The 60,948-nt window shown below is 52.0% G+C and overlaps 2 protein-coding genes and 1 pseudogene across 4 annotated transcripts; all 3 read right to left on the bottom strand.

Annotated features, from left to right (window-relative positions):
- Nucleotides 1–13,451: 13,451 nt before the first annotated feature.
- Nucleotides 13,452–14,637, bottom strand: LOC137219934 (large ribosomal subunit protein bL32m pseudogene; annotated as a pseudogene).
- A 3,080-nt stretch (nucleotides 14,638–17,717) lies between these two features.
- Nucleotides 17,718–35,722, bottom strand: NUAK2 (NUAK family kinase 2). The gene is made up of 7 exons (XM_067729249.1): nucleotides 35,353–35,722; nucleotides 26,462–26,582; nucleotides 23,716–23,867; nucleotides 23,296–23,361; nucleotides 21,253–21,372; nucleotides 20,574–20,706; nucleotides 17,718–19,890 (listed from the first exon to the last, which is right to left on the bottom strand). The coding sequence occupies exons 1-7, from the start codon at nucleotides 35,596–35,598 to the stop codon at nucleotides 18,827–18,829; spliced, it is 1,902 nt and encodes a 633-aa protein (XP_067585350.1). The 5' UTR covers nucleotides 35,599–35,722; the 3' UTR covers nucleotides 17,718–18,826.
- A 14,127-nt stretch (nucleotides 35,723–49,849) lies between these two features.
- Nucleotides 49,850–57,092, bottom strand: KLHDC8A (kelch domain containing 8A). 3 transcript variants are annotated; one of them, XM_067729246.1, is made up of 6 exons: nucleotides 56,788–57,086; nucleotides 55,855–56,442; nucleotides 52,974–53,138; nucleotides 52,524–52,739; nucleotides 51,829–51,930; nucleotides 49,850–50,948 (listed from the first exon to the last, which is right to left on the bottom strand). In XM_067729246.1, the coding sequence occupies exons 2-6, from the start codon at nucleotides 56,228–56,230 to the stop codon at nucleotides 50,755–50,757; spliced, it is 1,053 nt and encodes a 350-aa protein (XP_067585347.1). In that variant the 5' UTR covers nucleotides 56,231–56,442; nucleotides 56,788–57,086; the 3' UTR covers nucleotides 49,850–50,754. The 3 variants fall into 3 exon arrangements, with proteins under 3 accessions (XP_067585347.1, XP_067585349.1, XP_067585348.1); XM_067729248.1 differs by lacking the exon at nucleotides 51,829–51,930 and having other exon boundaries at nucleotides 56,788–57,092; XM_067729247.1 differs by lacking the exon at nucleotides 56,788–57,086 and having other exon boundaries at nucleotides 55,855–56,738.
- Nucleotides 57,093–60,948: the final 3,856 nt, after the last annotated feature.

Below are 60,948 nucleotides of genomic sequence, written 5' to 3'. Positions count from 1 at the left end.
TCGTCGAGATAAGGATGCCTGGGCTGCCCAAGTGGCAGGGCATTCGTGAGGCTCAGAGGAGATGTCAGATATGGGTGCCTGCACCCCAGGTTCCCAGATCTCTCTCCCTAAGGGAGACAACTGTCAGGCTGCTGCTGGGCCATCTGGGGTCCCCACAGAGGGCTCTGAGCTGCTCGGGGCCAAGCCTGGGGCAGGGCTTGAGAGAGTGGCTGGCAGTGGCCCCTCAGGCTGAACGGTTGTAGCCAACCCCCCAGTGGAGCTGGAAGGAGGAGGCTCGGCCTCCACCAGACGTGCTGGGACAGAGGTGGAGAGGGAGGGAAGGCTGGGACTTGCCCCAGCACATCCAGACCTGTCAGCAGGACCTGAGTCACCCAGCTAGAAGGACAGTCTAGGTTGGTGACGGCAGCACTGCTTCCCACACTCGGGTCCTCCCAGAAGAGCCCTCCCTCCCCGGTAGCCGATCCAAAGTCTAACTCAAGATGAGGGGCCCAGGGGTGCTCGATAGACCACCTTGGCCATGACCCTGCCCCCAGGCAGCCACCCACCAAGTTGGCTCTGCTTCCAAAAGCACCCGGAGGAGATTCCACAAGCTCTGGGTGCCTGGACCCTGCTGCCCGCCCACCTCCCAGCCTAAAGGTCCTTTGGTTGCCTTACTCTGGTTGTTCTTGTAGGGATTTCAGCTCTCTGAAGAGAAGACTAAAGTAAACCCTTTAGAAGGATCTGGGTCTCCAGCTGGTTTGGGCGCTCTGATCTCTGGGCTCCTGCAGGAAGGCTGAGTTCTCTCTGTGCCACTCTCTTGGGTCCCTTTGTTCTTTTTCTACTTGAGCCCAGCCCCAAGCACCCAGAGTTGAGGTGGAGGTGAGGAGGAGAAGATTTCCCACGAAACTGGGCATTAAATAAACTCATGCAAGAGACAAGTCACCAGCACGGACCTGTTATATGTCTCTGGCTGGTCCCTTCTCCATCTTCTCAGTCAGGCAGGGCCACGCCAGGCCAAGGATGGGAAGACCTGAGCGACAGCAGCGTGGATGCCGAGGAAGAAGGGGCTGACCAGGGGTCCCGTTCCTTCCTCTCCATTTCCTTCTCTGCTGGTCTTGGAGCTCTCATCAAAGGTGGGCAGCCTGTGGTCCAGGTAGCCTGTAGCCCAAACCACTAGGCTTAGGTTCAATGAAATTCAAGAAATGCAGTTTTGAACACCTGCTCTGTGCCAGGCATGTAGACACAAAGAAAAGTAAGACATGGTCCATGCCCTCATGGAGCTCACAGCCTAGCGGGGACACACACACACACACACAGCCCTCTAACAGAGGCAGGAAGAGATAAGTGCTGCAGCAGGGGACGGAGTGGGAAGTCCAGGGAGGAGAGCTCCACTCTGATAGGGACCTTTGGGGAGGCTTCTCAGAGCACTGAAGGACGGGCAAGAAGCAAGAATGGAGAGTGTCCCAAGCAGATGGTTTTGGTCAGGTTCTGGGCGTGCAGGTGAGACAGAGGCATCGTTACATGGTTTGAAGGGATATGCGGTGTTTCAGGCATCGGTACTGCCCAGCCTACACCCCAGAGGGCAGGATACCTGGGGAAGGGGCTTCTAAGGCCACTCCAGTGAGAAGGAGAGGGAAGAGGGGAAGGGAACCCCCACTCCAGAACTTATGGGACTTGGGGGTTTCAGAGGGGTTGTTTGTGCTTGAAAGAGAAAGGGAAGGTGAGGGGAGTTTGGGGAGAGAAGGGAAAGGGTGAGCATTCTCCTCAGGAAGACCTGGGACCATCCAGAAGTCTAGGGACTTGGGGGCTAACACTCAACAATGCTGTGTGATACTGAGAAGGTCATGCAACCTCTCTGGGCCTTAGTGTCCCCACCTTCACACAAATGGAGAATTTAAGATGGAGAGATGGACGAGGCTAGTGAGTTTCTGGGAAATCCAGAAAGTATCTCTGTGAAGCAGACTCAAGTGCAGGCTCCCAGTGTGGTGGAGAGGCGGCTTGGTTTGGTGAGGTCCGTGAGCAGGAACGCACGCAGACAGAGGAGTCGGGACCGGTATTCTAACCGTGGGGAGTCCTCACTGCTGGATGCCCAGGTTGCGAGGAGGGCATCTGGAGGTGAGTCGGAGAGCAAGGTTGGCTCCAAAGGCTCTCCTGGCCTCCCTCTCATCTTCCCCCGGAAGCAGGGCAAAAGACGAGGGAATGCCAGGGTTCTCTTCTCCACTTGGCAGCTGTGAGATTAAAAGGGTGGTGGCTTCCACGCACAGCTGTCATCTGCTCAGGTATGATTTTGAGGGTGAGGGGAGACCCCTCCTCCCTGGCCCAAAGTCATGGCAATATCAATCCCTTTTCCTATCCAAGACCTCACAGCTAACAATGCTTTTTGTGTACATGGATTCATTTTATCTCCACCATAGCCCTAGTGGGTAGCTAGAGAGGTGACGTAAGATTCCGCTTACAGATAGCAAACCGAGTCTCAGAAAGATGAGGGGAACTTACTCATGGACACAGCCGGTGAACGGCTGCCGCAGGACAAACCCAGGCTTGCTGACAACGCCGCCGCAGCTGTAGCTGAAGCCTGACCCCCACAGGTAGGCTAAGTGTTGCTTGTTACACGTACAAATGCAGGTGACCCTACGAGGGGTAAACCTTGAGCCATTCACACCTTAGTATGAATTCGTTTTTCCCGTTGAACACTTTCTTTACTCTGCCAGAGAAAGAGAAGGTTAGGGTTTGAGAGGTTGAAGAAAAAACATTTTCAAGGAGGCAGAAAGGGAAAAACAATTTTCTACAAATTCCATTGACTTTCTATTTTTTCCCAAGGCTGAGTCCTTTGAGCCACAGAGCTTAATACCAACTCCAGAGGGAAAAGCCTAGGGAGGATCCAAAGGAGCAATTTTTTCGTCTGTTCATCAAACCTACATGAACATCTGTTTTATGTAAGAGATGGAGGATACTGAGGTGAACTAGACAAACTCTTTCTCTTCGAACATCTCAAAATCTATCCAGGAAGACAGAGGTAAAAAAAATGACAATGGAGCTTGGTAACTGCTAAAACGAAGTTATGATCTAAGAAAGAGAGGCTAGCTGCTGGAGGGGAGCTGGATTAGCAAAGTTCTCTTCCCTCCATGACACATCTTTCATCACACATTTTTCACCCGTCCCAGCACCTCATAAGCCTGACAGCCAGACAGTCCTTTCTGTCACCTCACTTAAGTACCTCTTGCTCAGCAGTGCCCAGTACCCCTGGCCATGCCCAGTGATCCCAGCCTGTGACCTCAGCAGCTAGGTAAAGGGCCGTGAGGTCTTTATGGAATCTCTGGCCAAGACTCCCATTATACATATGAGGAAACTGAGGCCCAGATAGAGGCGGTGACTTTCTCGAGATTGCTACAGTGAGGCGGTGCTGAGCCTGGACTCTCACCTGCAGATGTGCACATCACGACAAGCACACCTGGAGGGGTTTGACCGAGGAACCCCTGCGCTCTGTACAGGGTTGGAGAAGGAAGGTAAGGTGGCTGAGGGGGGAGGCAGTAGAGGAAGGTAGAGGAAGCTTTGAAGCCGGGGAGGAAAGAGAGGGCAGGGAAGAGGGCACTCATCAGGAAGGGTTCAGATGGTGACAGGGCAGCACACTTTCTTCTAGAGGCCAGCATCAGGAGTTCCCTGGTGGCCTAGTGGTTAGGATTCCAGGCTTTCACTGCCGCAGCCCGGGTTCAGTCAATCCCTAGTCGGGGAACTGAGATCCTGAAAGCCGCGTGGCGCGGCCAAAATAAATAAATAAAGCCCGCACCATCATGCACAGTCTGTCTTATTGAACCCTCAAAGGCCAGGCCTACTTAAAATTAAATGTAAGTTAATTAAAATTCAATAAAATTAAAAATTCATTTCCTCGGCTGCACTAGCTATATTTCAGGAGCTACGTGTGGCTGGTGTCTGCTGTACTGGACGGCACAGACGGAACGCGTTTCCATCATGGCAGAAGTGCTGTTCTAGACACTTTACATGTATAATTTCATTTAAATAATATTTTCTGAGAGTGATTAATACATGTTTGTCGTAGAAAATTTGAGGGAACTTCAGTCACAGATGATACCCTCCACCCACTAGTAGCATTTGACATACATCTTTCTAGCCTTTATTTTTCCTTTACAAGAAAATTCAAATAATGCACAGTCGGTGTAAAAAATGCAAACAATATGGGGGCTGGAGAGTAAAAATGTTGTCCCTCCACAGGGGAAAGCACTGTCAGCAGCTTGGCACGTGTTCCTCCTGAGTCTGAGTTTCCCTCAGCCCCACGGTCTCAGGAACACTGAGGGGCTGCTTTAACCACAGAATCTCTATTTCCTGGCTCTGCCCTCATCCACCTTCGAGAAGACTTCCGGTCCCTCCCCTTCCACTAACCCGAAGTGCCACAGGCCCGGGACCCTCGCAGTGGCCTCTACTTTGGACCCAGAAGCCCCTCTCTCCTCTTCCCTCACCCAGCCCTGCTCCCTGCGACACCTCATCAGGGCCTGGGGAAGGGGCGCTATATCCTGTTACTTCACCCCCGTCATTTCTCCCAGCCATCCTCCAAGGCCACGGCAGAATGGCAGAGTGGTCCAGAGCACGGGCCCTGGGATCAGACAGTCACAGGTTATGTCCCAGCTCTACCACTCATCAGGATTCCCGAGATCCTGCACGAGGTATCTGAGCCTCAGTTTTCTCATCTGAACGTTGGAGATAATATCTGCCTCAAACTGTTTGCTGTGAGAGTTAAATGAGATAATAGATGTAACACATTCTGCATTTCTAGATAATAATTATTGTCATTTTGCAGATGAGAAAACTGAGGCTCAGCGAGACCTAAGTACTTCTCAAGGTCCTGCTGGCAGGAGGTGGCAGGAACCAGGGTTCTAACCTATGCCTGTCTGGCTCCAAAGCCCACGTTGCTGACCCCACAGGGCCATCCCTTTCCTAACCTCGCTCCTACGCTCCAGAACACCTTCATATGGGTCGAAAAAAGCAAAGAAGCAAGGGAGGCAGCAGGAGAACTGTCAGGTGGCTCTAAACCTCAGACTTTTCCCAAGTCAGAGGCCTGCCGGGGCCAGGAGGGCAGCAGTCCCCTGCCATGCAGTCCCCCAGCTTCCCATTGCAGACTGGGCGTCCTGCTGCTTGTGTCTGCTCGCTGCAGGCCTCAGTTTCCCCATGTATATAACAACCCTGACAGTCTGTCATTTTGCACTTCTGTGACCTCCAACCCCGGAAGTCATCAGGGACCCAGAATTGACTGGAGGCAGGAGGCCAGCCCCGTCCCTCAGACCAGACCAGGCCCTGGTGAGGGGCTGACCCACAGTTACCTCACTCTCCCCAGGCTCCCCTGGGGCCCTGAGATGGGGCGCGGTGCTCGACAGGCCTGCTGGGTGAGGGCAGGTTTGGAAGGAGGTTTAGGAAGGGTGTGGCAGGGAGGGTGCGCCTGGCAGGCTCAGGTGAGGTCACTAGAGAGGGGGCACACCTGCCAGCCTCCTCAGCTGTGCCAGACAGGACCGGGCAGCTTCCGCCTCAGACCACGTCTCTGGGCTCCTCTGTGGGACCCCCATCCATCGTGAAGTGTGAGTGGAGGTGGACAAACTCCCCTCAACATCCATCCAAGGCCAGCTCACGGGACCTGCCCTGCTGGGTGGTGGGCCAGGAGGGCCCTGAGAGCTGTGAGGACAGGAGTGGGAAACCTGTGTGCAAGCTGTGAGCAAGACAGCAGGGGCCATGGAGGAAGGGGTTTGACCACAGTTGATCCAGGCAGTCAGAGAAGACTCCTTTGTGAAAGCAGGCAGAGGCCACAGGGGCCCAGATCTGGCTTGCTGTTCCCTGCCCTGCCCCTTTTCCCCTCTACAAGACGACACCCATTCTCCCTGAGTCCCAGGGGAGGAATGGTCATTGTCTCTTCTTCCTCTTCTTCTGGGATAGAGCTTAGAAGCTGCAATTTATTCCCTTCCAAAAGACCAAATATGTGGGGTAGTGGGGAGTTCCAGTCCATCTACTCCATGAAGCTCACGGTTAGAAAGTATTTCCTTTTACTAAGTTACTATCTGCCTCCCTATAGAATCCACTAGAGAGCATGTCAAGAATTTAATGTCCACTCCCAGTCTCCATCTACTCTGTAATTCTTTGCTCTGAGCCAAATACCCTCAGTTCTTTTAGTCATTCCTCCTAAGACTGGTTTCAAGACATTTTGACAGCTTGGCCTGTGTCCCCTGGAAATATTTCCATTTATCTGCATTCTTATAGTAACATGGTATCTAGAATGGGACTTGGCCTTCCAGTCCAAATCAGGCCAACATAGAGAATAGTACAGAGCAATCGCCTCCTAGACTTTGGCATGATATAGATCCCATGAGCTCTATTGTCTTGCTGGCCTGCATAGAACTTGGGCTCAGCAAACACCTCCTTGGCGATTTTGGACTCATGTGGCTGTTTAGACATGTCCTTGTTGGGTGGGTACACATAGGTCACTCAGCCTGCATGACTGTTGCCTCCAACGATTCGGAGGCCTCTCGGCCTTCCTGGGTCGGGGTTCCCTGGCAGATGACCCCCAGAGATGAAGCCCAAGGCTCGGGCAGTGGCTCTCAACAGGTCTTCACTTGTCCACTCTCTTGAGGGTCTGATGAAAAGCTCTGCATCATCTTCCCAGAAAATGTACCTTCTCAAAAAACCTACAAATGCCACCAGGACTCCCTGCAGAACATCGGGACCCCGGGTTAGGAATCCCCATGTGGAAGATGATGCCTGAAAAGTAAACTCTGAGACAGCCTCCCTGTTCTAACCATGGGGGGCTCTGGACTCCCACAAAGTAACAGCCTTTCACACCAGTGCTGTGCTTTACAGCTCACAAAGTGTGTTCACACATGTTGCCTCAGACAGACCCTGGAGTACAGATTATACTTGAACAAATAGGAGGTCAATGTCCACTGACTTGCCCAAGGTCACACAGCCAATCTGGGCAGAGCCAACACTCTCCTTCTCACATGGGGCCTCAGAGGAGCCAACACAGTCTGTCTGACGGTGGGGAAGGCACAACAGAGAAACGGCTGCACTTGGCTGCAGGGGAAATTGGTCCTGACCGCTCCTGACCGTGCCCAGCGGGCTCCTGCTGCAGCTCCAGAGAGACACACCCCGCCTGCCCCCGTGCTGAGCTGTGCTGCTAACAGCCTCCCTCCTGGCACAGCAGTGAGGGGCCAAGCTACCAGGCTGCAGCTTGTGAGAGAGGAGAGACAAGGGCAGAAACCAGACCTGGATCCTGAACCCCAGGAACCCGGGGGACAGAGAAAGAGCCCCTGGACCTGCCTCTCCCTACAGAGCAGACACCTTACTTGGCAGGAGCATATCCGAGGATAAAATGGGGCTGGAGAGGGGGTGGCAGTTGGGATATGGAGCACAACTGAGCGAATGAGGTTTACATACAGGCACCAGACTTGACTGTCTGAAGTCAGTGTTTAAGTTTTCAAGGAATTCTTGCTCCTTAAAAACCCCTTTACTTGACCCAGAAAACTCAGCCTGCAACACGCAGCTCGCTCCCTCCATGAAGCTTTCCCCAGTGTCCTGTGTAATGACGGTGCCCCTAGCAGGCTGGAGCTCTGGACTCGACATCCCACCCTGGTCCCTGGCAATAGGGGCTCAATCCATGTGTGTTCAGTAAGCGCTAGACACCAGAAATGAGACTGTCTTTTGTCTCTACCTGTTCTGTCACTTCGAACAGGGTCCCAAACCTCCATGGTCAACGAAGGCCAGCCTGCCTCATACACACACTCACCCACTTGAACTGGAAGCCAGTAATGGCCTTTAGGAACCCTCTCAAGAAGCATCTAGCAGGTTTTCCCAGGCTGGGATGGGCTGAGGGAGAAGGTTCAAGACAGAAAACTGTCATTTTTATGTCTTTCCCCAAACTGGGTTATTTTCCTTTGCTCCAAACAGCTGGCGGAGATGTGTGGGCAGAGAAAGGGTCTGGAACTTGGAGTGTCGCTCTGCAGGCATCTGGGTGGTTCTCCACCCTCAGCTGGTTTGCAGCCCGGGCTGGGGCTGGGGGTTGCTAAAGGGAGAGGCCTGGCTTGCAGTGGGTGGGTTGCTGCTCGGGCCTTTGATCATTAACCCTTATCAAAAAGAATTCATGAATTTGTGTTGGTTTTATGCCTCTGTCTCCTCCACCGGACTCTGGAGGGTGGGAACCACATTTATTCAATTCAGAATCCTCAGGGATGGGTACAATGCCAAGTATAGAGTAATGCTAAATACATGTTGAAGGCAAAAAAATAAAATAATTTTTTAAAAAAGCACCCAAACCTCCCTGCTAGTCTTATTTCTGGGGCACCCCTGCCTCTCTTAAAGGAAAGAGCTTCTTAGAGCTTCCCTATGCTGATGGGAGGAGGGACCTGTCACTGGCCTCCATTCTAGCTGGAGGTGTGGGCCCTTCTCCCCTGGGCTGCTCCTAAGACTAATTCTTTGTCTCTGTTATTTCTAGCCCCAAACGTGTGTCTTAGGTTTCTTGCCACCTGGCCTGACGGCCCAACCGCCCCAGCTATATCTCTGCACAGCCCCAACCAGACATGGAGATTCACCCTGGCTTCCTGATAGCTCTCACCCCTATGGCAACCACAACTATTTTTAGCAGAGCTCAGGGGCAGCCGGATGACCTCACTGCCTCATGTTTTTGACATCCTTCAGAGACCTCAGCCCTCCCAACGTTGGGTTTCACTCTCCACTGCTTTTGCTAATCCTCCAGCTGCCTGGGTTTCTTGGAGTGAGTCTTGGGCCCAGCTCAGGGAAGACCCTTTGTCCCCTCCCCACCTCCTGGCTGTAACCCCTAGCCCTAAGCATTTAGGGCCCTCAGAACCATTCGTTTTTCTCAAAGCTGTCAGAAATTCTCCATCCTTTCCTGGGTCAGAATCCCAACATCTGACTCAAGTTCTCAGTCTAACCTAAATCTTTCCCGCTGTCAGGGTTGCCAGATTTAGCAAATAAAAATACAGAATACCCAGTTAAATTTGAATTTCACATAAACAACGAATAATTTTTTAGTTCAGCATGTTTTAGGTAATATTACACTAAAAAATTATTCGTTGTATATGTGAAATTCAAATTTAACTGGGAATCCTGCATTTTATCTGGCAACCCTACCTGCTGTATTCCTTCTCAGTAGAGCAGCAGTTATTAAATGTTTTGGTCTCAGGAGCCCTTTATACTCTAAAAACTTATTGAGGACACTCAAAGAGCATTTATGTGGGTGAACTGGCGTTTATCATATTAGAAATTAAAACATAAATTAAAAAATATTTATTAATTTATTTTAAAATAAGTTTTAAAAAGTGACAGTAATAACTCATTACACATTTACATATATAAAACATTTTTACAAAAACTTGCTATATTTTCCAAAACAAACAAACAAAAAATAGTGAGAAGAGTGGCATTGTTCTACATGTTTTGCAAATGTTTTTAATATTTGGCTTAATGAAAAAGAGACAGATTCTTTTCTTTAAAATTAAAAAATTTAATTGTGGTAACAAAATACATAACATAAAATTTACCATCCGAACTGTTTTAAGTGTGTAGTTTGATTGTATTAAGTATGTTCACATTGCCGTGCAGAGTTGGATTCTTATGTCTCCTTCAGCATCCGGTCTGTTATAATATCACACACCATGAAGCTTCTGGAAAATTCCACTGTGCACTCATGAGAGAATGAAAGTAAAAAGGCAAATGATGTTTTCATATTATGATGAAAACAGTGTTGACCTTGTTTTCGTCTGAAAGGACTTGGGGAACCCCCAGGGGTCCCTGACCACACTTTGAGAGCTGGTGCTCTAGAGCAACACCAGAGACTTCAGTGCTGACCGGTAGCAGCAGCTTTGCCCCTGACATTGATTTGGGGTGGGTGTATGACACACTGCACACATAATCTAATGTGACTCCAAGCTGGTTCTTATTTCCGAGATAGGTAGTGGGGGTGGGAGGAGGCTGAGGCCGGATCTCGTCTAGTGCCTTAGCAGGGATGGAAAAAAATGGGTCTAGAAAGACTCGGACCCAAGGGCCCTAGGGGTGGCACACAAGTTATGAAGTGGACCAAGCTGACTCAGAGAGAGAGTTACAATTCTGCCTCATCTTGAGGCTCTGAGAGGCTCTAAAGAAGGTAAACTCCTCCAGGCAGCGAGAAAAGAATGGATGGGCTGCTGGGGACAGGGTCAAAGAACCAGTGTGCTCGCTGCCCCAACCGGCCCCAGCCATAGCTGGCAAGGAGGGAGCTAACCACCTTACTCCCCCGTCCCTCCCTGGTGTTCATCTGCTCGTTCTGACCCTCTCTCTCATTTCCTGCCACGGCTAGTGGTTGTGAGGAAGGACAGCTGGGCCCTCGCATTTCAACTGAGTGGACGCAAGTGAGACCCTGCCTTGGGGCCTAGACACCTAGAGACTTTAGTTAGTGGGGGGCTTATTCATTTACTGACCAATCTAGTGACAAAAGAGTGGGGACCCAAAACAGCCAGTGGTCCATCCCTCATCCACACAAGTGGTCCCATTACTACCAAGTCCAATAGAACATGAGCAGACTACACATGTTTTGTACCAGACATACGCCCTGAGCACACTCACCTCTGGGCTGTTCACGATCATCCTGTAGATGTTATTTTATAGCTTCAACTTTATTATATACAAATTCCTTGAGGGAGGGAACCATGCCTTTATTGCTCCCGTATTTTCCACAGCACCTAGAACAAAGTAAGGTCTCCATACACATTGATGGGTGTATTAGGGGATGGCTTTTCACTGATTCAACTATCAGATTCCCATTTCTAAGGCGCTGGGGCCAGGAGAGCAGGTGGAGGCCCTTTATTAAACACTTATTGAGTACCTTCTCCCACTCCTTAGTTTCTTCGGGGAGGTGTTGCTTACAAAGCACATTGATGAGTCATCCAGTTTAATCCTTGGGGAAACAGGACTGGTGTGAGTGTACTGTGAAAGGGGCTCTCTAAGTGACTGCCCTGTGTTCTGCCTAAAGGAGGAATGTGCTAAGCCAGGAGCTTGTCTCTGGGGCAACAAATACATGTATGGGATGTCCTCCAGAGCTGTACGGGGGAAGCGCGTCCTGAGCACGGCCACCTGGTGCGTCCTGGCTGAGAGGCTGGTACTCCACGAAGACCCTTCATGGCCACAGCGTTCCCTGCCCAGCTCCTGTGCTGCCCGAGTAACCGTCCCACTGAGTCTCGGCTTCCCCTCGTGTGAAATGGCCAACAGACGGCGAACGTGCTCATCAGCAAACCCGAGTGTCTGGTGGGTTTCACAGCAGTTCTATTTTTCATTATGAATCAACAAATTGGCATTCTGGCTGTGTCTGTTCGTCTCCTGGAGGTTTGTGAGTCTGCCCCCTAGTCTCCTGGGCCTGTTGCAAGCAAGGTTTCTGAGGAGCCACGGGAGGCCCAGACCCTGAATTGTGAAAGGATCTCAAGGGAGACCTGGCCACTGTGTGAGGTTCTGAGGAGGAGACAGCCAGCTCTCCCCAGGTGCCACCTGGCCCATGGCTTTTCCATTCACAGAGAACTGAGCACTGGGCTGGGAGGCAGAGCAAGCCAGGGGTCCCTTAATAGAGGGGGGGCTCCATGCCAGCGGCTGGTCTGCTACCAACCAGGGGCCCACCTGCTTGATGGGCACAGCCAAGGATCAGGAAGACACTGCAGGCCAGGCTGGAGGGTGATTCAGAATGCAGCCAGGGAACTTTAAAAAGTCACAGCACCCTTTCCCCGGGGTCTGGGTGAGGCATGTGGTCAGCCCTGCTGGGATAGCTGAGAGCCTGTGCTGTCCAGAGCCCGGGTCAGCACCGCCTGGAGCTGCATTCTCCTACGAGGGGAAATCAGTGAGGAGTAGGGAGGGGGTGGTGTTGGCTGGGCCCTCGTTTCCGCCCGGAAATGGGATTTTGGCCTCTTGGGCTGGGAAAATCCTGGCCCGCACTGTTTATCAGGGAAGCTGAGTCAGTCTCCTATCTCCTAAAAAACTGCTGTTTCTAGAATTTCATTGGTCAGTACCTCTCCCAACGCCTTCCTTTTCTCTGGGGAATTCCTTTGGGGGCGGGGGACAGTGGGGAGAAATTGGCTCTTTCCTAGAGACTGAGACCTGAAATCAGAGTTTTTGCCCATTTATGGACTTAAAGCCCCCCTCCCCAACCCTAGGATGACTCATTCTCCCAACATGACCTAAATGCCCCCAGAGGGGAAAAGGTGAAATTGAGAAGGTGGGATTAGCTGGGGGAGAGGACTGGTGCCTGGAGTGAGGAGGGAAGAGCCTGAAAAGCATGGGGAATTCTTCCGAGAAACAATCGGTGATGGGAGCATTTTAGAGCCAAAAGGAGGCAGAATAAGAGTAAGAGAGGGAGAAAGAGAAAGAGGTTTGTATCCCAGAGAGAAGCTGTGTGCCCAGTGGCATAAAATTCCTCTAAAGGCAGCAGCTCTGTAGAGGCAAGTTAAGGCTCTCACCTGGAGTCAGTTCTCAAACTTCGGTGTCATCAGAACCAATCACCAGGCCTGTTAAAAATGCAGATCCCCAGGCCCCCTGTGGGCTGCGCTCAAGCTCCCCAGTGATCTGAAGCAGGAAGCTCTGAAACACAGGCAGAGAACTGGGAATCCGGGAGCCGGCTTCTTCTCTGGGGCCTGGGATGTACAAGGCAACTCCCATCCCCTCTGCCAGTGTCAGAGGCAGAGCCCTGGCCCAAGAGTGACATTTCCCATGTTCTTATAAAACCTGTAAAAGCCTTAGAAGATGCACAGCCGTAAAGTTTCAGAGCGGGAGGGTCTTGAGAAGTCTTTTAGTACAGCCCTCTCGTACAGGAAGACTCAGTTCTACAACGGACCGTTCCTCCCCAACCCGCCCCCCAGCCTTCTCCCAAGGATGGGAGAAGCCCCGTTGTCTTCCTCAGGAGGAGAAAGCCAGTTGCAAACAGGCAGAACTGCCTCCCCAGCTCAGCAACACCCACCTCCCCCGCTGTCAAGGCTGTCAAGCTTTCACAAACAACTGATCAGCTATACAAATAACTGCTTTCCTATTCAATAAAATCCTAGAACCTTTAGAACTCAGGGACTTCAGAGATCAACTAAGGTGATTTTCCACCCAAAGCAGAAACTCTTTCCTAGCAACAACTCCTAAATCTCTATCTCCAACTCACATCTCTTTCCCAAATTCCAGACTCCTTATACCTCTCATCGCCGCTGGAGGTCGAAGTGCTCCCTAGCTTCCCCCACCCCCCTCCACCTGCCACCTTTCCCACTCGAATAGTGGACGCAACATCCCTCAAGTCCTGCAGGCCACCCCCACCCCCTGGCTATTCTCAGCAAGCAGCCAGAGGAATTAACAAAAAACATCCTTAGTCCGATTACACCATTCCTTTTGCTCAAAACCTCCCACTGGCTCCCCATTTCACTCAGAAAAAAACCATAACCTGTATAATGGTTCACAAGGCCCTAGGTGCTCTACTGCTCGACCCCTGCTTCCTATCTTGACCCTCTCTCTGTTACTTTCTCCTTCACTCACTCTGTTCCAGCCTCAATGGCTTTTTTTGTTTTAAAGTGCTATACAAAGGCAATTTTAATTTGCTGAAACAAACAAACAAAAAAACCAAACAGAACGAACTTTTTCTTACTGCTACATCTACCATCTTAAAAGAGCGATACCCAGAATTTAAATAACCTATTTTCAGGTGTTACTTAAACAAAAGCATTTGTGTAAGTATTCTTGTAAGAGAAACCAGTGGCAAACAAAACCAGAGCCCAGACGCATAATTCTGGCTATGAATTTTAAATTAGGTTTTATTTTTCTGTCCTGAAAATTCTGTGTACTAAAACTTCATAGTATAATAGAAACAGACACATAAATCCATTGAGCCTCTGCATAAACGAACATTTTCAGACTTTACTCCTGATGCATTCTTCAAATTACCCGCAAAAAAACTAACTGCTTATAGAGAATGCTTTAGGCTATGCTGATGATTTAAAAACAAGCACACAACCAACATAAAAACAAAGCATCTTCCTCTTTTTCAGGAGAAACGTCTTATGTGAAGTTATCCTCTCGAAACATGTTTGGTGTCAATTCTGGGTGAACCAGGATGGCCACTTCCGTTCTCTCTCAATGATCCTCTTACCCTGATCTTGCTCGGAGGGTGTCTCCCCCAAGTACAGCACCATGATCTCCATGGTAGGAGCCTTGAAAGGGGCTCCCTCTTGCTTCCCTATCTGTCCTCTGATTTCCGCTGTCTCTTTACACACCTTCTCATAGCAATAGCCACAGAGGACGTGTTTCTGTTTCAGGTGACCGCATTCAGGACAAACGTCTATATTGTTCTTAACTTTAATAAGCTTATGAGGGTTTCTTCTCCTACACCTGTTAACTTCAATGCTGCGTCTGTCTTTGGGAGCTGCCATCCAAAAGATGCTCTCCAAAAAACTGGAAATCTCCTTCCTTCCATTGGTATCATTTGCTGGTTCTGTAAGTATAGCTGGACCTTGGACCGCTAATGCTGGTCCCCATTGAGGACTGGGAAAGCCTGGCCGGCTCTGCCGCAGTTTCCGCTGCAGTTGCTCCCAACAGTTCCGGAGGAGTCCCTGGGCTGCGGGGCCATGGCGGAACCATTAGCATAGGCATGGCAGGTGCCATGTTGCTCGCCCTAAAACCTCAATGGCTGTTTTAGAACTAGCCTGACCTGCTCCCACTTAAGGCATTTCTATTGTCTGTTCCCTCCACCTGGAACACTGTTCCCTCAAATATCTATGTGGTTAGCACCTCCCTCCTTCAGGTCTTTGCACAAATGCCACCTTCTCGATGAGCCCTTCTCTGATCACCCCAATTTAAAACGTTATTCCCTGTCCCCTTCCCATTCTCCTCATATGCTTATGACCTGTTAATATACTATATAATTCACCTATTTATTATATCTATTGCGTTGTCTATCTTCCTCCACTAGAATGGAAACCCCGTAAGGGTAGAGATTTTTGTCCGTTTTGTATACAAATGTATCCCCCCAACCCCAGTCTCCTCTTAAAAACGCCCAGGCTCCTCAGCTCGCCCTTTGTCCTGGCTTCATCACAGTCCAGACATGCTCTGGCTGTCAGTGAGTCTCTGGATTCTGGCTTGCAGAGCTGAGCAGAAGCTCTAGTGGGATGTGGGCGCTGTGCCATGCAGGGGACTGTTGCATCGCCATTTCCCCTTCCCACCAGCCCATCAGAAGGTCCAAGGCAGCCTGACTGGGATGGGGTCTGGGGAGAAGGGAAGGGCTCCTCCTGACATGCCTGCTGTGGGGGTCTCCCCGCTCCGCGCAGAGGAGCCTCGGTACTACCCAGTGAGGGGGTTTCCACTCAGGGACAGCCTGGATGGACTTGCCCCAGGAAAGGGCTGAGGCTAAGGTGAGAATTCTGACCAAGACTTTCTTGCCTTGGTCTCTGAAGGCCCTTTCCTGTCTCCCCAAGTTGCCCCCGGTGGTTGTCTGGGTTATTCACATTCCAGAAGCACTGATGTGGCACTAAATAATCCTAGGGCTGCAGCCTTCCCCCCTGGGGCCCAGAGTCATCTCTTTGAGCCTGCTTTCTGGAATGCTTTTGGTATGAAACATCCTGGCAAGTGAGGGGAAGCATCCTGGCAAGTGAGGGGAAGGAAACTCCGTGCAAATGGAATCCCCGAGCCTGGGTCTCTAGGGGCTGGAGTAGTAGACATTCTCTTCCCACCCAGAGTCTCTTTCCCCAGCGGGCTTCTGCCACATCCATCCCCTCTCCTGCCCACCCCTCCCAGCCCCTGGCTTGGAAGAGGTTAAGCAAACAGACCTCAAAGAGGACAAAGATCTCAGGACCAAGTACCTTTGTGTCCCCTCCTCTTCCTAGAAATCCGCCCCGCCAGCAGTGTTAGTAGGATGGGCTGCAGGGGCTTGGCGTCCCTTCTCTCCTCTGTCCTGTCTCCCCACTCTAGCTTCTCCGTGTTCTCACTCACCCTCTATTTCCCAGCTCCCTTTTGGGGCTTTGGAGGTAAGAGGAAGGCATCTGGGGCAGAAGGAATTGCCATACTCCTTGTGCCTGGACAAGAGTGTGGCATGTAATAGTGTCTCAATAAGTATTTGTAGTTCCATTCACTGATATTCTCCCAACTCTCCAAACCCAATCTAGTTTAAATGAGCCCCCCCCACGTCGCCCACTCCGCTAAGATTTGGCATCCCTCAGACCTGGATTTGAGTTGAGTTTTCCCACCTGCTAACTAGGCAAGTTACTTTATGTTTTTGTCTCAATTTCTTCCTCTGTGACCCGAGAATGATAAAAATTGTGCCGAACTAACAAGGCTTTCCTGGGCATTACATAACATATCAAGTGTTTGATACATAAGCACTTAAAAAATGGTAGCCCTGTTACCTCCTAAGTTGCAATTCTTCTCTCTCATCATCCCAACTCCCCTTCAACATTCTCTGAACTAAAAATTTTTCTGTTGAATTTTACTTATTTTTATGCATGCTGGCTTGCTGTTCAGTGTGCAACCTCTCTGAGGTTAGGATCTTATGCGTTGCACCAGAAACAGAGCAATTACCTGTATCTTCCACGGAGCTAGCTTAGCACACAATAGGGCTTGATTCCTGAGTCAATGAATAAATGAACACAGTTAACTCCACATCTGAACTCTATGCTTCTTGGGTAAAGACCCTCCCTTATATTTCTCCTGTGTCTACCCACAGTCTAGCCCAGAGCTCCAGCACTCAGTTGGACCTGCCTTGTTTTCAAGTGGTAGAGCCTCGGGGCTGGAAGAGCTTTGAAAAGTCTCCATGAAAAGGCTGGAGGTGGGAACCCCATCACCAGGAGACGTGGAGCCTTTTCAAAATTATCAGACTGAAATACCCCATCTGTAGCCTAAACGGTTTCTTGTTTACTCTCCCATCCCGATCCCGTAGTTGCCTGGCCTCCCCACTTCTTCCCCAGACTCAGCAACTTTGCCAGCTCCCCAGATGCAGGGAGGGGGAGGGCAGTGCAGATGCTCCAAAGCGGCAGGCACCGAAGGCCGGCAGGAGGGCAGGTGTACGGGGAGCAGACTGTTTGGGGGCCTGCGAACACCAGAGCCGGGGGAGGTATGGGGGAGGGAGCCTGCTTGAAGCTGGAGCCAGCCGGCTGCCTGCCTGCACTTTGTCCTTATCCTCCCTTTCATCCTAGCCCTCAGAGCCTGGGAGTTTCTCAATGGAGCGGGAGTCCGGGGAATGCTCTGCAGGGGGTGGAGAGGGACGGCCAACGAGGGGGGCATTCCAAGCATTCTTCACTTCCTCTAAGAGTCAGGCGGTTGGGGGGCGGAGTGGGGAGCAGCTGCCTGCACTGGAGGGAAAGGGATTTCTTTGGAGGGAGAGAATAAAGGCGGTGGAGGTGCCTACAAGCAGCAGGGGACGGAGCTAGATGGGGGAGGGATGGGAGAGGAGGGGGAAGGGTGGGGGCAGGGCTGTATAATCTGCCAAACCCAGTTCTTTAGTGCTAAATGCAGGAGGAGCGAATTGGGACCCTTAGCCCAGGGCACCCTCCCCGCTGGGTGTTTACAAGGGCAGAACCGCTGATGGAGGTGTGACAGGGAGTCCTTTGGAGCTAAGAGCTCGGTTTTTGGTGTGTGTTTTCTTTTTATGAAGCAGGTTCTCTTTTTTCCATCTGTGAGAGCCCAAGGGAGTGTGTGTTAAGAGAAAACTCGAAGACCTGTGCCCCCACTTCCCCAAAGAGAACCACAGAAGCTATTTTCCAATCATCGTTCTGGTTTTTAATGGGGTGGCTCTTTCTAGCCACCACAGAAGGGAAGAGGGACCATCAGGTAGATAGAATCAGGGCGTGGAGTGAGGGAGCCAGAGACCCCTTCCAGACAGAGCGATGGGACATGTAGATTTATAAAAGGCCCCCGGCTTCCCCTTGATCACTAGGGAATCATTGCAAAAGTATCTCCCTGTACACAAAACTTAGATGTCATAGTGCATTTCCCCAGAACATAGTATTCACATTATTGAAAACAGTAAGATTCACTATTTTAAAAATGCAGAGCTGAAAACATAAAAATAAATAAGAACATTCTAGGCCCTGAAAGCCCAGAGAAACAGACACATCCATTCTCAGTAGCAGGAGCAGCTTGGAGGCTAGAGAAGTTCAGAGTCTTTGAGGTCCAAGGTGGGGTCCAGGGGAATCCGGGCCCCTTGAGATGATGTCCAATAGCAGCCCGAGCCTTTTCAAGTCTTTTAGATTCATAGCAGCGACTCCAGGAGGCTTGGGCCAGGTTTGGAGGATGCGAAAGGGGAGAGAACCTTTGAGGAAACAGAGGCTGTGTTCTCTTACTGCTCAGATAAATAAGGAAGGGCACACTCTAGAAGACCACTCCCAGGACACCCCAGGCACATTAGGGGGGTGCCACACTCCAGTTTGAGTGGTTGGTGGAGATGGGAATGCGTATGTGAACTTCAAGAGTTTCCATCCCCACCTTGGCAGGAGGGCACCATGCACAAAACTTACTCTTTATAGGAGCTGGGCGCTGGGAGCGCTCTTTCCAGCTCTCTGCGGCCCTACTATGTGTACAAGAAACAGGCAACCTGGACTCAGCCTTGGGCCTTCCTCTCTACTTCTCTACTCATTTCCCTTCTACTACCTTCTTGGTTCCATGCGGCTGAAGACATTGAACCCTCAGTACACTTCACTTGCCCACTTCCCACATCCAGCCCTCCCCAGGGCTCAATTGCAAACCTTCCCAGCCTTCTGGGCTGGGATGCTGGTCCTGGGAGGCAGGGAAGAAGGCAGTTTCCCCTCAGGGTGCAGCCAGCTGCGTCTTAGAGCCAGCTGGGATGGGGCAACGCCCCCCACCTTCAGCTGAGCTTTGAGCAGACCCCCAGTGCCTGTTGGTAGGCCTCTGTCACCTCCTGGCAGTCCATCAGGGAAAAGCAGCTGTCCCCCAGGGGGTCCTGCCGCCAGCACCTCAGGGACCTGCTTCCAGGGCCCTCTGAGGGGGGCTCCTCAAGCCCCACGAGGTTGTCCACAGACACACAGCCCCGCAGTGGGGGCTCAGGGAGCCATTCGGGCAAGTCCAGCTGGTCAAAGGACTCAGAGGACAGGATGCTGTCCTCACTCACTGCCCCCGTGGGGCGGCTGGCCCGGGCTGGAGGGCGAGGTGGGGCCAGTTCATCCAAAGAACCAAAAGCGGTGTGGGCTGTGAGCTCCAGGGCAGCGTGGGAGAACTTGCTGTTGTGTTTGAGGATGCCCTTGCGATGGAGCAGCAGCCCTGAGGTTTGGGGGGGCGTGTGCCCCATGGCATCCCCACTTACAAACACGTCCCCTGCATCCAAGAGCTCCCCAGACTCACTGGGTTCAGGAGAGGAGTAGTAGCCGGATTCCCGCTGGCGAGACTTCTTGAGGATGCCCTTCTTGGGGAGCGGGGGGGCAGCCTGTCCTGGGCTCACAGGGACGGGGCCAAGCTCAGGGCCCTCCCTTGCGCCTTCCGAGGAGGTCGATGCCTTCTTCTTGAGAATGCTTTTCGGCAGCTTGAGGTTGCCCTTGCCAGGGCGAGGGGAGGCGTCAGCAGCTGGGTCCCCCTGGAGAGTCTGGGCCATGTCATTCTCTCTGCGGGACTTCTTGAGCGAATGCTGGCGCTCCAGGCCAGGGGCGAGACTCCCGCCTCCAGGCGCGTGCTGCTTGAAGAAGCTGCAGACCTTGGCCCCGTTCTCCAGGAGGGGGCGGGAGGACCGCCGGAGCCAGTCAGCCACGGAGGCCCGGCCAGAGTCGCCGCCGGTGCGCCTTCCCTCGTGCACAGCTTCCTGCTCCCCGACACGGGTGGCATAGCCCCAGTTTACCCACCAGTGACTGGCCACATCCTCCAGGGTGGCCCGGCGGGTAGGGTTCACCATTAAGAGCCACCGGATCAGACCACAGGCATCTAAAAGAAGAAGGAGAAGGGTTTCAGATCCATAGGCATGAGCATGGGCACCCACAGTCCCCCTCACTGGCTTACCCCCATTTGTGCTAAGACACTGCTCACTCCTGTGTCAGATATGCCACTCCCACCTAGGGCTCCAGACACGCTGCAGCCCGGGCCGGGCCCCCAGTCTCCAGCTTCCCTGGATTGACTGTCAGATTTCCTCTTCCATCCCACCACCCCTCAGGACCACAGCCATGTTTATGTGTTAGTGTGTATCCTCCTTTGCTCCACTGACATGCAACCCTCTGAAGGTAGGGACTGTTCAAGAGTAAACCAAGGTCCTCACACCTTTCTTCTTGCCTTACACATCGTACGTGAAAGGACAAAAAGATTTCTAAGGACAAGGACAAAAGCAGTAGGAAACGAGACAACTGTAGCAAAGAGGATCTCAGCTAGACCTTAGGAAGCACTTTCCGAATATGATAAAGCTTGCCCATAAAGGAAGGAAGGAGCTATCGCTTCCTTCCTCAGAGGCCACAGACATAGGAGGCAAAGAGATGGCAGCAGGAGTTGAGGTGGAAGGCACACTCCATCCACAGTGGGCTGCCCTCTTCACTTTACTGTCACTGTTTAATCGCTGCCTCAGGAATGAGCAAAGGACACCCAGCACCTAGATGAGAACACCTACACCTCTCACTCACCAGAGGGTTTAGGCGGCTGCCGGTAGGCCCCATTGCTGATCTGTTTCACCAGCGTCTTATGGTCCTGCCCATCAAAGGGCATGGAGCCATGCACCAGGATGTACAGGAGAACACCGAGGGACCAGCTGTCCACCTGAGGGAGAGAGAGGATCAAGGACCTCCTCATGCCACAGGCTAGAGGGCTTCCAGCCTCACCTTCATTCAGTACCATGGGGAAAAGGGAGCCCATGTTGGAGAACCCAGAGCCCAGTGTATCTGAGGACCACCTCCTTCTAGTACCCAGGGGCAGAGAGGGTGACGCTGCAGAAGGGACTGAGGTTCATGGAGAGCTGCTGTCATTTGCCTCCCCTTGGGAGAAGCAGCCACAAACATAAGATCAGTGACAAGGTCATCCCTTCTGGGCCAGGAGTGCTGGTTGTGACAGATACCATCCCTCCAGGGAGGCTGGCTGGGGGCTGGGAAAGGAAATGGGAATGTGGAAGGTGAGGGGCACAGAACCAGACTGGGGGGCAGAAGACTCTTGTTCCAGTTTTGCCACTCCCGCTAGAGACCCGGCCACACACTACTTTGGTGGGGAAGTGAGTTTTGTGATCTGAGAAAGGGAATAACTAGAAAAGTAGCGCATCCCTCTCTCAGGATCTAAGCTGAGGCAGGCTGGCGGAGGAGTCCAGACACTTACCTCTGGGCCCGTGTAGGGCTTCCCGTTGACGATTTCGGGCGAGGCATAGAGGGGGCTCCCACAGAATGTCTGCAGGAACTTGCCTTGGTGGTAGAGGTTGGAGAGGCCAAAGTCAGCGATCTGCAGAATTGGGTCAAACACAGGCAGGGGTCACACCAAGGCCTGTGTTGTTCTATAGCTCCTGGTCTGCCCCCCGCCAGACCCCGGGGAAACCCAGGCCCTAGCAGCAGGAAAGGGTGCCCATGACCCCTACCCCATACCGGGCACCACCAACACAGCTCAGGCCCTGGAAGAAAGAGTCCTTTGGAGGTTGTGTCAATGAGGAAAGCATAGGCAGAGGTGTCGGGGAGCTTCAGGGTCCTCACTGTTCCCCAGGCCCCTTTGCTCACGCTGTACTCTACTCCAGGGATGCTCTCTCTGCCTACACACATCCTCCTGACCCAGCAAGCCCACCTCCTCCAGGAAGCCTTCCATTGCCCTGAGATCTCCTCCTCCCATGAAGCCCTACCATTTGCAGTGGCTCACGGTAGCCCCTGCTTGTCAGTTCCGTCTCCTCATACTGCCACATCAATATGCTTCCCATGCTGACCTCCTGCCCCCACCCCTCCTGCAACTCCTAGCACAGCTGTGACCCATGGGTGGGACTAACGGCCACTTACTGACTAAAGGAAGGGTCTACCAGTTGGAGGGGGACAGACAATGTCTTATGCCAATGCCATGAACCTCAGAAGCAAGCTACCCCATGACTTGGGCTTGGGCTGCCCTTCCCAGCAAAGAATGCATCTCTCTGCTCACACCCGGGCAGGAACGTGGTGGCGGGACTGGGGTCAGCCCAGTATAGCTGAGAAGCAGTACTGAAGGAAGAACAAAGATTACGGTCATGGCTATAGCCTAGTAGAAGGGATCTTCTTACAGGACTTCCTGAGCCCTCTGATATTGAGGGTTTGAGGGGCCCCAAGCCCATCTTCTCATTCCTCAGAAAGGCCCTTCCGCCAGCTATCCTCAGACAAAGGCTGAGGCCAATGCCCTTTTGCTCCCAACCTCTTCATCCCCAGCAGACGGTCACGTATGCCCAGGGTGGGGAGAAGTTGTTTATGAACTCTGGCTCCTTCATTTATGGGTTTTATCGGCCTCCTATCAGGCAGTTACCAGTTGAAGCCTATAATGAGGCAGATGATTGGTGCAGATGGGAAAGTTCGTGCCTGCCTGGGTTGTGTGGATTTATTGGCTCTGGCTTCCCCCTTCCTGGTCAGCATCAAAGAGAGCCCCACCTACTCCGGGAACTGGTAAGGAAAATGAACTCAGTGCCAGGGCGCCTCAGGGCACCTCAGGGCACAGGTCAGGGGCCACTGGGGAAAGGACTATGATCTGGGTTCGGGAAGATTCTGAGGAGGGTCCGACTGCAGAGTCAGAGCCCTTCCAGGTATCTGCAGGGGCCAGCCCTTGCCATCTCCCCTTCCAGCCCCAAGACCCGAGTTTATCACATCGACCTGAACTTCTCAGGCCTAAATTTAACTACTTAGACACGGGAATTCAGCAGCTGCAGAAAGCAGGAAGCTGGCTCTGGAGTGCTTGCTGTGGTGAAAGGTGCTAAAGGGCTACCTAACTGCGGCAGATTAAAGTGCGCATGCGTGCGTGCATGTGCATGCGTGCAGGTGGGGAGAACTCAGGCCATGGCCTCTCCGTGCCAGTCCCAAGGCTGTGAGCAGAAGCCAACCTTAGATCTAGACTCCTTCAGCCTTGTGACGTCAAGAGCACTGGTCAGGGAGTCAGAAGACTCTGGTTCTAGCTGAGGCTCAGCCACTTGCTAGCTGTGGGACCTTATGCAAATCACTGCTTATCATAAGGCCTCAGCTTTCAATCCATAGAATGAGGTACTGAAGCGGATGATGGCTACGGTCCTTATCGGTACCCACATAAGAGTCTGAGCTTTGCTCAGCTCCTTCTGGAAGCCCCTAGGGGCTTAGAGATGCTTGGCAAGGGACAGTGCAGACAGGCTGGGGAGGGGTAGGGAAGCAGCTTTAGACAAGAAGTGAGGCTCACCTTGATATTTCCATTGGCATCTAAGAGGATGTTCTCCAGCTTGAGATCCCGGTGGACAACCCTGTTCTGAAAGAGGGAGGGAGGAGGGTCAGGGGAAGGCCACCAGGGAGGGAAGGACATGAGGACCTGGTCTGGACAGTGAGGGAAACACAAAGGGGGCCGCGTGGGGGTGAGCACAGGTAGGCTGGGAGGCCCATCTTTACTGGTACGTACTACAACAAATCATGGTCCTTCCAACCCCAGCCAAGAGACTTGAAGCCAGAGACACCAACATTCCCCAGGCTGAGTCCAGACCTGAGTCTTGCCTCTTTCGATCTCCCTGTGTGATCCTGGACCAGTCATGGAATCTCTCTGGTGAAACCAGCCCCCGAGCCCCAGGGACCACCCCCTCAGCACAGGGCTGAGGCAGGTGCCGCTCACCTGGTGGCAGTAGTGCACGGCGGAGACAATCTGCCGGAAGAAATGCCGGGCTTCGCGCTCGCTGAGCCGCTGCCGTTCACTGACGTAGTCATATAGGTCGCCCCGGCTGGCATACTCCATGACGATCACGATCTTGCTGCTGTTCTCAAACACTGGGGCAGAGCAAGGCAGGAATGTCAGGCCCCTCCAGAGTGCACTGCTCCCCACTAGGGAACACGGATCACTCCCAGGCCCCCAAACCAGACAGGACTTCCCACCAGAGACATCTGCTAATGAGGCAGGACAGTGCCCTTTGATGCTCCCAACACCTTCCAGTAGCAACGAATTAAGGCCAAGGGAACTGGCTCACCCTCCCTTTCCTTGGAAGTTCAGGCTTTGGAGGATTCTTAACACTACCCTGCAAATTCTGAGACATCACTGGATGAGAATGAAAAACCAGGCTCTCTGGTTCAGTACTTTTTTGCCTCGTGACCTTGGGCAAATCTCTTCTAGATACATCAGTAAGAATGTAGGTTTGGGATTTGAATCCTGCCCCCATCATTTACTAGCTGGGTGACCACGGCAAGTTATTCAATCAGTGTGCCTCAGTTTCCTCATTTGAAGAGGGATAATGATAGCAACGTCACAGAGCTGGGGCGAGGAATAGATAAAAGTTAGTCACAGCTCTCAGGCTGGCGGAGCAAGCTGGTGTGGGCTCTGACATACAAGCAAGCACTCAACAGACTGTACCTACTGTTATATTTATTATCAGCATCCTCACGCATAAACCTGAAAAATAATGCCCATAATAATGCCTGACTTGAGGATCAGAAGAGGAATAAAAGTATGAAAGTGCTTTGTAAACTGTAAAGTACCGTGGAGAGCTGAGATATTGATCACCCTTAACATCTTTGACTTCCCGTCCAGAACATCCAGGCTGGGGCTTTGTACATAGAAACGATCAATAAATATTTAGTAATTAATTGACTGGCTGGGCTCCTGGCAGCCAGCCTACTCCAGCTGGCTCATCTCCATGTGAGGAAGGGGCCCTATTGCCACCTCAGGCCTTGTCTTGCCTCCTGGAAAAGTAGGGAATGGCTGGTTCACCAAACTGGCCCTTCAGCAGGGTGTGTGTCAAAACACACCCTGTGTTTTGTGATATTGCATCTTTGTGTCAAACGAGTCCTATGAGTTTGGCTTGCTCAGCCAGCCCCAGAGAGATTACTGTCTAGCCTGTGAGAAGGAGCTAAGAGAGGAGGCTTCTCCCAAGAAGAGTCCCAGCTCCCAGGCAGTTGGATACATGGTCAGGAGGACTGTGCTTTTTCCTAGGGGAGCACAGTGGCCCAGAATGCTGGGGGGTGCCTAGCTGAGGCTCCACCCCTGTGGTTCTCCACATCTCTGCAGGATGTGTGCAAACTTTGTGCCGTAAAATTGGGGGTCAGGAGCCAGCCAGGGCACATTCTGGAGAGCACCTATGTTAGAAGTCAGTTCCCAGGACTGCAGCCTTCCCCCCAGTCCATATCTCTTAAAGTCTGTGGATGGGGATGGATCTGGGGGAGGTCTACCAGATACACAGTAACTATGACACCCCAACATTTGCTGAATCTGAAGGTGCAGTAAGTAGCAGCTACATCCTAAGCTTCAGAGCTCAGTTCCCAGACCTAGCTGTAGATAATGGGTGTGGGGAAGAATTCTCACACACACACACACACACACAGCCCAATCACCAAGCTTAGCCTGGCTTAACCAACTCCTCCCTGGGGGAAATAAACAGAGAAACAATTAGCCTTCCAGCCACCTGCTAGGGCTCATGGGAAAGGCTCAGGCCACAGGGCCATGTCAGTGGCTCTGCCCTAAGTCTTCCTCTAAACAGAACTTAAGAGAGGAGACCTCTCTTTCTTCCTATCAGGAATATTCAGACTGAGGGCAAAGCCACAGCCTCCCTTTCCTCCTTCCTGCTGTTCCTGCCGTTCCTCACTTCCTGTCTAACTGATATTAGGTAAAGGCTGGAAGCAGACAGGTGTGTGTGGGAGGCTGCTCCCCCTCTTTCCCTCATCACCCTCTCTTGCTCACTTTGTTGTCTGGGTCACAGGGAACAGGGCAGCTGGAGTGGAAAGCCAGCACCGATGTCAGAGCAAGAGGAGGCTTCAAGAGACGAGGAGAAGTAGAAGCCAGCCCCATGGCGGGAATGATTCAGAGGACAGGAGGTCTGGCTCCTGTATATGAAGAAAAACAGCACCCACACACCTGAGACGCGTGCAGGTCCCCGTATGTTTCAGCCTCCCCCAGATTGCTAAGGATCTCATTCGTCTGGGGAAACAGTGTTCCGGTACGGAAAACCTAAGAACAAAAATGCCTACAATCTGTGGAGTTCCTCCCATGAGAGGAGCACTTGGTGACATTTAATTTGAATTTTTTTTTCCAGCAGTGCCACAGGGCATGCGGGATCTTAGTTCCCTGACCAGGGATCAAACCCGTGCCCTCTGAGGTGGAAGCACAGAGTCCTAACCACTGGACCACCAGGGAATTCCCTGGTGACATTTAATTTGATCTTTGCAACAACCCTGTGATGTAGGTGGGATTATCCCATTTTACAAATGAGGAACTGAGGCCCAGAGACAAAATTAAATTAGTTGCCCAAAGTCATATAGCTGGGTTTCAAATCCAGCCTGTGTCTTTTTTACCTCTGTGTCATCTGTTCCAACTGGACACACACACACGTACACACACACACACACACACAGCTTCAAATGCTCCACCTCTGTACCTTCGTGGATGGCAATGACGTGAGGGTGGTTGAGTGATGACATGATCTCAATCTCTCGCCGAATGTGCATCAGATCTTGCTCGTCTTTGATTTTGTCTTTCTGGATCAACTTGATGGCCACCTGGGAGCAGAGAATGCAGGAGAGTGAGGAGAAAGGTCTGGCAGGTAAAGGCGTCCCTGAGGACACTCTGGGAGCCCTGACCCTGGTGATCTGCCTACAGCCGCTGCAAAGGCCACAGCGCGCACCCAGAGAAGCCTCTCCACCCTTCACTGGGGCGGGCGGCAGAGAGGCTGGAGGGAACCTTTTATGTTACATATGCTTTATCACACACACAAAAATCACCCAAAAAAGTTATGGAAAAAATGCTAGTCTCTTCGGTCTAGGTAAGTAATGTCTCTCCCCCAGCAACAAACAAACAACTAGACAGTTAAACAGAGTCCTCTGGGCTTTGCTATCTTGTCCGTAAAGGTGAAAATGCCATTTAAGGATTAAACTCTCTGGCTGGTACATGTGGTGGGTTCAGGAAGGGTGGAGGGAGGCAAGAGGAAGTGGAGAATGAACCGCCAAGAAGCAGCTTAAGCAAAGCTCTTAGAGACTGAGGCATCTCGCCCCCTTCTCTGTTCCACCGCACTGAGCAGCGATGGTGACAGAGTACCAACAGCGCATGCAGTGTGTGGGGAAGACACCGCGTGGTGAGTCAGGGGACCTGGGCCCTCCAGGCTCTGTTGCTGTGCTCATGGGCAAGGCCCATGCCCTCTCCCAGCCTCGTTTTCTGTGAAATAAACAGGCTGGACTAAGATGTCTGGGGTGCTTTCCTTCTTTGACTTTGTGAAGTGACCATATAGATGCCCCGGGGCCCTCGGAGGCTACAACTCTGGCATCAGGCGCTGGGCGGGTATGGGGTGGGGTGTCACAGGGCTGGTCAGTTCCTGACAAGTCCTGTCCAAGGACACAAATGGTAAATATAAGACTTCCCCTTCACAGGAGCGGGGCAAGTTAGGAGAAATCCCGAGGCACAGGCTGAGGAAAACAGCTCCTCGTTCATTTCCCAGGAGGGTTCGCCTCCCCTCAAGGTTCAAAAGGAGGTGGAAAAAAGGGAACCCAGAGCCCAAGGGGCGGGGCCTCTAATCCCCCTTTCACAGGGCTCTGGAGGCAGACAAAGGCTTCCGGCTCCGCTGCGGACCGCGGGCCTCGGGCCTGTGTCCCCCTCAGACAAGAATGCGGAACAGCCGTAATCCTGTAAGAGGAGCAGCTCACAATGCCCTGGGCCTGGTCACCCCGGCAACAGGCCAGGGATGGCATGCCCTCCGCCCCGCTCCTCCCCTGGAGCTGCATCCATGAAAGAGGGGAGGCCCGGCTCTCTCGCCCTCCCAGAGCAGGGCAGGGAGGACAATGGCAGCAGGAGGGACGGTCACCATGGAGTCTCCTGCCCAAGCCCCTGGAGGGGCCCACGCTGCAGCTGCAGGGGCCGGGCTGCACCTCAGGCGCTCTCTTCACGCCCCCCACCCCTTCTGCTCCAAACCACCGCAATGAGCTAAGCAGAAAAATCCCCGGCTTAGAATTGCCCAGGGGGTGGGGATGGGGGGAAGGGGCTTAAATCCTCCTCCAACCGGCCTGGAGCTTGGTTCCTGAACACCTCTCCAGACCCTTTTTCTCTCCCTGAAGGGGAGATTTTATGGACTAGTTCTTTTCTCTCTGAATTCTTTGTTTTAAAAATCAGACAATACAGTGAAGCTTCAAGACAACTCTTGTTGCTCCTAATTCCAACCCACTAGAGCCATTAACGTCTCTCCTACATAGAAACTCCAGAGCTGCAACTGTCTTGATATATCAGATAATGTTCTGATAATTTTTCAGTTATGAATTATCACTGCAGAAAAGAATTATGGTCTCATAACTGCAAAAAATGAACTCTAGGTACAAATGAAAGAGTTGTCACTTGTACATGAGGACACACCAATCCAGTGGCAACTAAACATGTTTGCCGAGACTTTAAAGGTTATGATGATTATAAATATGAACATAAATGCCTGCACTGAAACGTAATTGCATTACTTGGTGGTGGGGCTCAGGGCAGGCTACCCCAGACTGTCACTTTGGCATGTGGATGATTTTGAGCTGAAGACAATGAAGCTGGCTCAAGAAGAGCTTTTTATCCCTCCCTTCACTGCATTAAAGAATTTAGATAGGAGGCTTGTGCCAGAGAGAGCGCTATTAGCAGAGATAACTTTTTTCATCAGGAAGACTTATCTGCATGGCCCAGCAAACATTCATCTACCAAGCATTCGCTCTTCCCATCTTTCTGTGAATTGCCGTCCTCCCCTTTCCAATGCCAGACCCCTGCCCCCTTCTCCTTAGCTCAGGATGGCAGGTAAGCCTCAATTGCCTGACTGTTGGGAAGCCACATAATTGGGGGGGGGGGTTCCTGTACATGTGAAATTAAATTTGTTTTTCTCCTGTTAAAAAGAAAAAAATCAGACAATAGATAAAATGCCATGAGCTCTTCAGATAAAGGCCCATAAAACTGAATTAATAGATAACAAAAAAAAAAAATCACATGTAAATCACATACCTAGATAATGAAACAAATATCTGAGAGCTTAAGAAACACACATATGCAAAAACTAGGCATATCTTGGATGTACAGTTGTACACACACAAACATATACAATGAGATAAATCATCGTGGGCTAGGAGGCAGAGCTCTAAAGAAGACAAGGCCTAAAAGAAATGAGGTTTCAAAAAAATAAAGGGCTCTGAGGGGTGCTAGAAGGAGTCCCTGCATGGGTAGAGGGTGTACAAGTTGAATCCTGAGATCTATTTCTTTCAACTCTGGAAGTCTACTGTTTAAAATCAGAATTGTTGATCCTTAGTGGACACTTCCATCCTCCTGCAAGCTCATGCTCTGGCCTCAGGGGGTGAGGTCAAGGACCCCACCCCCACCCCCCCACCCCGCATTGTCTATATTAGGTCTTAGGAGACCACAGCTTGGCTGGTACTTCCCAGGAAAGAAACAACTTAGGTCCTCATGCCTCCACCAGTCCCCAAGCAGGTGACAGACAAGAAGAGCCATGTATCACTGCCCTGGTGGGGCTGGGCCACTGTTCCCCCATCTATCCTAGTCCCACTGGACAGACCTCAACTGTTTACTGGTGAACACAAATCACAAATAAATATTTATTGGTTAAGTCATTGGGCTGATCCCTGACTGATGGCACCAGTGCCCAGATAAGACTTTCTGCCCTTTTTCCAAGGCATGGGTGGAGAGTCAGCCATGTTTGTGAGAACTCATTTTGAGGGACCTTTGTTCTCATCTGCAATATAGTTGAGCAACCATTCAAATATAGTGACTAGAGGAAAGGAAGAGAAAAACAGTCGCTGAATGGATCACCCAGAGGTAGGAAGGCCACCTCCCTGGGGACAATCCTGGGTCATCCCGTATAATTATTAACAGTGCCCCTTTTACTCCGCAAAGTATTCGAGTTGAGATGTTATATTATACGGCCACCCTACTCAGAGGGGGCAGGAAACAGAGGCACAACAATGACAATATAAATGTGAACACCAGATCGGTGGAGGGGTGTCAAGAGCCCAGGTATCTAGTCTTTATTTGCCCCTTTGGAGCTACATAACTCGAGACAAGTCACTTAAATGATCCTGTTAACTGGCCTGGCTAGTTTTAATGTCCTCATCTGAAAAATAAAAGGACATTTATCCTCCAAACATTTGCTGAATGCCTACTACGTGCCTGGCGCTATGGTAGGTGCCTGGCGCTATGGTAGGTGTTGGGGATTCAGACAAAAATTGGATAGCCCCTGCGCCAAGGCCCTTGGTCCAGTCTAGTGTGATGAACATGACGGTTGAGAACCCTGGCTGCCCAGGGGCTCCGGGAGCACTGGAGAGCTTCCTTCGCCTGGAGGAGCAGGGCAAATCACCCCTGGGGGAAAACTCTGTTTTAGATCTTGAAGGAAGTGTGGGGTTTGCCAAGCCGAGGTGGGCAGGCCTTTGAGGGGGGCAGTGCAACAAGGGCATTCCAGGCAGAGAGAAAGGTTTGAGCACAGGCCAGAAAGAAAGGAAAGGAACTATACACGAATTTGCACATTAGGATCTCTAAGCTCCCTTCCAAACTCTAGCATTCTCCGCTGAGCTTCTTCAGAAATGGGTCACGTGCTACTACGCCAGGAAGGTGCTAACCAAGGATTGTTATAATAGGTTTATTCAGAGGCCCCATGCTATATCTATGTTTACCTGCCTGAGCAAAATTCCTACTGATACCAGCCCAGTGATTTTCTTGCCGCTGTGGCCCTGCATGCTGGAAAGGCAGCAGAGCTAACTCCTTATCCCATTTTGTAAATGGCAAACACAAAAGTCCAGAAAGGTGACTCTTCCGAGGTTCCTCAACATATCAAGGCTGTCAGGACCCAAGATGGAGGGGTGTTGCCTGGAGAAACCACCACTTCAGAAGACAAAAGTTCCTTGCAGATGCTCTGCCCTGCCTCCAGCTCCCTGCCTCCTACCCCTGGAGAAGGGAATGCCCCACACCCTGCCATGGGCCAGGCTGTGCAGTACCACCAGCCACCCTCATCCCACTTACAGATATACAAAGACGTTGGAGAGATGGGCGCTGGGGCTCAACTGGTTAAACACTGCCTTCTCTCCTCCCAGTCCCCACAGGAACTCAGATCAAGAATAATCTGGGGCTTCCCTGGTGGCGCAGTGGTTGGGAGTCCGCCTGCTGATGCAGGGGACACGGGTTCGTGCCCCGGTCCAGGAAGATCCCACATGCCGCGGAGCGGCTGGGCCCGTGAGCCATGGCCGCTGAGGCTGCGTGTCCGGAGCCTTGCTCCGCAACGGGAGAGGCCACAACAGTGAGAGGCCCGTGTACAGCAAAAAAAAAAAAAAAAAAAAAAAAAGAATAATCTGGATTCAGGAGAGGATGGCAGAAAGGTCTTAGAAAAAGAAGATCTAGAGGTACTGGTTTCAGGTGCCGGGAGAGAGGGTACAAGCTGGGCATCTCTGGTCATAGCTATCACCCAGAGTTGGAGCCAAGAGCCTTGACTCCTTTTTGGCCTTTCACGGAGCAGCTGCCTCTGGGAGGTGGGGCAAGGAGCTGGAGGATGACCCATTTAGATAATGCAGGAGAGGTTGGGCTGGGCTGGCCAGGGCTGGCAGAGTGGGGATGGCTCACCATCCCACCCAGCCTGCCAGAGAACCAGGCTGGGAGCAGGCATGGGCTCTGAGGGGAGGCTGAGCTGCTTCCCCTAAACCCCATGCTGTGCCCACCCTTTCTTTGCCCACTCTGCCAGGCTGCCAGGCAAGGTGCTTCCCTGCCCAGCCCTCTTGTGTGGTTTGGCCAGAGTCCAAGGACAAGAGTCACCTGCAGCTGGAGTCTCCCTCCCTGCTGCTGAGCAGGCAGATGCAGGAGGAGCTGGGAGGGCAGCACCACACAGAAGAGGCCTCTGGCAGCTGGCCAGGCGGGAGCCCTTCTCTGGATCAGGGGCTAAAGGAGAGGCTGGGACTTTGAACGACGTAGAGACCAAAGGGCTTAGGGAAGCTGAGCACGAGCCATTCTCTTGCTCAGGGCAGGACAGACCCAGGGTGGGGTGGACTCTCCCTCCCCCAAGAGAGGGAGGGTAGGACCTCAACAAAGCCAGCCTTGCTGGGATAGTAACACTGTGTGTGTCAGCTACTGTGCTGAGCACTTCACATATATTATCTTATTTAATCCTATGAGGACCCCACGAGGTAGGAATTATTATAATCCCCACTTTACAGATGAGGAAACTGAGATACACAGAGGTCACACAGCCGGTAAGCAGTAGAGCCAGGATTCTGAATGCTTGCACTCTGATGCTGAGCTGAGCAGTCTTCCTGACAAAGTAAAATGTAGTGGAGCTCACCTACTCGGGATCTCTCGACACTGTCAGTATGTATGGGGGTGGGGGTTGTTCCCAGTGACTCCTCCCACCCTCAGCGCGCCTGGAGCTCTGGGAAAGGCAGTCGGAGCTAGCTGTTGGAATGACAAAGCACACTGAGGCAAGCCTGGGCTCAGCCCAAAGCCAACTCCCAGTGCAAGACTCAGTATTGGTCATCTAGCACGTGGGGTGGTCAAGTCAGGAGCCTATGTTGCAGGCATGCCACTAACCAGCCACAGGACATGTCCCCTTCCCTCTCTGGGCCTCAGTATCCCCATCTGTCAGTGAAGGAATCAGACCATCTCAGTCATTTTCAAACATTTTGAAATCCCATGCAACAATCCAATATATGAGACAGAAGCACCCCTGCCCCAGATCACTGTCCCCTTGGACTCCCCTGTGCTCCTCATGGAGTAAAAATTCCATGCAGATCAACCTAAAGGCTTTGGGGGACGCCACCGTTCCAGGGACCCTAGCAGGTGTTTTTGTTTTTAGGGGAGGGGTGGTCAGGAGAGCTGTGAGAGTCAAAGGAGGAAATGCCATGTGGCTACCAGGAGTGTAGTCAGAGCTAGGAGATCCAGAGCAAATATTGGTTTTTCCTTTAATGCCCTCCTGGAGGAGCCATTAGTCCTGCTCACCTGCCCCTCCCTCTGGACAATCCCATCTGGCCCCTGAGAATCCTATCCAGGCAGGGTGGGAATGCGAAATGTGGAGAGAAATTGAGATGGAAGTCACCCAGCGGGCTTTCCTCTGAACCCTCAGTTCACTTTGAGGGGAGGTTGTGGGCTGCTCCCACACCCCTCTCCCCCACTGAAGATCCTGAGGCACCAGGTTGGTCTCTCTTCAGGGAGAAGAGTGAAGAGACAGGAATGGGGGTGCGGTGGGGGGAGGATTCCTCTCCAGAATTTTGAGAAACAATTAGCAGCGCGTAGAGCTGCTCTCCAAGGAGGAGGGAGACCCTGAGCAAGAAGTACAGGGCGGTCTATGGATCAGGGAGCTTTAGGGCAGGTCCCACTCCTCCTGATGTGGGCTCCCTGTATACAAGAGACATGAAGCCAGGGAGCACCTTCTGAATTCTCTCTGTTCTGATGTAATAAGAGCTGGAATCCCTGCCTACAGCCACTGAGGTTTGAAAACTGAAAGCTGGTTTATCTCATTCCAGAATCAATGATCTCTCCTTTTCTCTCTTTCACACACACACAGAGACACACATGCGGTGACCCAGGTCAAGAGCTTAATGGGATTTCTGAACTTCAATCTCAGTTTCCAGGCCACCCCAGTGCCCCCAATCCAGTCTGCCCCCCAAAAGAGGCACGAGCCACAAGCAGCTATTTTCCAGCTGAGCCCCTGACAAAGCCTGGGCCCAGCTGTCTCCAGCCTGGAGCCTCACCCGGCCCTCACACTTTATAGAAAGAGAAAGAAAAGGAAAGCCAGGAAGTACATGATTGCCCAATAGCTGTAACCTGGCAGCAGGCAACTGGGGACCGTGCCAGGTGTTAGCAGGAAAAACATACTCGGTCCTATTGATGAGGCCATAATCCATTCCCTTTCCCCAGCATCCACTCTCCTTCACCAATGAAATGACTTCTTGAATTTGAAACCATCTACTGGCTGCAAAAGCAAACAGTCTGGGGAGGTAACTCCTGCCACAGCTGATAGGGCAGACCATGGCCACCCATGCAGGCACACACACATACATGCACATCTCATAACCAGCACCCAACTGGATTTGGCAAAACAATCCCTAAACCACCTGCCCTAAAAGGCCTGTCAAAATACAGAGTACTTAGGGCCTTCCCTGGCGGTCCAGTGATTAAGGTTCTGCGATTCCACTGCAGGGGGCACAGGTTTGATCTGCGTCCTGATCCCACATGCCAAGCCTGCAGGGCGCAGCCGTCCCCCCAAATACAGGTTATTTGGCCCCATCCTACACCTTCAGAATAAAATCCTCTGGGTGTGGAACTAGAGAAGAAGTATTTTAAACAAGCACCCAGGTGATTCCTATGCACATTAAACTCAAGTTTGGGGACCATTGTTAACTTTTGGCAAAACTGCTATCCCTTCGGGGCCAGCCTTTTCAAATATAAATACCAGTTCTCATGGCGGGTTCTATTGTCAGCAACAATTTAAATTCATATTTGTATCTCATTCAATCCTCATAGCAGCTGTGAGGGAGGCTCTGTTTTCTTCATTTTTGCAGAAGGGGAAACAGAGTACAGAGATAAAGTAAATTACACAAGGTCCCACAGATTACTACTACTATACACACACACACATCCCAAATTAACAGGACACATACCTGAAAAGGCCCCAAACCCAAAGGTATCTTGGGGCACAGTGGATCTTTCACGAGAGCCTAGTTTCACATTTACCAGAATTAAAAACCCATCACAATGAAACTCTGACTCAATCTTAGACCTGGAAAGGACCTAAATGTCAAACCCACCCGCGCCCCCCGGGAGGGGGTGATATCTCCACAGTATGTTGGGCTGCCAGACTATTAGAACTGAATTGAGGAACTGGACACTTCATTCACTTTTTCACTCAACTACACACATTTACTAACCCCTTGCTAAGATCAGGTGCCTTCTACTTCCTCTCCCCATCCCACTCTATTGGATAGTCTGTTACAAGCAAAATTCCACTTAAGTCTCATCGTCTTTAGGAAGCCTTCTCATCTCTGGACACCTTTCGTCCTCTATGCACCCCGCCTCACTTATTTGGCAATCATCACTTGCTGACCGGAGTTGGTGGGGTTCTCAGGTCCACGACCATTGTCCCTACAGCCATGGCCAATTTCTACAGTGAACACTACCAGCACCCCATACACATACGCAACCTCAGCGCGGTAAAGACTGAATGCGGGCAAGTCCACCAAGCAAGGCACTAGCTCCCGGCCCACCCTCCATCACCCGCCGCCTGCGGCTAACTCCCGAGCCTGGCCGGCTGGCGCCGCGAGAGGGAGCCGCACTCACCAGGCGCCCAGAGCTCTCCCGCGCCTTCTTCACCTTCCCGTAGGTCCCCTTGCCCAGGGTCTCCAGGAACTCGTAGCGGTGTCGCAGGTTGTGCTTGTGGTGGTGCCGCTTCACTGCCTGCTTCTTCATTAGGGGCTTGGGCGACTTGAGGAGCCCGTCGGCCAAAGGCCGAACGAGCTCCGCGGCCAGGGCAGCGGTGGCCGAGGGAGCCGGGCCGAGGCGCCGGGGGAAAGCCAAGGACTCCATGGCGAGCAGGTGAGCGAGGGCAGAGGAGGAATCGGCTGGGCAGAGAGACCTAGAGCCCAGGTCGCCTGCCCACTCGCGGCGCGAGAATCCACAGCCGTACCAAGGCGCGCGACCAGGCGCCGAATTCCAAGTTGTTATAAACGCCCTGAACTAGAGGCTCTGGCCACACCCCCCGGCACCCATTGGCCTGATCGCCGGCTGCGCGTGACCAGGACCGCCAGCATTGGCTTGCCGGGTCCCTGGCTCCGCCTCCTCCCAGAGAGGCTGGGAAAGGTGTCAATGGAGCCCCGCCCACCTGGGCCCCCGAGGGTCAGGCAAGGGGAATACCTTACGCCGGGGTCGGCTACGCGGGGCGGGGCGGAGATGTTGTGGGGGTGTTGAGGGGTGTTGGGTGAGTGGCGGCGGGGGTTGATACCACTGGGGTCCAGAAATTTTCAGGGGCTCTGGAACAGCGCTTACCCCTGAGAGGCTCTTGGTCCTGGTTAGAGGCACCTGTTGTCTTTCCATTGTGCTGTTCTCATTTAGCAAGGGGCAACCTGACAGTACTAGAGGTCCCCAAAGTATTTCCCCATCCTGAGTAATTTGCTTCTCTCAAATCAAAATCTGTAAAGGCACTTGACCACTTCTTTAAGACCGTAAGGAGGAAGGAGGGATGGAATGGGATGGAGGCAGACTCTCAAGTTGGAGGGCTAGGGGAGAGCTGTTTCAGGGTTCTGAATTCAACTGTCTTCAGTTGGATCAACCTTAATTGTATCCCAGAAATGCAGTTCTGGAAAGTTCTTACTTCTTCAGCAAATAAGGCTTCTAAATTTGAGTGGGTCCCTCAAGAGGTGGTGGAATTTACAAAGCATTGGGAGGAGGTGGAGAGAAACAAAGGGAAACATTCATTCATTAAAAAATGTGTTACACTCCTGCTATATAACTTGTGTCCCTAAACCTGTAAATAGCTGCCCACTCAAGTTTTCCTTTCTGTGATTTTGGAGCCAGGTAAGTCATGACATATGGCTTCATTTTTAAGGCCTGGAGCAGAACCCCCAGGTCCAGAATCCCCATACTGAGTGTCATTTAGAGTGAAATGAGAATATCCACAGGCTCTCCTGCTTCATCTAGATGTGGAGTGTAATGGGGAGAAAGGAACATTTCCCCTTGAGTCTTCATGGTAGCTCAATCCTGTGCCCAAGGCCACACAACTGGTGAGAAACTGGCAGAGCTGGGATTCAGAGGCCTCAGGAGGATGGTGCCGCCAGCTGTGTATTCAGGACATGCTGAAGATCAAGAAGGACGTGATCCCCAGTGACTGAAATTTATATTTAGTGTCTGCCCACTTTCCCACTTCCACTGATCCTTTCTATTGTGAGTTAGGGGTGGAGAATGGGGCTTGGCTTCCTTTGTAGCTGGAGAGGATCCACTTATGTAGGAAACCAACACTGCTTCCCCAAATCTGGAGGATCACAGGAGGTGGTAGCCAGTTTGGCATTCTTCTCTCTGCCGGCCTCCCCTGGGTTATCTGTGAAAATAGAATGAGGCCCAGGTGAAAGTCCCCCCCCCCACTTCCTTTCCCCAATGAGATCTGCATCCATTCCTGGGGCCAGGTAGCTGGGGCCATCTAGATAGATTAGGGCTCTCAAGAGGAAGCATGGGTAATATAAGATCAAGCACAGGGCTGAGTGTTAGGAGCCCTGAGTTCTAGTTCTGACTGACACCAACCATGTCTGTGGCCTTTTACCCCATCACTTAGTCATTCTACAAATACTGGTGCCCACTAGGTGCTGGCCTATGGATATGATGGTGCCAGGGTGGACATGGTCTCTGAAAGTTCTCAGTCTAGTGAGAAATAAGCAAATCCTAGACAGAGGAAGATGTGTACACAATGGGGGAAGAACAGAATGCCCTTGGGGTATATAACAGGAGGGAGTCCCTAGCGCAGAGAGGAGGAGGTTGGTCTGGGGCAGTTTCCTAAAGACAGAGCCTTTTAAGCTGAGACCTGAAGGATCTGGTCTCAGCTTAGAAGATGAGATGAATCAATATTTTATCATAAGTAAGATGAAAGAATCATACAGATGAGCCTAAAATTCCCTTTCAAGCTTAATCAAGACTTCTATGAAATCTAGATTAGTCTAGACCTAATCTAGATTCCAGGTATCCCTAACACTTAGCCCACTGCTAGGCACAAAAAAGGCACTCAATAGATGCTTATGAACTAAAGGAATGCGTGTGCAGTGGAATTCAAAGGCTAAAGTGATTTCCCTCTGTTCGCAGCTAAACTGACTATTGCAGGGGTGGGGGGGTGGGGAGTTGGGATAGATCTCCCGTACCTCTTGGACCTTCCCCGCCCTCACTTCAGATTCCTTTGATCAGAATGTGAATCCCCATTTAGGGGGCAAGTCGTGATAGCCAAAGTCTGCAGAGAAAAGAGATCTCAGTTCCAGTCAAGACGCAGCCTGCTGGCCTCTAAGGAACTACAAGAGAGGGCTTTAGTGATGAATGGACCTGGCCGCTGTCTGCCTACAGCAGACAGGCCAGGGAGGCAGACAAACAGACACAGAGCCGGAACAGCATACAACTCGGAAATGATCTTAACTGCTAAAACTCAATGCTCAGATTCCTTCAAGGGAGACCTGGTCTGTCTCAGAGCGAGAATGCCTGACAGAGAATCTGATTACGTCAGGGGACTTGGCTGCCGGCAGGTATTGGGGAATTCCTGGGTCATGTGCTCGGATGTGCCCAGGAATCTGGGCTGAGCTGAGCCATCTCAATGCTGCCTGCCCCACCAGCCAGTTGCGGGGTGTTGGGGGGAAGCCTACTGTTGGTGATCACTGTGTGAGGGGCTCTGGGATTAACCATTTATTGAGCCTACTAGGTGCCTCGCTGGGGAGACAGTTAGGAACAAACATCTGTGCCAGTCCTTGCACACTCACAATCTGTGTGTGTCTGTGTGTGTCCAGACCAGCAGAAGAGGATGTTAATGTGGCTCAGAGTAAGGACTGCTGTGATGTGTGAAGTGCAGGGTGCCCGTGGGAGGGCAGGTGAGGGATACCAAGGCCACGCTTTGGGGTATTTCTACTGAAAAAGAAATACATCTAAGATGACTCTTGAGGGGCAACTAAGAATTAGCTCCCTGCTCTCAGGAAGTTTACAGTTTAGTAAGGGAAATAAGATAAATAAAGTACCATGTAATCCAAAGCAGGAAGTGGGAAGGCTGGGGCTTCCCTGGTGGCTCAGTGGTTGGGGGTCCGCCTGCCGACGCAGGGGACACGGGTTCGTACCCCGGTCCGGGGGAATCCCACGTGCCGCGGAGCGGCTGGGCCCGTGAGCCATGGCCGCTGGGCCTGCGCGTCTGGAGCCCGTGCTCCGCAACGGGGGAGGCCGCGACGCAGAGAGGCCCGCGTACACAACACTGTAAGTCAACTATACTCCAATAAAAATTTTTTAAAAGTAAAATAAAAGCTAAGAAGAAGGTTAGATAGGTGGTTTGGTCAGTAGCACAAATTTAGGGCACAAGAGACGCACTTAAATTCTTGAAGGAACTTCCCTGGTGGCGCAGTGGTTAAGAATCCTCCTGCCAGTGTAAAGGAGCCCTGGTCTGGGAAGATCCCACATGCCGCAGAGCAACTAAGCCCATGAGCCACAACTACTGAGCCTGCACTCTAGAGCCCGTGAGCCACAACTACTGAATCCCGCACAATGAGAAGCCCGTGCACCGCAACGAAGAGTAGCTCCCCCCAACCCCCAGCTCGCCCCAACTAGAGAAAGTCTGTGCACAGCAACGAAGACCCAATACAGCCAAAATTAAATAAATAAATAAATTTATTTTTAAAAATGCTTGAAGAAAATATGAAGGAAAAAATTTTATGAGTGTTAACCAAAAAATAAGCAACTTCTTGCAACTACCCTATGTCTGATCTCATACCATAAATTTCACATCCCCATATCTACACTGTTAATCCAGTCATTCCCTTGGAGAGATGAAAACAAACTATAATAAATTTAAACTATGTATGTATTAAAAAAAAAAAGACAGGTACAAAATGCCACGTGGGGCTGAAAGGATGGGTCTTATTCTGGCTCAGGGGTTTGAGGGAGGGCCTCACAGGAGGCCAGTTGGTCCTTGAAGGGAGGGTAAACTGTGATGAAAGACCTTCTGGGATGGGGTGGGGGTGGAGTAGGAGTGAGGGGAGATGCTGAGGGAGTAGTGGGGGCAGGAAAGTAGAGGGCCAGCTAAGCACTTTCTGGATCTGATGATCTGCAGGGGAGCTCCCAGGCCCTAGAGCATCTCCTGCCTTGGGATTTATCTCAGTATAGATGCCTGGGCCCCTCTTTCCTTTTCTCTGGAAAAAGGGCTGCTGCAGGCTAAAGGGCTCAGCTTACCACCTCTTTGCCTGAGACCTCAACCATTATATTTCCCTTTCTCAGAGCTCTGAGCTACAGCCCTCAGTAACTGACACTCTCGGGTGGTGGACAATATGGCCTTGAAGGTGCTGACCTTTCTTTCTCAGGGGCTGGTGGAACTGCTCGGTTAGGAACCTACACGTTAGAAGTGGCCCTCCAAGATTGGGAGCTGGGCATCCGAAAACAGGATTGTGAATTCTGCAAGTCTCCGGCAAATTGAAATGCTTGACTCAATGCTGCCCTCTGCTGACCGAACTAAGCCTAGCAAGTTTTATGAAATGCCCGATGCTGTGACCACAAGTGGAGGTCTGCTTAGGCAATTTGTTCACTTAATGAGCAATTTGTTCATTTCATTCATTAATTAATTCATTCATTCAACAAATATGTGCTGAGCAACTACAATAATGGGTATAATGTTATCCGACATTTATTGAGCCAGTCCTGGTTCTAAGCATCTTAGATATAGTGTCATGTCCAAGACCACTCAGTCCTAGCTACGAGTAACACAGCTGGGAGGCAAACTCTGTCAGTCTTACATCACAACTCAAGTCCTTAAGAATCACATTGTCTTGTGGTGCCCACATGGGCTTCGGAAACACAAGATGGAACTGATGAGCCGCTTACAATGTAAATTTAGTAAGCCTTACCAGGAGTTTGGGGGATTTTGTGCTGCAGACGCTGAAAACAGTCCCCAAGCTCTCAGTTACAATGGGAAATTGAATGTTATTCACAGGCCAGGCCTGAGAGGGATGTGACCAAAGAGAAGCTAGCTCTTCTCCCCAAGCCAGAGAGTTTGCACTGTCTCTCACCTGGAGCAGCAGGGAAATTACACACAGACGGACAGGAGTCACGAGTCCTGGGTTCCAGGGAATTCCCTGGTGGTCCAATGGTTAAGAGTCCTTGCTTTCACTGCCGAGGGCTGGGGTCCAGTCCCTGGTCAGGGAACCCCGCAAGTTGTGTGGTACAGCCAAAAAAAAAAAAAGGAGTCCTGGGTTCCACCTCCTCTTTCACCACTACCCACTTTGTTGGTCATGGCCAAGGACTTTCTCTTTGGGGTGCAGTTTCCTCGTCTATAGAAAGGGATTTGGATAAATCAACTCTGAGTTGCATTTCAACTCTGCTGTAACTTCTCTGCAATGTTTAAGTAGGGACAAATTAGAAATCTCAGTCATGCCTGTTCTTTTGCCCACCTGGCAACCGATTCCCTCACTACAGGACACTCAGGAGCCCCATTCCCGCTCCCACCCCTGGCATGATGTTTTGGCTCAGGAGTTTGACACCCTGGGCTCCAGGCTCTGCTCTGCCACTAACTGACTATGACTATCCCTGATCTCTCGGCAACTCTCTGGGTAAGAATTATTCTCTTTTGCACAGCTAACACACTTACTGTGTGCTAGTCACTGTATGAATGAATTCAGTCCTCACCACAATTCTATGAAATAGGTTCTAACATATGATTATCCCCATTGCACAGATGAGGAAACTGGGACACAGAGAAATTAAATACCTGCCCATGTGGGGTTACAGAGCTGGCAAGTGGTGGAGCCAGATTGGAGCCTAGGCAATCTGGCTCCAGAAATAGCATTCTCAACCATCATACTGTGGCTTGGAGACGATCCTTGATTTACCCAAGTCTCAAGTAGACTAAGCTCTCTAAGTCATAGTTCACTCAACCTGAAGCGTGCCTCAGGACCCCTCCTGGGCTTGCTGTGGGAGGAAACAAGATGTGAAGCTGTCAGACTGATGGTTTCTTCTCAGTCTGCTTGGGGTTTTGCTGGGCTCTGGTCCTCCCAAGTCTGCTCCCCCCAACCCCCATTCTGGCTGAGACCGAAGTGTGTGTTTGTGTGGATGGGAGCTATGACAGCAAGGGGCTGTCCCCCTGAGCTACAGCTGATCTGATCTGGGACAAAGGACTGTTAAGATAAGTTCAGCGCTAGGAAGTGGTCATTGAAACCGCCCAAGGCTGGAGCTCTGTGCTGGCGGAGGGAGGGAGCAGCCTCACTTGGGGGAGAAGAGGAAGGGCCTTTGAATTACTCTCACTGCTTGTTTTTTAATGCCAGACGAGGGTTCTTGCTGAGAGTTGGGAGGTGGGGTGGGTGGATATTTGTGTAGTTTTAAAGTCTAGGGCTTCTAGTCAGTACTTTGGAAAGGGGTCTCCTTACCCCACTGTTAACGGCAAAACAAAAAGAGCTCCTTTCTGCCCCTCACTTCTATGTTCATGCTCAATCTCTGAGGTTGTGTAACTCCCATTGCTGTGGGGTGGGGGTGTAGAGGGGGGGCCCCTATGCTTATGACTGGGACAAAAGCTTTCATGGGATTCCTCCACTGGGTACCCAGTCACCGAGGACTGTCCACCAGCTAACCCTGGTGTGTTGTTGCCATTGGTCATCTGAGATCCTTGATGGACTGAGATGGAGAAGACGTAAATAAAAATAAACCCCTATCATTACAGTGGTCACTGATCCTTCACTGACTCTGTGAGGTCAGGGCCTTGGGTTAGATTCTGGGGTACAAAGGCTGTTGCTATAGATGAAGAAGGGGGTACATGAGCCTCAGAATGGCAGTCAGATAATGGGTTTCCATACCGAGCTCTGCCCCTTGCTGGCCACATGACCTGGGGTGGGTGACTCAGTCCCTTCAGGCCTCAGTTCCTATTGGCCAAAGGAGATCCTGAACGTGGAGCCTCTTTGTAAACTGGAAAAGGCTCTCCAGCAGCTGGGGATTTATGGCTGTGGATACTGTGGCTTAGAACTCAGTACTTTATACTCCATTTAAATGCTGCTCCCTTGAGGGGGCTGAGGTCTTCCTCCTCCTGGTCCACAGCCGCCACCCTGCACTCAGGGAGGTCCAAAGAGGTCCAGGCAGGACCAGAAAGGGCAGGGCATGGGAGGTATGCCCAGGAGGGACGAGGGAGGAAGGTCTGCCCAGTGCCGCCTCCCTGCCCATACTTGGCTCCCACTGGCAACCTAAGCCCTTTGCTCCCAAACTGATCCTGGAATGTAAACCCCTAGCCAAGCACATTCTTTAGCCAGGTCACCAGCTCCTGGCCCTTGGGAAGGGAAGCCAGCATTTCTCTTGGCCCTGAATGACGCTAGCACAGTCTTGTGCTGGGGCTGCTACCACCAGCCTGGATTAATAGGCTGGCTGTCACCCAAAGTTTATGAAAAGCCCAATTCTGACCTTATATCACTCCTGTCAGAGCCCGGGGAGAAGGGGAGAGAGAACCCACCCCGTAAGCAGGGGGATTTGAAATACTGCCGATTTCCTGGCTCTGGTTCCTCACACCAGCCAGATGCGCTCAGAGGAAGGGGGCTTTGTAAAGGTTCCTCTCGAAGCTGGTGCCCTCTGGGCCCTTGGTTGCCTGACTTTCCTTCTGTCTGGTTGTTTGTTACGCATTTGTTCCGTTCAGCCACTTATTCCACATTGAGGCTCTGGTGCCCAGCGCAGTGATGCTCTGGGCATGAAGGTTGACGATCTCACCGTGTCCTGAGGAGCCCTGTGTGTAGGGGGGTGAGGTGGGGGTACACAAGGAGGGGGTATTCTGTGTTCTGCGGGGAGGGATGGGCTGGGGCGTGGGGGGGGGAGCAGCAGGGACAGGTTAGGGAACTGCCTGCTCCAGTGGTCTCCCACAAGCCACACTTGGCAGAGGTAAGGAGGGGGGGCTGGAAGGGCAGGACTTTCGTGAAGGGTCTTAGAAGTCAAGGCGGAGGCTGGGAATCACCTGGAAGAACGGGGGAGCTGAGGGAGGGTGTTTCAGCTCTGTGAGGGTGTAGGCAGGTTTGCAGATGAGAACGGTTTCTGAAAGGGCAGAGGAATCCAGCCGCCATGTGGAGGGGGCCGGAGGTGTGGGACGAGGCGGTCGTTTTCCACCCACGGTTGAGCTGCCTTCCCTGAGGTGCTGGGACTTGAGTCTGAGGCAGAGTAAGACCAGTTTGGAAGGGCAGCTCCAATCCAGTCCCTTCTCCTACAGATGGGGTTGCTGTATCTGGAGTGGGGAGCCTGGGAAAGGGATTTGTAAATTATTATTGCCTTATAAATGTTTGTTTTTAAGAATGTGAATTGCTAAACTGAGATTAGGACCAAGGCCCATTGTCTGTTGAATGGGAGGCCGGTCGCCCCAAAGTCCTCCTTCTGGTCCTCCAGATAAGGCAGGCAAGGTGGGCCACCTTCTAGAGACAGTGAATGGGGCCTCAGGGGTCCCTCACCTCCTGGCACATCCACACCCCCCCTTCCGAGGCTGACCGAGGCTGGAGCCTGGACAGCCCGGTTAGTGCCCAAGTGGGTCAGAAGGCCACCAACCGCAAGCCCGGAGTTCCTCGCCCGCCCGGTCTCCACACTGCAGCAACGCGGAGGGTGCGGGGAGGGGGAGGCGGACCCCACGAGCCTGGGGGAGACAGAGTTCTCCCTGAACCACCTACAAAAGCCACCACTTCTAAAGTGTCACCTCAGGCATCAAGTCTTCAGACACTTCCGGGCCTCCAGCCCCTCCCCCTATTGACCTTCTGAGTCGTCTGCCAGATGTTTCCTCTTTGGAGGAGGCAGGCGGCTGGGAGGTTTTGCATGAAAAAAAGAAAAGAAAAGAAAAGTCTCAAGAGCCAGGTGAATTCAGCCTGGCTAAATTAGGAATGGGACTGGGGCACCAGGATCTTTTCCCCTGTCCTTTCCCTTCACCCATTTACTGTCTCAGTCCAGGTTTACCAAGTGCTGGCTGCGTGCAGGGCATGGACCAGGTGCTGAGCGCGTGAAGGTAAGCAGGGAAGCCGCAAACGGTTCCCCCCGCCCGCCCCGCCCCGTTTACGGAACTCGTGACAGCTTGGGGAAGCCACAGGACTCCTCTGGGTCTCAGTTTCCTCCCCTGTAAAATAGATGGATCCCAGTCTTTCCTAAGGTCCTAGGGAAGTGAGGGTGCGAAGGTCCCCCTGACTGTTACAGCAAACTGTGCACGAGGTTCTGGAGGGGCCGGCAGTGCGGATGTCAAAGCAGTGGATGCTCCTGAGCTGGCAACTCACCGTCCACACTGAAGGGGTTCTGAGCCCGGGCACCTGCTCCCAGTGTGTGTACCAGAGTGTAAGTGTGAGGGGTATATGTGTGAGTGCGAGGCGTGCGTAAGAGCGTAAACATGTGCGTGAACGGGTGTGCACATGCGTGTGAAGTGCGTGCAAATGTGTAAAAGTGTGGGGGGTATTTGAAGTGTGTGGGTATAAGAGTTTAAGGCACGTGTGAGTGTGAGCTATATTGTAAGGGTGTGAGGCAAGTGTGAAGCGTAAGAGTGAGGTGTGTGAGTTGTGTATGTGAACATGAGTGATTATGTGAGTGTAAATCTGCGAGTGTACATGTAAGATCTGTGTAAGAGTGAGGGGAATGTGGGTGTGTGAGATGTGTGTGTGAGCATGAAAGAAAGAGGGGAGGGGAAAGGGAGAGAGGTGAGTGTGTGTGTGTGTGAGCATGTGTATGTTTGTGAGTGTGCTCATGTGCAGGGGTCAGGCTGGCCCAGGGCATGCTGGGTGGAGTCGCAGGAAGTTTGTCTGGTATGAAATACCAACTGCACATAACCTGTAAAGGGGTCCATCACTCTTGGAAAGAGGGACACTTTGGCCTCTGGGCTGCGGACGGTGGTTTCTTGGTGCTCTGCTTCACGCCGTCAGGAACACGTGGGCTCTGGGGGTTCTTTGAACCAGGCACACACCTGCCTGGGGAGCTCAAATGAACTGGATATTTGGGAAAACACCCCACAGTTTAAATTATTAAAGGGTCACATCCTGAGGGAGAATGCAGACTCTACAAGAACGTAACACAGGGTACTCTAGAGACATTGCACTTGCAGCCAGCTGGCTCGCCACCCTTTCCCACAGATGGGCTCCTCCCCCCTACTCCCCACCCCCTCCCCCGTCACTCCTGGCACCGCCAATGGAGAGGGGTGTGCTTGGAGAGGCGGCCACAACCATCATATCACACTGATGCTGACCTTCCTCAAACCCTTCTTCTCGAGGCATCGACCCACTATTCAGGGTCGGCACAGGCTCCAACTTGCCTTCTAATCATTTTTCACATCACTCCCCACTCCTGTGTGCATTTTGGCACCCAATTCTCCCTTCCCTTGAGGCCCAGTTATAACAGCAGTCTCCTCCAGGAAGCCTTCCCAGATCAGCTCAGTCCTCAGAGCCAGGAAGAGGCAAGGAAGTTTCCCCCTCCCTCTTGATTTCAGACTTCTAGAATTGTGAGGCAATACATTTCTGTTGTTTTTGAAGCCACCAGTCTGCAGTATTTCGTTATGGCAGCCCTAGGAAACCAATAAAATGGAAGCTTATCTGCCCAACCTGTCTGGGTCATTTTATGTGCCCGTCTCTTCAGCTCTTGCCTGTGCTCTGCCTCATGCCTTCACTTCTGCAGTTGTCTAATGCCAACAAGAAGCGCCTGCCCACGCAACTCTTTGATCTCACCAAGCCTGGCCTGAGGCTTTGGTCCTGTTCTGCCGCCACCTAGGGGCGGGCATGCCATCTCTTACTGCAGAGCTCAGAATGGTGGGCGGTGGGGGTGTGCACTACCCTCCACCCCGGCAGCTGGATTAGAGTCTCCATTCCACCACTTGTTAGCTGTGCCGCTTGGGTTAGTCATAGGGTTCCCGGTTCTGTTTCTTCTTCTACAGATGGGGGTTGGAAAAGGCTGATGGTACCCCACCTCCTGTTCAGTGTATCTGTGGGCCAGAAAGCTCAACGCAAATGCAAGAGATCATTAGAAATTCTGGAGGAGAAGAAGCCATGGAAGGGAGGGACTTGTCCACTTTCTGTGGTTCTAAACCCTCCTGGCACTTTAATTGCCCAGCAGATGGACCTTCCTCCAGAGGAGGCCTGACAAGCTTGGCCCACGTGTTTTTCTGAGGATTCCAACCCCAACTGGGGTTTTTTCTTTAAAAAAAAAAAAAAAAGTTTACTTATTTATTTATTGGCTGTGTTGGGTCTTCATCGTTGCACGTGGGCTTCGTTGCCATGAGCGGGGGCTACCCTTTGCTGCGGCGCGTGGGCTTCTCACTGCGGTGGCTTCCCTTGTTGCGGAGCGCAGGCTCTAGGCGCACGGGCTTCAGTAGTTGTGGCGCACGGGTTTAATTGCTCCGCTGCATGTGGGATCTTCTTGGACCCGGGTCCCCTGCACTGGCACGCGGATTCTTAACCACTATGCCACCAGGGAAGTCCCTGGGGTTCTTTCTCATCTTAGATGGTGCCTTGGCGATTTTACTTCGTTTTCCTCAGAAGAGGAACTTGGCTGATCCTATGTTCCAATGGCACAAATCTGGTCACGATGCTTCTCCACTTAAAATCCTTAATTTGCTCCCAGTTTCCCATATGGATAAAGTCCAGACTCCTTAGCAAGGCACGTGAGGCCTCTTGATCTGCCCTGCCTGTACTTCCAGCCCATCTCCCTAGATTCTCTGCAATGTGCATGTTGTCCCTCAGTGGACTTGAGAACACCTCTGTCTCTCCCTCAACAACAAAAAATAATAGTGCAGCTACTCACCCTATATATGCAAATCATTTTGTGTATAGTAGGTAGCTTTTAACCTCAGTGAGGCCTTATTTTGTTCATTTTACAAATAAGGAAACTGAGATTCAGGGGTTAACAACGTGCCCAAGTTCAATCCGCACATGACAATTATGATTTGAACTCACATTTCTTGCTTCAAAGCCTGGGGTCATCCTCCTCTGCCTGGCTGTTCTCCCTCTTCTTTCAAAGTGCAGTTTGAGATTTGTTTTCTGGAAACCTCTCTGATCCCCTCAGTTCCTCTCAGTTCTCTGTAGCCAGTAAGGATGGGGCACCTCTGGGTTACACTAGCAAAGGCTCACACTTGTCTCATCAAATACTAACTGCAGATTTAGTCCCCGGCTCCCTCCCAAGGCTGCAGCTACTGGAGGGCAGGAATCCCAAGTCCAGGACCACGCCAGACACATAACTGGAGCTCAGTGTCAAACAATGCTTTGCAGTAGCTGACACAGTCAAAGAGCCAGAAGGGAACCTTCCTGGGATGTAAATTTAGGAATATTCTATGCTCATTGCACGTTAGGGAGCCCTTCCCAATCTTTCCTTGCTAATTCTCATACTCATTCCTTGGGAAACAAAAGGAATGTTTGGAGCCCTCCATCTTTCCAGGTTTGACATTCTGAACCCCTACAGAGTAGAGAGCAGCTGATTTTCTCCCCTTTCCTATGTGCTGTTCCATTTGAGGCAAGGCAGTACTGTGGTCACAGGTTTTAGAATCAGATTTGGTTCAGTCACTTACTAGCTTGTGACCTTGGACAAGTTATATAACCTCTTGGAGGCTTAGTTGTTTCATGTGCAAAATACGAGGATACTGCCTTCTCCACAGAGTTGATCTGAGGATTGAAGCGGGTGCTTTGCCAACTTGTGAGATGGCATTGTCATTGCTTTTGTTTTACAGATTGGGAAATGAAGACAAGAGAGGGGACAGACGGGGATGAGAAGGCCTATGGCAGGCAGGGAGGGCGTTGAGGCCCCGAGCCAGGCCATCGGACCCCAGATCCTGAGCGGCCTCTGCAGCACCATGAGGTACAGCCATGAGGTATGCCGCTGACACCCCCTATTTCCCTCGCTCCTCTGTGAGCCACACCCAAAGTCTTCCCAGCATGGACCTCCAAGAGGTGAGTCCTCAGCAGATACCAGCTTGAGCCCTGAGCGGCCCTCACGGGTTGCAGCAGTCAGTCCCCCATTCTCATAATGGGAAGAACCTTTAGGGCTGGCTACAGCCCTAAGGTACCCCAACTATTTAAAATGCCTCAGTCCCATCCACATGTCTGGTGCCATTTTGTGTGCTTGGAGAGCCTCCTACACACAAAGCTAGGCTTCCTGTTAGAAGGGGTGGAGGCAGCCCATTCGTAAATGCCTTTCTTGGGGAGGGGTTGGGGAGCGTGGGAGCAGGCAGTGCAGAGACAGAAGTGGAATGGAGGGCTGGGCTTCGCGATGCTTCCCCTAACCTGCTGCCCCAGCCTCTCTTTCTAACAGTCACTTCAGGGGGCTCAACGGAAATGGGCTGGGGGTGGGGGTCTGGAAGCAGTAGGGAAGGCCTCTCTGCAGTCTGCTCCGTAGGGGGCACCCATGGCCACAGGATGCCAAGGTGGGAGGGAAAGGCTGGGTCAGCAGGTGGCAGTGTCCTTCCAGTGCCCAGGTAAAGAAAAAGATCAGGTACGAGAGAAAGGGAGGCAAAATGACTGTCCCGTAAAGACCCTGGTTCCACTTGTCTGTGAAGGTCCAGTGGAGGTGTTACCTCCTCCAGGAGGCTCCGTGTGACCCCTCAGACGGGTGTTCCTGCTTCAGGAGAAATAATCATACCAGCATGTGGTACGTGCTCCCTGACCCCCCCCACCGCCCCTCCAGGGCATGTATTTTTTTCATCTTTGTATCCCCCGTGTTAGCACAGCTTTTAAAAATAACTTGGAATCAGAAAGCGGTGCTATACCAGCTAAAAGGAGGCACGTCCTTCACGTTTTTACATTGGTGAGCAATTCCCTTTCTACTGTGGGCAAGACAGAAATGAGCTCGAGCTGAATGAACTGAGGCCAGTCACAAGACGTAACCCAACGAAGAAGTCAGTTAACGAGTGCAGCCTTTTCCCAACACGCCTGTGGGGCGTCAACGCGCAGGAGACAGAAAGTGGGCTATTTTCCTAGGAGTGAGGTGACTGGTCAGGGCAGGGTGGTTTGAAGGTGGAACCTCCTCAGAAGGAACAGCCAAGAACAGGTGGTCCCTTGGGGCCCCGTTTAGCCTGAGAATGTCAGAGGGACTGTTTCATGCGGTCCCCTCCGCATATCAAGACACCGCCCACCCCACCCCTGCGTCAGGGTGCCAGAGAAGATAGGAATATAGATTTTAATCATTGTGCTCCTGCTGTTAACCAGAGTGCAAGTAATCCACCCTTTGTGGATTTTGATGCCACAGTGTAAATAAGAAGGTTTCACACAGAAACACTCTGGGGCTGTCGGTGACAAAGGGGAGGAGTGCCTCTGTTGGGGAGGGGTGACCGAAGCAGAAATGAAGTGAGGAGAAGAGTGGGGAGCAGACCCTGGGCTGGGAGTCTGCTCCATTCCCATCATTACATTCCCATCAGGACCCCGAGAGGCATGGGTCCTTCCTGGCCAGGGCTTCTGACCTGGACCAGTGCACGTGAACCCGACTTCCCTTCCGAATCAGCTGCCTCCAGCTTCAGGGCCAATTCTTGCTGAGTAGATGAGGTCCAGGGCAGGCCCACAGTTAGCCACCAAAGGGGGAAGAGATGTAGACCAATGGAGAGAAGAGGGGTTGGGACCCCGCAACCCTTCTCCATCTTCCATCCCAAGAGACCTTCAGACTAGCGCAGATCCAGGGAAAGGACAGCTACAAGTAGCTATCCTCTGGGTCAGAACTGCCCTGCGTACCCCCTATCCTGGAGATGGGAGAGGTAAACCCACAGGAAGGGAGGTAGCATATACTCCTGCTACCTACCTTGCTCTGCCTGAGCAGTAAGTGAGAACTCTCCCCAGAAGTCACCTGAGCCCCAACAGGGGAAGGGGGATGGCAGAGTCATCGAGACTTCTTACAGTTTTCTCGGATTGGTAGGGTTTGGAGGTGGAGAGGTCACCTAGAGCCCTATGGCCTAACCCCACTGGCTGCTGACAGGAGCTGGCGTCCGGGGAAGCAGCCCAAACTACTTTGATGAGATCATTCCTCTTGTCCAGAGTGGGGTGATCCGGTCCAGGACACGGTGGCTGGGCCCAGAGCCAGCTAGGAGTCAGAGACACACAGGGCTTCCACCGCATCGCTCAGACCCTGGTTGACGCCCCCCACGGCCAGGAGGCAGTTCTTGACAACGATGCTGGAGCAGGCACAGCGGGGTGTGGGCATGGCGGGGAGGACCTCCCACTTGTTCTTCCCCGGGTGGAACGCCTCTGCCGTCTCCAGGACAGTGGGTTGGTTCCCTGAAAGTGCCAAGGGAACCGGACCTTACAAAGGAGTCCAGTCACCAATCTGCCCCGGGAAAGTCCCCCCATCTTGCTCCCCGCCCCCCTCTGGAACCACAAGCAGAAGCCAATCAACCTCAACTTCCTTGGCTACAGAATTGCTCCTTCCCCACCCTTTTGTCAAACAGCTGCTTTGTCCTTCCTGCCTTCTCTGTCTTTTCATCTCAAGAGTAACTTTCTTTCCCCACCGCTGCTCTTACCAGAAGTTTCTAGACACTACTGCCTCTCTTCTGCCCTTTACTGAGAAAGCTGCTCACATGGTCTAGCTTACGTCAAGCTGCTTTCCTGTGTGGGTAAACAGGGTGTCTGTCCACACTGAGTAAACTCTGGGTTCCTGGAAGCTCTGCTGCCCATCTGTCTCTCCCCTGTTGATGTTGGGGTCCCGCCTTCAACATACCCTAATCTCTGGGAGGTCTTATACAGCAAATCCTGAATTCATTAGAATAACTGATTTGATCAGACTGCTTTTCTGCTCCATGACAGAGCTGGGTATCCAGGGAGAAGAGAAAGAGGACCAAGGCCAATCCCTGCCACACTTTCACCTCCAGTCATTCCTGGACGGGGGCCCAGGGACCTGTGCTGGGCAAGCCTGTGTCACATGGTTATCAGTATGTCCCTTATGCTCTCTGGGCCTCAGTTTCTCCTGTGTAAGAGGACAGATAGACCGCCATGGAGACACGACATCTAGGCTGGGAGGAGGGGAGTGCTTTGAAATTCTTTGGACTAAAGCAGTAGGCAGGTGGTGTGCAAGGAGCCAGCACCCTCTCCTGCTCATGCAGATTGCCTAGAATCCACCAAGCACCAGACCACAGTGCCAGCCCGGAAGCTCTATCCTTACCAAGTCCTCCAGCCACTATGACCCGTCCACTCAGAGAGCCGGCCACAAAGTCTGCCCGCCGCTTCTTAAGGAAGAATGAGCGCTCCATCTTCAGCCATCCCCCTACAGGCCATGGGTGATGGCAGGAGATACACAGAGAGAATTAGATGCTGACCACCCGCCCCTCCAAATACACATGAGTCCCAAACTGCTCTCACCCTAGGTAGCATCTCCACTCCATCTACCCTGTGTGCTCAGCACATATACAATGTCTCCTGCTGTTTGAAATGATACTCTACCCTCTCCCATGCTTGCTGTAATCCAAGGAACCATAATCTCTTGTGACAAATCACCTTGTCCTACCTCTGTTCTCACGGGCTTTAAGCTGGAAAGGAGGCTGACTAGAGGCAGAGAGCGTCAGAGTCAGGATCCTTCTGTTTTTCCACGAGTAAAAAACAGGAAAAAGCCCTTCCTCACCTGGCCCTGGCTGGACGTTGTAAGAATGGACAATAGGTGGAAAAGGCTTTGATAAAAACAACTAACCAATCAAAGGGAACCCTGTACAGATGAAAGAACTTGATCCCAAGAGTAGCCCTGAATGGAGAAGGGTGTTCAGACTCTGAAAGGCTCACCCAGCTGGGTAAGTGAGCCTGGGTGGATGGTGGGGGATTCAGCCAGAAGGGAGGTGCGCAGCTGGGGACTGGCGCCCAGCTTACCCTGTTCCATGTCGAACACGTCCATCGTCCGGAGGAACTTGGGCTGCTGGTAGAGCCGACCCTGCCGCAGGCCACCCAGGCTGTATAAGCGGTCGTCTAGGGTCACAAAGCTGGAGAAGGCCCGCTTGCAGGGAATGTTGGGGAACTTGGTCCAGGAGCGAGTCTCGATGTCAAAGACCTCGAAGGCGTTGACCGCGTACTTGGACTGTCGTCCCCCTGGCGGCCAGAGTAGGGCGAAGGTTGGGCAGAAGAGTAAGTCTCTGAGGACTGGGGCTGGGTTTCCCCTTCTGACTGTTATCAGATCATATAGGAAGCTCCCTGAGGGGTGGGGCAGCGTGATTAACCCCCAGTGCCCCGGAGATGCTCAGCACACAGGCACTGCTTCCAATAGGAACTGACCCGGGGGAGGGAAGAAGGGCCAGACATGGGCCAACAACCATGGGTCCTTACCCAGCACATAGATCTTGGAACCTCGGAAGAATGAGGTGGCAGCATATCTCGGGGTGGGCATGGGTGCTAGAGACACCCACACGTCCTTGAGCATGTCATAGTGTTGGAGGTGGTTGTGTGGACGGAGGTCCAGGCCCATCCCGCCTGCCGCGTACACTCGGTAATCTAGGGAGAAAGGCCATACAGCAGACACTATGAGACAGGCCCATCGTACTCAGCTCCTACCATGGCCAGGCTCTGTTAACCCCTGGAATACAAGCACTGAAGCCCGGCTAGGTCCCAACCACCGCTCTGCCCGAGAATGGGCTGGTGGCACCATTAAAAGTTCCTGCCACAGTCGAGCCTGGGTCTTCTTGAAGCCGTGTCAGGCCTACATGCCTTAGCCTTCCTTGGTGGCTGGCCCTCGGTTAAACCCGAAATACTAAGACTTTCACAGAGGTATACTGCAGTGGAGTCTAGGCCTGGACACCCCTTTGCAGGTCTTATCCCCTCCATTCTCCTCCTTCCTGGGCAGCCAGAGGGATGCCAAAGAGAAGGGGTATTCCTCTGATACCCTCCAATAGTGGCCTCTTCCTCAGGAACTCCCAGATCAGAACTCTCTAGACCTAGCAGGAGCCTTTGGAAATGAGGTCAGCCCTGCTGTCATTGGCCTCGTGGGACACTGGCTTGCTGCCATCTCTTTCTTGTCCGGATAGGGGAAGGCTATCCTCCTTCATGCACAGGAAAGCTCTGGGCTCCAGGAGGCACCCTGCACTGAATGCGCTAGGGGTGAATGAGGGAGAGGCTTTGGAGGAGAGAAAACTGGCCCCTATAAGAAGCCCTGCCCAGAGAAGTGAGTCCCCCCCACTCTCTACTGCTTTTGGCTGCAGGTGACAAAGTGCAGCAGAGAGGATGGGCAACGCCTCCATGTCTCCCTGGGCCTCACCCCAGTACCTCACGCAGCCTGTTAAGGACACAGCACTACCCCCAGGGCCCTCTTTTTCCCAGGGACTCACCCCTGCCCGGGATTCTGTCTCCTAGTAGCCAGTCCTCACTGCTTCTGGCTCTATGAGACTTTCATTCTTCAAGGGGATTGCAGGGATGAGTACTACTTCTTTCTACTTTTCAATTTTACTAAAAAGAGGGAAAACAAATCCCAACCCTAGCCTGTGGCTGGGAGATGGGGCCTGCTAGTGAGAAATTTACCTTACACAAACTCCACCTCTTCTATTCCTGTTTTCACCCACACACCCCCAGCTGAGAACCCTCACATCCAGTCCACACTACCATTCCTGCACCCAATTCTTACTTATCCTTTCAGAGTCACCTGGGTGTCCCTGGACTGCAAGGCTGGGCTGAGAGCGGCGGCCCAGGACCTCCCGTGGCACCTGCCTCACCCTACTTGCCACACGTTACTGAAATAACCTTTGTATGCTTCTTTCGATAGATTGTTAGGTTCTTGAGATTTGTTCATCTGTGGCCCCAGCATCTGCTAGAAAGCGTGGCACACAGGCGTGTAAATTCTTAGTAAACTAACTGTTGAACCCATTCAATGCCATAGTTAAGAGCACAGACTCGACCATCACCTGCTGGCTGCGTAACCTTGGGCAAGTTACTTAACCTCTCTGGGCCTCACATTGCTTCTCTCTAAAATGAACATAGTAATAGCACTTAACTCATCAGACAGGTTGTGAGGGTCAAAGGGGTTCATACCTATAAGGCGCCTATGGTAAGCACTCAATAAATGTTGGTTCTTAATCTTTCAGCCCCACTTATTGAGATCTGCGGATAAAGGACGACCCTTTCCCTCTCTATTTCCCCATGGGCCTCCACGCCTTCCATCTTTCTTACTGGGAGTTCAGGAGGCCCCATTGGCTACTCTGCCCTCAGGGATTTTGAGTTAGAGTTTCTCTCTCTGACCTTCATTGGTAAGACCTGGGCTCCTAAAGGCAGGGATCAGATCTTCTGCCTCTTTCCCTCCTCCCTGGGACCTAGAACTGTGCCAGGGACAGAGCAGGTACTCAAGAAACACTGGTTTCTGATCTACAGTAGACCTGACAGGCAGCTGAAATGGTTTTGCAAGAGAAGGAGAGAAGGTTGCATCCCACTAAGCCTGTATGATCTGAACTTGGGGTCTCCTAACTCCTGCTGGGCCATTTTCCATAAAACCCTGTGTGTTTTAGCAAAAGAGCTTTCAGAGCCCCCTCTGTGCTCTGGGCTGTACCAGGCCTGAAAAGAAAGAAATGATGGGCTTGGAAAAAGCAAAATGAGAATCAAAGCTACGTGATCAGCACACGCATGCCCTGAGAACCTAGTGAACCTGGGCAAGATGCCCCAGAAGCACGACCCTCAGGAACATTATGGTGTCCACTCATCAGTGTCTCTGAGATTAGGAAGCAGATGGTGGTGAGAAGGTCCTGGAATCAGGTCCCAAAGCCCTCCCAGTGGGGCCTAGTGATGGTACGAGGATGGTATGAACATCCCCAGGGCCCCAAATATGTGTCTGGAGGTCGTGGCACTTGCAAGGAAGATTTCAGGGGATTTGGTGCTGTGGGTGGAAGGCCCAATCACTCCGCTGAATGAAGGGATGTACAGGGACATTGCACTAGCCCCCTTTGGCTCTCCCCTCTGGCCCGGCCTGCCCAGTTTGCTGGGAGGAACCTGGTGGGGTGGAGTGGAGCTCTGGCATCATATTGATTTACTAGACACTTCACTTGCTGAGCCTCAATTTTCCCATCTGTGAAATAAGGCCAGCGGGTCTCTAGTTTCAGTGTCCATTGTAAAGATCAACTGGGGATCAGGAATGTGACAGTGGCCTCCAACTCAGGGTTGGCTTCCATCCCTTTCCCCGTGGCACCCCACTCCCTTCTCTCTGCCCGCCCTCAGCCTTGGCCCCACTCGCCTTTGGCCGTGACAGAAATGCCCATGGCGGCCTCACGCAGCATGCTCCTCTTCTTCCACTTGCCTTCATCGATGTTGTACATCTCCACGACCTTCAGAGGCAGCTGACTGGTGCCCACACCCCCAATCACCATGATCCGCTTCCCCAGGGCGGTGACAGCCACCCCGGCCCGGGCTGTGGGCAGGGGCCGCAGGTCGGTCCACTGGTCAGCCTCGGGGGAGTAGACCTCAAAGCAGTCCACGGGGACGCCGTTGTCGTCACATCCCCCGATGGCATAGACCTGCCCCCCAGTTTCCAGCAGGGAGCAGTAGACCCGGCGGCTGGGCAGTGGCGCCAGGCGCTTCCATTGGAAGTCCTTGACGTTGGGCACCTCCATGGCAGCCCCGGGGACCCCGCCCGCCGCGCCCCCGCGGAGCGCCGTGGGAAGTGCGAGCCCGGGGGTCCGCCGGCTACTCCGCGCCCCCTCTCGCCGCCTCCATCTCGCTCCGGTTCGCCTGCTCCCGCCCGACCCCCAGCAAGGGCCCCGACGCCGGCCAGCGCTTCACCGTCCCTCGAGACTCAGCTGTCCGGAGGCGTCCGAGCCCGGTCCTGCGAGAGGAATGGGGCGAATCAAGGGCAGCCGGGCCCGGCGCCCTGGCCTCCTGGCGTGGGCGGGCGAGCGGGCTCCCAGCCCCCCGCCAACTTTCAAGGGAAGACGCGGCGGCGAGGGCGCCACCCCGCGGCGGCATCAAACCCGCACCGCTTTGTCCCGCGCCGCTCCCAGCCAGCTGGTCGGAAACCCGCGGAACGCGTAGGGGGCCGGGGGCGTTCCGGGGTTCATTGTGCCAGGCTGCCTCCCGGCGAAGCAAGGAGTTAACACCTTTCGGCGCCGCCGCCTGCCTCCCCCGGCTCTCCCTCCCCGCCAACTCCCGTCCCTGCCCCCGCGCCACTTACACAGTGCGGCGGCGAGGCGCAGGCAGCGCATTACCCGAGAGCGGCGCGGGGAGCAGGGGAGAGGGCGCTCTGTCCTTCCTCGGTCCGCACACCGCTGTCACACACCCAGAAGAGGAGAATAAATGAGCAGCAGGAAGGAGAAGCGGAGCCGCCGCCGGAGGGTGGGGTTGGGGGGAGGCCGGCGAGCCGGCTCCACGCACATCCCCACCATCAGCCGCCACACCTGTGCAGGAACCCGCGTGCGCCCCGCGGCGAAGCGAGCCCTGACCTCTTTACAGAAGCCCTGGCTGCGCCCGGCCTGCGGGGGAGGGAAAGGGCCCGGCGGGAGACGCTCACCTTGCCCACTGTTCAGGGAAAGCGGGGCACTAGAGCCAAGTACCCAGATGACGGGGACTAGACTCCCTCCAGTGTGGGGGTGGGCGGTTTGTGAGTGTTTGTTTTGGATGAGGAGGCAGAGAGTCCAATTACCCAGTTTATCTACAGTACACAGACCCAGTTCGCGACAGCCTGGCTCAATAGTCGACTTTGCTTTGGGGGAGATATTATCAAATGGTTTAACCTAATAGAAACAAGTTATGTGGGTGTGACACACGCAGACCTGACACGGGTGCATCCAATGTACACACCGACCTGCGCACATGTGCATAATTTACACATCACCTCACCCTCCGCCCGGAAATGCTCATATCTACAGAGAAACTGACAGAAAATGCACAGTTATGCGGACACACAGCCACAGACAAAAGTGGAAAGGCAAACACGTGAGTGGTCCCTCCCACATCACACCTTAGGAAGGGAAAACCTGGTTATCAAATCTTGGCCCTCAGCACCAACCCACAGGTCTTGCCAGATAATTCTTTCAAGCCATTCTGTCATGGCCTTATCAGGACAGTAGTCCCCAGTAACAAAAGTGCCCATGACACCAGTGAGCCACCTGGTGTGATGAACTGCAGGCTTGTGGGGTCCTTCCACATGGTTCCCTTGAATAGAGCCAAGTGTTGAAACGCTCAGGCTTGGGAGTCTGACAGAGCTGGGTTTGAATTCTGGCTCTGAAATTATTTAACTACTCCGAGGCTCAGTTTCTTTATTTTATTTAGATTAAACTTTGTATTTTGAGATAAATTGTGGATTCACATGCAGTTGTAAGAAATAACACCTTTTACCCAATTTCTCTCAATGGTAACATCTTGCAAAACATGTAGTACAATAATATAGCCAGGATATGGAAATTGATCAGTCAAGATTTAGAATATTTCCGTCACCACAAGAACCCTTCATGTTGCCTTTTTTTTAAATTGAAGTATAGTTGATTTACAACACTGTGTTAGTTTCAGGTGTACATATTGCCTTTTTACACCCATACCTTCTTCCCTCTCACCCCTCTCTCTCCAACTCCTGGCAACCACCAATCTGTTCTCCATTTCCATAATTTTGTCATTTCAAGAATGTTATATAAATAGAAACTTACAGTATGTAACCTTCGGGTATTGGCTTTCTTTGCTCCCAGCATGATCCTGTGGAGATTCATCCAAATTGTTGCATGTATCACTAGTTTATTCCTTTGTATTTCTGAGTAGCATTCCATGGTATAGATATATCCTTGTAGATTTTTGTGAAGATTAAATGAGATGATATTTTTGGGACTTCCCTGGTGGTGCAGTAGTTAAGAATCTGCCTGCCAATGCAGGTGACACCAGTTCGAGCCCTGGTCCGGGAAGATCCCACATGCCGCGGAGCAACTAAGCATGTGCGCCACAACTACTGAGCCTGAGCTCTAGAGCCCGTGAGCCACAACTACTGAAGCCCGCATGCCCAGAGCCCGTGCTCTGCAACAAAGGAAGCCACCGCAGTGAGAGGCCCGAGCACCACAACGAAGAGTAGCCCCTGCTCGCCGCAACGAGAGAAAGCCCTCGTGCAGCAACGAAGACCCAACGCAGCCAAAAATAAATAAATTTATTTTTTTTTAAAATGAGATGATATTTGTAAAGTGTTCAGTTCAGCTTCTGACACACAGCAAGGGGCTGGTAAATCACTATGAAGACCATTGCTACTACAACTACTATCAACAAAACCAAGAAAAAGAAAAACTGAGAACAAGCACAAACATTTTGCCCCTCACTTAGAAATGACTTCCTGTGAGAAACAGAGGTCACAGTACCTCTTAACAGCTCATAGGCCCACCTTAACATCTTGAGTTCTTGGCTTAGAAATTCCACTGCTTTTTAGTTTGAATTCTCTGTACTTACATAGTAAGTACCTCTAAGAACCTTCACAGAGGACAGTTGTGTTGGGGCTCAGAGCAGGCCACCCCAAGGTATACCACAATGGCATATTGATTATTTTAAGTTAAAGTTACTTGAGAAACAGCCGTTGGGAAAAAACATTTGATATTAAAAAAACACTCTGTACCCCTTCTTTCCCCCGAAAGTGGGAAATAAATCTCCCATGTGAAAGTATCCTCCCCATATCAGGAGAGAGAAAGCATCCTTACTTATCACCACAGTTAGGGAATTCAAGGCTAAGAAAACTGTATAAACAGATTTTGTTACTTCATTAGTCTGTACCTGAAGTGCAAGCCCCTTTGGTAAGTCTTCACAAGTAATTGTTTGTCTAAAAATGACCTATAGGGCTTCCCTGGTGGCGCAGTGGTTGAGAGTCCGCCTGCCGATGCAGGGGACACGGGTTCGTGCCCTGGTCCGGGAAGATCCCACATGATGCACAGCGTCTGGGCCCGTGAGCCATGGCCGCTGAGCCTGCGCGTCTGGAGCATGTGCTCCGCAAAGAGAGAGGCCACAACGGTGAGAGGCCCGCGTACCGCAAAAAATAAAAAATAAATAAAAATGACACATAAACAGCCTGCTATGGCACTGCGGGGGTCCCATTTCTATGGGACCTCTGTGCATGTGAATGAAATTGGTTTGTTTTCCCCTCCTGATAATCTTGTCAATTTAACTATTAGACCAGCCAAAAGAACTCAAGAGTTACGAGTAAGGGAGGAAATTTCCCCCTCCCTGAAATTTGTGTTCTGTTTATTCAATAAGAACACAAATTCCAAAAAATGTGGTCTGAAGTAATGAAGTTTCACAGGAAACATCAAACATTTCTCTTCTTCCTGGAGATCACAGTCTGCCCAGAGGAATAGGGAACAAACCCTCAACCATCAATTTAAACTGTCTTCACAAAACCACGGCAGGGTGATCAGGAGGATTAAAAGCCATACGCATTCCTCAGAGGGGCTTGTTGAGGGTCCACCTTCAGCCTCTCTTGCCCATGGAGCCTTCTCCCAAAGCAGTGAGGCAAGGCTTCTTGTGCCTCCACCCACCCCAGCTGGGACAGCTCAGTGAGCAGGTATATAAAGTTCATACTACTTTATGTTTGCGTAACTCGAGCTAAACTAAGCCCTCGCACATCCGCTTTCTCGTAATCTTAAAAACCCTAGGAAAGGTTGTCAGGCAGGTATTAGCACTCTTTTTTACGGATGAGGACTCTGAGACTTAGTGACATGAAGTAACTGACTTATGACCGTGTGAGCCGTTCAGGGTGGGTCTAGTTTGTGAATTCCAAATCCAGTGCTCTTTCGCTTTATCATAATTAAATCACAAATGAAAGAATTGTGCATTATTAAGGACATCAGACTTCACTACTCTCACCTGGCTTTCTGTCCAATTACAGTGAAGGAAGGGGCCCAGACCTCAAAGGTTTCAGTGACTGTCCTCTCCCCGTTGCCATACTGTCTGTGCCAGGCAGCATAGCTGGGAAAAGACTAGAATCCAGGCCCAGAATAGGCCCCATTCTAACCTAATGTTCATGTCCTGCAAGCAACACCCTCTGTGAGGACTATGGGACTCAGACCCTTGGAAAAGTACTAAGAACAGGATGCCTTCCAGGCCATGACCTAATTCCTTGTTTTGGAAGTCCTGGCTTTTCTCCATTTCCCCCACTCCTTCCCCCATAGCTCTTCCTCCCAGCCAGGTGACATCCTTTAGTCTTTACACTGAATGCACATTGAGGAAGCTTGTAACCTAGCAACCACCACTTAAGATTCCCTGAGTCACCTGCGGTTTCCATGCCTGGGCTGAGTGCACCAAGCTGGGGACTTGTGGAGTGCCAAGCAGAGGTGGGGAGTCCAGTGACCCCCTTTAATTCTTCACCAGCTCGTTC

The sequence above is a fragment of the Pseudorca crassidens genome, chromosome 2, assembly GCF_039906515.1.
Source record: "Pseudorca crassidens isolate mPseCra1 chromosome 2, mPseCra1.hap1, whole genome shotgun sequence".
Lineage (NCBI taxonomy): Eukaryota > Metazoa > Chordata > Mammalia > Artiodactyla > Delphinidae > Pseudorca > Pseudorca crassidens.
Note: the sequence above shows the minus strand (reverse complement) of the source record. Positions and strands in the feature narration are given on the sequence as shown.

What these genes read in the sequence shown, in the direction of transcription:
- KLHDC8A (XM_067729246.1), bottom strand. Translation starts at nt 56,230, where the DNA reads ATGGAGGTGCCCAACGTCAAGGACTTCCAATGGAAGCGCCTGGCGCCA. An exon ending in CATTTCTGTCACGGCCAAAG is followed by an intron (nt 53,139 to 55,854) that starts GCGAGTGGGGCC and finishes CTTTCTCCCTAG; the next exon opens with ATTACCGAGTGTACGCGGCA. An exon ending in CATAGTGGCTGGAGGACTTG is followed by an intron (nt 50,949 to 51,828) that starts GTAAGGATAGAG and finishes TGGCACTTTCAG; the next exon opens with GGAACCAACCCACTGTCCTG.
- NUAK2 (XM_067729249.1), bottom strand. Translation starts at nt 35,598, where the DNA reads ATGGAGTCCTTGGCTTTCCCCCGGCGCCTCGGCCCGGCTCCCTCGGCC. An exon ending in GGGAGAGCTCTGGGCGCCTG is followed by an intron (nt 26,583 to 35,352) that starts GTGAGTGCGGCT and finishes CTCTGCTCCCAG; the next exon opens with GTGGCCATCAAGTTGATCCA. An exon ending in AGCCCTACACGGGCCCAGAG is followed by an intron (nt 20,707 to 21,252) that starts GTAAGTGTCTGG and finishes TCTCTCCCTCAG; the next exon opens with GTGGACAGCTGGTCCCTCGG.